The following is a 72,089-nucleotide window of genomic DNA, read 5'->3' as shown; positions in this document are numbered from 1 at the left end:
ATCCAATACAACACATTACTGAGTACTACTCTCTATATTTTTAAGCATAGTGGTGGCTGCATCATGCTATGGGTGTGCTTGTAATCGTTAAGGACTGGGGAGTTTTTTAGGATAAAAAAGGAACAGAATGGAGCTATAAGCACAAGCAAAATCCTAGAGGAAAACCTGGTTCAGTCTGCTTTCCACAAGATACTGGGAGATTAATTCACCTTTCAGCAGGACAATATCCTAAAGGACAAGGCTACATATACACTGGAGTTGCTTACCAAGACAACATTGAATGTTCCTGAGTGACCTAGTTACAGTTTTAACTTAAATCGGCTTGAAAATCTATGGCAAGACTTGAAAATGGTTGCCTAGCAATGATCAACAACCATCGGAGCTTGAAGAATTTTAAAAATAATAATGTGCAAATGTTGTACTATCCAGGTGTACAAAGCTCTTAGAGACTTACCTTGAAAGACTCGCAGCTGTAATCGCTTCCAAAGTTGATTCTAACATGTATTGACTCAGGGGTGTGAATACAAATGTAACTGAACTAAATGACTATCGCCCCGTAGCACTCACTTCTGTCATCATGAAGTGCTTTAAAAGGCTAGTTAAGGATCACATCACCTCTACCTTACCTGACACCCTAGACCCACTTCAATTTGCTTACTGCCCCAATAGATCCACAGACGATGCAAACGCCATCGCACTGCACACTGGCCTATCCCATCTGGACAAGAGGAATACCTACATACGAATGCTGTTTAATGACTATCATTAAGCTCGAGGCCCTGGGTCTGAGCCCCACCCTGTGCAACTGGGTCCTGGACTTCCTGACGGGCCGCCCCCAGGTGGTGAAGGTAGGAAACAACACCTCCACTTCGCTGATCCTCAACACATGGGCCCCACAAAGGTGTGTGCTCAGACCCCCTCCTGTACTCCTTGTTCACCCATGACTGCGTGGCCACGCACGCCTCAAACTCAATCATCGAGTTTGCAGACGACACAACAGTAGTAGGCCTGATTACCAACAATGACGAGACAGCCTATAGGGAGGAGGTGAGGGCCCTGGCGGAGTGGTGCCAGGAAAATAACCTCTCCCTCAACGTCAACAAAACGAAGGAGCTGATCGTGGATTTCAGGAAACAGCAGAGGGAGCACGCCCCTATCCACATCGACGGGACCGCAGTGGAGAAGGTGGAAAGCTCTAAGTTCCTTGGCGTACATATCACTGACAATCTGAAATGGTCCACCCACACAGACAGTGTGGTGAAAAAGGTGCAACAGCTCCTCTTCAACCTCAGGAGACTGAAGAAATTCGGCTTGGCCCCTAAGACCCTCACAAACTTTTACAGATGAACAATTGAGAGCATCCTGTCGGGCTGTATCACCGCCTGGTATGGCAACTGCACCGCCCGCAACTGCAGGGCTCTCCAGAGGGTGGTACCGTCTTCCCAATTCATCACAGAGGGTACACTGCCTGCCCACCAGGACACCTACAGCACCCGATGTCACAGGAAGGCCAAAACGATCATCAAGGACATCAACCACCCGAGCCACTGCCTGTTCACCCCGCTATCATCCAGAAGGCGAGGTCAGTACAGGTGCATCAAAGCTGGGACCGAGAGACTGAAAAACAGCTTCTATCTCAAGGCCATCAGACTGTTAAATAGCCATCACTAGCCAGCTACCACCCGTTTACTCAACCCTGCACCTTAGAGTCTGCTGCCCTATATATATAGACATGGAATCACTGGCCACTTTAATGTTTACATACTGCTTTACTCATCTCATACGTATATACTGTATTCTATTCTACTGTATTTTAGGCAATCCCACTCCGACATTGCTTGTCCTAATATTTATATATTTCTTAATTCCATTATTTTACTTTTAGATTTGTGTGTATTGTTGTGAATTGTTAGATACTACTGCACTGTTGGAGCCAGGAACACAAGCATTTCGCTACACAAGCAATAACATCTGCTAAAAATGTGTATGTGACCAATACAATTTGATTTGATTTGACTTACAGTATGTAAATTAGATATTTCTGTATTTCATTTTCTAAAATCATGATTTCAATTTGTCATTATGGGGTGTTGTGTGTAGATGGGTGAGAAGAAATACATATTTAATCCATTTTGAATTCAGGCTGTAACACAATGTGGAGTAAGTCAAAGGGAATGAATACTTTCTGAAGGCACTGTATATAAATATTAAATTGACATATATTTTTTTTACTGAATGCAATACTCATTCAATTCAGTTTCAAATCATGAAATACAAGTTCAATTTATGAATTCAATGATTCAATGTGTGCATTACAAATTCTAAAGTATTAAATTCAAATTCAATATCCTAATACAAATAAAAAAATGATTGGCACTAAAATCGCTCCATACACAAGGTGATGCAGTCACAGTGAATGTTGCAAAATGGTGTTCTGAAATTGGTCGTAAATTGGCTTTGCACATCTTTCTAAAAACAAGCAATATTTCAAATTTCTTTTGGCATGTTTATATGTTGTGCTGAATTTTAAGGGTAAGCATTTTTGTGAGGTGTCACCATGTTACAATATTGTACAATTATTTTTTAGAGGGCCTTAGAGTCCTGAAATATATTTCAAAACAGTGTTGACACGTTTAAAATTAGAATGTCCATTCAACATACAAAACAAGTTTATTCTGACATTATATATCATGTGATATGTAGGCTAGGCCTAGTACTCGCTAATAAATGCACAATTCCCTACAGTCTGTGTAGGGCCTGCAATTTATTCAACAAACATCTACACACAATGTTTTGCTGCATGTATAAAGTAAACTAACAAATAGCCTTAAGCATAAGTAGGACTGTGTCTAATAGACCTACACACCATAAGAAAATGTGAATAAATGATTACTGGTAAGTGGTAAGGTAGAGAAACCTTAATAATTGATGTTTCTTAGATCATGTACTAGGCCTACATCATGCATATAAGAAAATTTGATCAGTTTCTTGATGCAATGTGTGTGTTGACAAGAGTTTGATGTCAGAGGAGCACTGCATTCATGCCTGAAGATCCAGCAGGATGTGGAAAAGGAGGAGGGAGATGGGTTTCCATGGCAATCCTTTTTTCTGGTTTGTTGACGTCACATCTGCCTCTGGTAAATCCTTTGCCCAAAGGTTAGTGTGTGTGTATGTGCGTGTGTGCGTGAGTGCTTGCGTGACTGAGAGATACAGAGATAGGAGGGAAAGCATGTGTAGGATCGATAGCTAGAGGAAGATGACTGTAATTTGAGTTTTCTATTGACTGCCTTGATCAAGGACAAAGTCAGACAGTCATATTGCTGTTTCTGCATAATTATAGGCTACACCTCACCCTTGTTTCAGTTTGGTTGTGTTGTATGGCTTGATAACAACATTATAAATCAATTAGTCTACTGTAAAATGGAGCTACAGGATACCTATCTGATACAGTACAGATATGACACATACAGTATTGACATATCTTAACTCTGCTGACTTTAACAATTTCACAACTAAAATGGTAAGACTACTATGCAAGAATGATGCTTTGAAAGTGCTCAGTTTGGACAGACATCATAACGTATTCATGTTCAGAGTCAACCAACAGTCAAGGACTGTAATGAGCAATGCTGCCACCTAATGGTAACAAAATAACATTGTAAAGGGTGTACCATCAGATAAATCTTGACCTTAACCCTCCCGTTGTCCTAGGGTCAAAATGACCCGCCACTGTATTGAACCAACTTTATTTAATTGTTATATTTTTTGGATCATTTGTGAGAAGGAGGCAGTGATACTTTCTTTAAAGTCTCACTGCCTCCTTCTCACAAATGATCCCAAAAATATAAAAATTAAATAAAGTTGGTTCAACACAGTGGCGGGTCATTTTGACCCTAGGACAACGGGAGGGTTTTAAAGAGCTCTACCACAGATAGAACAAATCAAAATCAAATCAAATTGATTGGTCACATATTTATGGTTAGCAGATGTTATTGCGAGTGTAGCGAAATGCTTGTGCTTCTAGTTCCGACAGTGCAGCAATATCTAGCAAGTAATATCTAACAGTTCCACAACAAAAAACCTAATACACACAAATCTAAGTAAAGGAATGGAATAAGAATATATAAATATATAATGAGCAATGTCATTATCAGAGTGGCATAGGCTAAGATACAATAGATAGTATGGAATACAGTATATACATATGAGATGGGTAATGTAAGATTTGTAAACATTATTAAAGTGGCATTATTAAAGTGACCACTGATCCATTTATTAAAGAGGCCAGTGATTTTCAAGTCTGTATGTAGGCAGCAGCCTGTCTGTGCTAGTGATAGCTGTTTAAACATTAAAGTGGCCAGTGATTCCATGTCTATGTATATAGGGCAGCAGACTCTAAGGTGCAGGGTTGAGTAAACGGGTGGTAGCCGGCTAGTGATGGCTATTTAACAGTCTGATGACCTTGAGATAGAAGCTGTTTTTCAGTCTCTCGGTCCCAGCTTTGATGCACCTGTACTGACCTCGCCTTCTGGATGATAGCAGGGTGAACAGGCAGTGGCTCGGGTGGTAGTTGTCCTTGATGATCTTTTTGGCCTTCCTGTGACATCGGGTGCTGTAGGTGTCCTGGTGGGCAGGTAGTTTGCCCCCGGTGATGCATTGTGCAGACTGCACCACCCTCTGGAGAGCCCTGCAGTTGTGGGCGGTGCAGTTGCCATACCAGGCGGTGATACAGCTGACAGGATGCTCTCAATTGTGCTTCTGTAAAAGTTTGTGATGGTTTAAGGTGACAGGCCACATTTCTTCAGTCTCCTGAGGTTGAAGAGACACTGCTGCGCCTTCTTCACCACACTGTCTGTGTGGGTGGACCATTGCAGTTTGTCAGTGATATGTTTGCCGAGGAACTTAAAACTTTCCACCTTCTCCACTGCTGTCCCATCGATGTGGATAGGGGCGTGCACTCTCCACGATCATCTCCTTTGTTTTGTTGACGTTGAGTGAGAGTTTATTTTCCTGGCACCACACTCCGAGAGCCCTCACCTCCTCCCTGTACGCTGTCTCATCGTTGTTGGTAATCAAGCCTACTACTGTTGTGTCGTCTGCAAACTTGATGATTGAGTTGGAGGCGTGCATGGCTACGCAGTCATGGGTGAACAGGGAATACAGGAGGGGACTGAGCACACACCCTTGTGGGGCCCCAATGTTGAGGATCAATGAAGTAGAGATATTGTTTCCTACCTTGAGACCCAGGGCCTCAAGCTTAATGATGAGCTTTGAGGGTACTATGGTGTTGAATGCTGAGCTATAGTCAATGAACAGCGTTCTTACATAGGTATTCCTCTTGTCCAGATGGGATAGGCCAGTGTGCAGTGTGATGGCAATTGCATCGTCTGTGGACCTATTGGGGCAGTAAGCAATTTGAAGTGGGTCTAGGGTGACAGGTAAGGTGGAGGTGATATGATCTTTGACTAGTCTCTCAAGGCACTTCATGATGACAGAAGTGAGTGCTACGGGGCAATAGTCATTTAGTTCAGTTACCTTTGCATTCTTGGGTACAGGAACAATGGTGGCCATCTTGAAGCATGTGGGGACAGCAGACGGGAATAGGGAGAGATTGAATATGTCCGTAAACACACGACTGGATGTTTACAGTGGCTTGCGAAAATATTCACCCCCCTTGACATTTTTCCTATTTTGTTGCCTGTCAGGGTGACGTGTATGCGGGAAACGAAGTCAAGCGCAGGACACCGAACTACTGGCAGAACGTACTTTACTCAACACAGTAAAGAAAGTACAAAACAAAAACTCCAAACAGGGAGGAACAATAATCGCATACAACCAGCACTGCCGACCTAACGGAAAACAATCACACACAACAAACAAATGAGAGACAGGGGGTTTTAAAGGGAATACAATTCAACACTAATGGGACACAGGTGTAAACAATACAGACCAATCTAGACAAACACCGAAACATAGATCGGTAGCAGCTAGTACTCCGGGGACGACGAACGCCGAAGCCTGCCCGAGCAAGGAGGAGGAGCAGCCTCGGCTGAATCCGTGAAATTGCCTTACAACCTGGAATTAAAATGGATTTTTGGGGGGGTTGTATCATTTGATTTACACAACATGCCTACCACTTTGAAGATGCTAAATATTTTTTATTGTGAAACAAACAACAAATAAGACAAAAAACAGAACTTGAGCGTGCATAACTATTCACCCCCCCAAAGTCAATACTTTGTAGAGCCACCTTTTGCAGCAATTACAGCTGCAAGTCTCTTGGGGTATGTTTCTATAAGCTTGGCACATCTAGCCACTGGGATTTTTGCCCATTCTTCAAGGCAAAACTGCTCCAGCTCCTTCAAGTTGGATGGGTTCCGCTGGTGTACAGCAATCTTTAAGTCATACCACAGATTCTCAATTGGATTGAGGTCTGGGTGTTGACTAGGCCATTACAAGATATTTAAATGTTTCCCCTTAAACCACTCGAGTGTTGCTTTAGCAGTATGCTTAGTGTCATTGTCCTGCTGGAAGGTGAACCTCCGTCCCAGTCTCAAATCTCTGGAAGAATTTCCCTCTATTTAGCGCCATCCATCATTCCTTCAATTCTGACTAGTTTCCCAGTCCCTGCCGATGAAAAACATCAAGGTGTTCTCAAGGTGACGAGAGGTGTTGGGTTTGCGCCAGACATAGCGTTTTCCTTGATGGCCAAAAAGCTCAATTTTAGTCTCATCTGTCCAGATTACCTTCTTCCATATGTTTGGGGAGCCCCCTTGGCGAACACCAAAAGTGTTTGCTTATATTTTTCTTTAAGCAATGGCTTTTTTCTGGCCACTCTGCCGTAAAGCCCAGCTCTGTGGAGTGTACGGCTTAAAGTGGTCCTATGGACAGATACTCCAATCTCCGCTGTGGAGCTTTGCAGGTCCTTCAGGGTTATCTTTGGTCTCTTTGTTGCCTCTCTGATTAATGCCCTCCTTGCCTGGTCCGTGAGTTTTGGTGGGCGGCCCTCTCTTGGCAGGTTTGTTGTGGTGCCATATTCTTTCAATTTTTTAATAATTAATTTAATGGTGCTCCGTGGGATGTTCAAAGTTTCTGATATTTTTTTAGAACCCAACCCTGATCTGTACTTCTCCACAACTTTTTCCCTGACCTGTTTGGAGAGCTCCTTGGTCTTCATGGTGCCACTTGCTTGGTGGTGCCCCTTGCTTAGTGGTGTTGCAGACTCTGTGGCCTTTCAGAACTGGTGTATATATACTGAGATCATGTGACAGATCATGTGACACTTAGATTGCACACAGGTGGACTTTATTTAACTCATTATGTGACTTCTGAAGGTAATTGGTTGCACCAGATCTTATTTAGGGGCTTCATAGCAAAGGGGTTGAATACATATGCACGCACCACTTTTCCGTTATTTATTTATATATATTTTTTTTTAATTATAAATTTCATTTCACTTCACCAATTTTGACTATTTTGTGTATGTCCATTACATGAATTCCAAATAAAAATCAATTTAAATTACAGGTTGTAATGCAACAAAATAGCAAAACGCCAAGGGGGATGAATACTTTTGCAAGGCACTGTAAATGTGAAGCATCCACTTGGCGTTTCCACCAAATATGGTAATGAGAGGAAGCCCACTAGCGGGCAGTGGGAGAAGATGGAACGAGATGGATTTTAGCCGACATTCTGCACATTTTCTCATCGATGAAACATTTGATCTCATTACAGTTTTCTGTTCCCAAAACTAAAATCTGTTATGAACAGAGTGGCTAAGATTTGTAAACTTACCCTTTGCAAAAGTTGTAAAACATTGCGTTGTTTAGAAGGAGTTCAAAGGCGAATTGAGTTATTGCACACGCACACTTCACAGAGTAGGCGTTCCCTAACGGAAATATGCAGATGATGCTACAACGCGCCAATAGGATCTCGCTATTTCGTGCTTGGCTCTGCCCCCCTCCTTGCTTGTTCTGCCCACTATGGCTCATTTGTTCCCATTGGAAACGACAGGCTGTGGTCGATCTTGGTTTAGTCAAAAAAATCTTTGGCTCTACTGCACACACGACAACCGACAACATGCAGTAGGCATGTGTATCCAATATACCCTCTGTGACTGATGTGGACTAGATTATTCTAATGTTGTGGACAAATCCCCTTTGTTACTAGCTACATGCTTATAATCCTAAACTGTGACTCCTAATCAGCCCACTCTCCATCTGCGCTGTCAGAGAGTGGTGGTTGTGTCTAACAGGTCCAAGAGAGAAAGTGTGTTAGAAAAAGAGAGAGTGAGAGAGAAAGGAGGAGAGGGAGAATCAAATCGAATCAAATCAAATCAAATTGTATTGGCCACATGCACCGAATACAACAGGTGTAGACATTACAGTGAAATGCTTACTTACAGCCCTTAACCAACAACAACAAAAAAGTGTTGAGAAAAAAAGAGCAGAAGTAAAATAAAATAACAGCAGGGAGGCTATATATACAGGGGGGTACCGGTGCAGAGTCAATGTGCGGGGGTACCGGCTTGTTGAGGTAGTTGAGGTAATATGTACATGTGGGTAGAGTTAAAGTGACTATGCATAAATAATTAACAGAGTAGCAGCAGCGTAAAAAGATGGGGTGGGGGTGGGGGGGGCAGTGCAAATAGTCCGGGTAGCCATGATTAGCTGTTCAGGAGTCTTATGGCTTGGGGGTAGAAGCTGTTGAGAAGTCTTTTGGACCTAGACTTGGCACTCCGGTACCGCTTGCCGTGCGGTAGCAGAGAGAACAGTCTATGACTAGGGTGGCTGGAGTCTTTGACAATTTTGAGAGCCTTCCTTTGACACCGCCTGGTATAGAGGTCCTGGATGGCAGGAAGCTTGGCCCCAGTGATGTACTGGGCCGTACGTACTACCCTCTGTAGTGCCTTGCGGTCGGAGGCCGAGCAGTTGCGAGAATGACAGCGAGAGAGAGAGAGAGAGGCTGTTGCGTATTGACTTACTGGCAGGTTCAGTATAGGACCAGTGGGACGTCCTCCCTGCTTGGGCCAGGGGCCCTAATTAATGTCCCAGCATGCCTTTCTGTGCCAGGTGAGGTGTGTGGCGAGGAGGGAGGTTGTTGTCACTGCCAGCTGGGAGCATGATGGGCAGACAGCCCACAGCACACTGACCTAACGTGACCTCAACCACATGGCCTCCAAAACATTGGTTCTTACCACAGCATTTGAATTCTGAATCAATTCTAGAATTATTGATGCATCCTCACTCTATGGTTCTTACACTAGATACAACAAGTTTAGATGGCAGTTGTCTGCATGCATGTCCAGAACTACAGTAATTCAGTGTGGCTGCTCCTTCTTACTAGCAGAGAGACTGAGAGAGAGAGAGATGGAGGGAGAGTGGCACTGTCAGATGATCAATTCATAAGCACTTGCTGAGAGAAGATTATTAAGACCGATGCACCTCTATCCACCTTATTGGACAGAAGCTTATTTTAAGAACACTGTATCAGCTGCAAGCTGAATATTAATTAGGGCTGTGTGACCCTTGTTTGCATTTTAGGGAGAATGTTTTGATCACAAGCCATAGCAGACAAATGACACAACTATGTACAGTTGAAGTCGGAAGTTTACATACACTTAGGTTGGAGTCATTAAAACTCGTTTTTCAACCACTATAGTTTTGGCAAGTTGGTTAGGACAACTACTTTGTGCATGACACAAGTAATTTTTCCAACAATTGTTTACAGACAGATTATTTCACTTAGAATTCACTGTATCACAATTCCAGTGCCTCAGAAGTTTACATACACTAAGTTGACTGTGCCTTTAAACAGCTTGGAAAATTCCAGAAAATGATGTCATGGCTTTAGAAGATTGTGATAGGTTAATTGACATCATTTGAGTCAATTGGAGGTGTACCTGTGGATGTATTTCAAGGCCTACCTTCAAACTCAGTGCCTCTTTGCTTGACATCATGGGAAAATCTAAAGAAATCAGCCAAGACCTCAGAAAAAAATGTGTAGACCTCCACAAGTCTGGTTCATTCTTGGGAGCAATTTCCAAATGCCTGAAGGTACCACGTTCATCTGTACAAACAATAGTACGCAAGTATAAACACCATGGGACCACACAGCCGTCATACCGCTCAGGAAGGAGACGCGTTCTGTCTCCTAGAGATGAGCGTACTTTGGTGCAAAAAGTGCAAATCAATCCTAGAACAACAGCAAAGGACCTTGTGAAGATGCTGGAGGAAACAGGTACAAAAGTATCTATATCCACAGTAAAACGAGTCCTATATCGACATAACCTGAAAGGCCGCTCAGCAAGGAAGAAGCCACTGCTCCAAAACCGCCATAAAAATGCCAGACTACGGTTTGCAACTGCACATGAGGACAAAGATTGTACTTTTTCGAGAAATGTCCTCTGGTCTGATGAAACAAAAATAGAACTGTTTGGCCATAATGACCATCATTATGTTTGGAGGAAAAGGGGGGCAGGCTTGCAAGCCGAAGAACATCATACCAACCGTGAAGCACGGGGGTGGCAGCATCATGCTGTGGGGGTGCCTTGCTGCAGGAGGGACTGGTGCACTTCACAAAATAGATGGCATCATGAGGAAGGAAAATGATGTGGATATATTGAAGCAACATCTCAAGACATCAGTCAGGAAGTTAAAGCTTGGTCGCAAATGGATCTTCCAAATGGACAATGACCCCAAGCATACTTCCAAAGTTGTGGCAAAATGGCTTAAGGACAACAAAGTCAAGGAATTGGAGTGGCCATCACAAAGCCCTGACCTAAATCCTGTAGAACATTTGTGGGCAGAACTAAAAAAGCATGTGCGAGCAAGGAGGCCTGCAAACCTGACTCAGTTACACCAGCTCTGTCAGGAGGAATGGGCCAAAATTCACCCAACTTATTGTGGGAAGCTTGTGGAAGGCTACCCGAAACGTTTGACCCAAGTTAAACAATTTAAAGGCAATGCTACCTAATACTAATTGAGTGTATCTATACTTCTGACCCACTGGGAATGTGATGAAAGAAATAAAAGCTGAAATAAATCATTCTCTCTACTATTATTCTGACATTTCACATTCTTAAAATAAAGTGGTGATCCTAACTGACCTAAGACAGGGAATTTTTACTAGGATTAAATATCAGGAATTGTTAATTTTTTTTAGTTTAAATGTATTTGGCTAAGGTGTATATAAACTTCCGACTTCAACTGTACAGTGGCTTGCGAAAGTATTCACCCCCCTTGGCATTTTTCCTATTTTGTTGCCTTACAACCTGGAATTAAAATGGATTTTTGGGGGGGTTGTATCATTTGCCTACCACTTTGAAGACGCAAAATATTTTTTTTTGTGAAACAAACAAGAAATAAGACAAAAGAAACAGAACTTGAGCGTGCATAACTATTCACCCCCCCAAAGTCAATACTTTGTAGAGCCACCTTTTTCAGCAATTACAGCTGCAAGTCCCTTGGGGTATGTCTCTATAAGCTTGGCACATCTAGCCACTGGGATGTTTGCCCATTCTTCAAGGCAAAACTGCTCCAGCTCCTTCAAGTTGGATGGATTCCGCTGGTGTACAGCAATCTTTAAGTCATACCACAGATTCTCAATTGGATTGAGGTCTGGGCTTTGACATTAAAATGTATGTTTCCCCTTAAACCACTCGAGTGTTGCTTTAGCAGTATGCTTAGAGTCATTGTCCTGCTGGAAGGTGAACCTCCGTCCCAGTCTCAAATCTCTGGAAGACTGAAACAGGTTTCCCTCAAGAATTTCCCTGTATTTAGCGGCATCCATCTTTCCTTCAATTCTGACCAGTTTCCCAGTCCCTGCCGATGGAAAAACATCCCCACAGCATGATGCTGCCACCACCATGCTTCACTGTGGGGATGGTGTTCTCGGGGTGATGAGTGGTGTTGGGTTTGCGCCAGACATAGCATTTTCCTTGATGGCCAAAAAGCTCAATTTTAGTCTCATCTGACCAGAGTACGTTCTTCCATATGTTTGGGGAGTCTCTCACATGCCTTTTGGCGAACACCAAACGTGTTTGCTTGTTTTTTTCTTTAAGCAATGGCTTTTTTTCTGGCCACTCTTCCGTAAAGCCCAGCTCTGTGGAGTGTACGGCTTAAAGTGGTCCTATGGACAGATACTCCAATCTCTGCTGTGGAGCTTTGCAGCTCCTTCAGGGTTATCTTTGGTCTCTTTGTTGCCTCTCTGATTAATCCCCTCCTTTCCTGGTCTGTGAGTTTTGGTGGGTGGCCCTCATATCAGAGAGGGACATGTTTGTTTATTTCTCAATGGCTTTTACAGTATATGCTCTATGGTGCATCTCTGTACTATATTGCCTGGTTGTTTGTCCTTCTTTGTCAGTTGTCATTCCCTGCGCCCCAGCGGAAGATGAGTAGCAGCAAGGCTCTGTAGAGTAGGCTAATTCCCCAAGCTGTGATCTTATGGTGGCAACCTGCTACGTCTCTGTGTCAGATGTCTCCATTGGACACAGAGATGCTCCATTGGCATGAGATGCAGTGGCAGATTCCACAGGTACCAGGTAATTAACACCTGAGTTGGCCTGGTGGCAGGGCTTTGGCTTGGTACATCTTCCTGGAAGGTCTTCTTATCCATGCCCAAAGTCAAAACACTGAAACATTCCCTGTATTGGCAATGTCATTCAAGTGTATTTCCTCCCAGTTGTTGACCAGGGCAAGCATGGCTGGCTCCCCCATCTGGATGGAGGACATTATGCTATGATCAAATGACCCAGGTGTGACACACCAGACCAAACAGCAGGGGGCACTGTATAGCCTGTCTGTCTTTCTGAACCTCTGCACATGTTAAAAGATGCCAGTATAGGTAAACAAGGGTACAGTAGAGGTCAGTGACCCAGCTGGAGGAAAGTTCTGGCAGGGGGGCCTTTGTGTTGATAAGGCCTGTGTTGTTTCAGAGAGCCCTGTGCCTGCTCACATCAGCACAAAGCAGGACTGGCATGTGCTGGGCCCTTATTTGCAAATCCCATGAGTCATCATCACGGTGGTCTGATCTCTTTGTTAGAAGGTTTAACTGCATGCTGCTTACTGACCACCTTCCATGGTAACGGTGCTGCACTCCTGGCATACCACACCACGCACGGCGCAGACGCACGTAAGCCTACCCCCCTGACCTGACGCATCACACACACCCCTCTCTCTCCAACCCTCCCACCTGGTGCCTACAAACAGAGATAATACATAGGCCTACTACCTTTACCACATCATTTTTTTCAAAACTTCACAGTCTCCCTAATTACACTCAATCTCTATCTACAAGATTTAGAGAAAAGAAATTACGCGTTATAGCGTTTCATGTTATTGACAGAAAACAACTGTATTGATCAGAAGTCAAGGGAAGCGCTCTCAATTAGTAATTTATTCAATATTTATTTCCCCCTTGAAATTCTGGTATGAAAGCATTTTTTAAAGCAATTCCAGTAGAGGGGGGTATTGCATGATTGAGGGATAGTTTCCCTTTTATAACCAGGCTGGGAGGCAATGTACAGTAGATGCTGGCTCAATGAGAGAATAGAGCGTCAGGAAACGAAGAAGAGTGAAATGCTTTGCCAAACTTTGACAGTGTGATTTTGCAATATATCTTGATAGTCTCCAATAGATCTTGATAGTCTCCAATAGGTCTTGATAGTCTCCAGTATGCCTTGATAGTCTCCAATAGTCTTTGTAGTCACCAATAGTCTTGTAGTATCCAATAGCCTCGGTAGTCTTCAATAGTCTTTATTGTCTCCAATAGTCTTGATAGTCTTCAATCGGTCTAGATAGTCTCCAATGGTTTTGATAGTCTCCCATATGTCTTGATAGTCTCCAATAGTATTGATAGTCTCCAATAGTCTTGATAGTCTTAAATAAGTCTTGATTATACTTTAGTGCATTTGCACTATGTACACCTCTGCACTACACTATATATACAGTATTTGTCACGGGAGCATCCCTTCCTCTGCATATATAGATATATTCCCTCTGTAAATTGTACTGTATATCCTCACTGTAAATCAACTTTACTCCAGAGTTTTATGTTTTATATTTATTGTATTTATATTGTATATCCTGTATGTTGACTATGTTGACTTTGTCTGTATTCTGTTTGTACATTGTCTATTGCTGGCAACACCTATTCACTAAGTCAAATTAAAATGTAAAGTGATTCTGATTGATTCTGATTGTTGGCAATAAGTCTTTATAGTCTACAATACGTTTTGATAGTCTATGATACGGTTTTTGTAGTCTGCAATAAGTCTTGATAGTCTGTAACAATTATTGCTAGTCTGCAATAAGTCTTGATGGTCTGCAAAAAGTATTGTTGGCCTGCAATAAGTATTGATAGTCTGCTATAAGCCTTGATAGTTGCGGCATCCAAACTTTTCATGGCTGAAGTTAATTGAAGTGACTACTTTTTAGCCCATTAAAGTAATTACAATTAATAAAATATACCCCTTGTTTTAGAAACCACCAGTATAGAGGAGTCTCAGTTTACAGTAAAATATAACCCCAGAGTTTGATGATAGTTTGTGATATCACAGGTGCTAAGTTAATTTGTCTAGTCAAGCTTACCTTTCCTCTGATGATAGGATATCTCCATGTAAAAGAATGAGCTGTTTTCTAAATGACCATTCTTGGGTGTAGTAGTGAAAGCAGTGCGGAAGCCCATGAGGGGTGGGGACATGCAGGTGTCAGGTGAAAGAACAGAAAGGGCCATCTCTCATTTGAGCACAATGTTTTCATTTTATTAATAAATGTGCAAATAACAGTTATGATTATAAACAGGCATGTTGTGAGGCAGCTCTAAATGTTCTGAACACGGCGGATGGACCCCACGTTGGACCTCCAGTCGGTGAAGTGGCGGTACTCGCCCCTCTCCAGTAGGTGCTGGTGGCCGCGGTAGTTGGGGTGCTCGTAGAACACCCAGGCGCCATCCATCACTTTGCAGGAGTGCACCTCGGGGTGACGCCAGTGCTCTGGGAGGTTAGGGTTGTCTTCGCTGAACTCCATCATCTGACCTGCAAAGTCAGGATGCTCGTAGAGGCGGATCCTGAACATGCCAGAGGTCTGGGGGGTAGGGGTGGAATACCCAATAGGATTTGTATTTAGGATATGCACGTACACAGTACACATATACTGTGTCGTTTCATATTTCTATACCCATGCTCATAACTTTTTTAACTGTTTTAAGGCATTGCATATCTGATTCCAGATCTGTGCTGTGAAATTGCACATTAGGATTCATGTAATCAACTAGTCTAATACTCAACTACAGCGTGAATCAAAAAGATATACCTGCATATTAGTATGTTTTGTTATGTTTTCTTTGCTTATTTCGAATACCTGGTAACTGGTTTTGATTGGATGCATTACAGCATATTCACGTCATATGGTTGTACAGTATGATTGATGAGATAGTGGGAAGAGCTATTGGGAAAGCTATTGGGGAAAATGCTGGGTGGAGATATGCAAGATTTGGTCCCACAGAAAAATATATGTGGGAAGACATTTGACTATCCTTCTCCAAGAAGCATCCTCCACTGCTCTAACTGACAGCAACTTTGTGGGTTTTCTAGGTTTTGAGTTGTGACAGCTTAGCTGTAATATCTTTCTTATCTACTATTTCTGTCTCCTCATAAGCCTGCCTTTAGGCTGCACAGGACATATGTTTTAACACGCAGGTTTGTTTGTGTGTGTGTGTGTGTGTGTGAGTGAGTGAGAGAGTGTTTGAGTGAGAGAGTGTGTGAGTGTGAGTGAGTGAGTGAGTGAGTGTGAGAGAGAGAGAGAGAGAGAGAGAGAGAGAGAGAGAGAGAGAGAGAGAGAGAGAGAGAGAGAGAGAGAGAGAGAGAGAGAGAGAGAGAGAGAGAGAGAGAGAGAGAGAGAGAGAGAGAGAGAGAGAGAGAGAGAGAGAGAATATATATTGTATTCTCTTCTCTATTAGCAATAACCCAAACCAATACTGCCTGGCATGGCCCCCAATCTTCAAGCCAAATCCTTGGCCTCCTGGGTAGGACTCACGTTGCGGATGACGCGGCAGGACCTGATGCTGTCATTGTAGCCCATCCAGCGCTGGTAGTCGGGGTACTCCCCCCTGGTCAAAATGTACTGAGAGCCCAGGTAGTTGGGCCTCTCGTACAACACCCAGTTCCCATTCTCCACACGGATGGAGTTGCAGCGGCTAAAGTGTGAACTCAGCTCAGGGCAATCGCTACAACATTCAAAGTGGCGACCCTGGAAGTTTTTGTCCTCATAGAAGACGATCTGTGGATTAAGAATAGGGGAGGTGGGTGAGAAGGCTTGTGAAACCAGACTGATCTTGCAATAGCGCACATTGTCTTTAACTTAAAGTGAAACTTAACATGAGCGCAGTGGTCACTTTGCTTGACCAGGCTAGTGGGTGAGAGTATGCAAGGTAAATTACGTGGTTGCAAATTTCCTGAAACTTTCACAAAGTTCAGGATATTCAGAAATCCTGGATGGAGGATTACAAGTTGGAGAATTCCCTCTCTGCTCATTCACTACTGATTCCGGAGATCCTCCAACCAGGATTTCTTAAAAAACAGGTAACTTTTGGAAGGTTTCTGGACTTTTGCAACCCAATTAGGTACGAATATAGAGACAGGGCAAAAAGAAAAATGACTATTAAACGACCTACCTTTCCGATGCGGTCCATGATTGGGGCTTATCAACAACTTTTTTGATAACTCAATGTTTATACCTCCTTTCACATACAGCGGTATCGCCACTGCCATGGGCCAGATTTATATATGTGGGACATTGAAATGCACTGCCAGGGGAATCATTGTCATTTGAATAGCCTCAGCATTTATATCGGCACAATAGCTGATGCAGCAATTGTTTTAAAAGTGTGCCCGCTTTATATAATGTTTACCCAGTGATTGTATACAGGTTGACCTTTTGATCTTACAATGCCTGATTCCAGAAAATGATTTATTGATGTAATTAAATTGTTCTCCGGGCAGCTGGTTGTGCGATGGCCTCCATGAAGTTGGCTTCTGGCCACACGGCTCTGTTCTGTAAGCTTTAACATCTGCAATGGAACTGACAGGTGCATTTCCAACACCCATCATGCCCCACCCTCCATCTAGGCTACTGTACACAGTACACCACCACATTTACTGTAGAAAGAGTCGGCCAACATCGAGTTACCCAGAAAGAGTAAATGGATTATGGTTTCTGATCAGTATTTATGAATTCCTTACAGTTCAATACACCTCAAGATTCCAACACCAATGCCCCAGCCTCCATCTACCACAATTAGAACGAGTCAGAGTTGGCTAACATTGGGGTTCTCTTAACTCAGATACAGTTGATGGATTGTAATTTCTGATCACTCTTCTTGAAGTCAGTAACACTAAATGCCTTTACACCTGAGAAAAAGGATCATGGCTCTGACCATGTATAAGCTCCGTATTGGGCAAACATCTAAAAGACAATCACACAATGCAAATAGGGGGTGCTTATATTTGTCCTGTTTCACACAAGTGTGTAACCTGTACAAGTGTGTGGTGTGAAATAGAAATGTGTTTTTTACATATCCCACTCCCCCTGAGACAGTGGGGTCACGATTTACATTTTAGTCATTTAGCAGACTCTCTTATCCAGAGCGACTTACAGTTAGTGAGTGCATACATTTTTCATACTGGCCCCCGTGGCAATCGAACCCACAACCCTGCCGTTGCAAGCACCATGCTCTACCAACTGAGCTACAGGAGGCCATTATTTATCATTTAAATAATGTTTTCTAGTAAAAGTGTGTGTTGTAAAGGTTAATGCAGCACTTTGTGGTATGTTGTTTTATATATCTGCCAATGTCTTCATATTTGCTTGGACTTAATAATAATTTCTACCCATGCATATTGCATATTTCTATCAGGATTTAAAACTCTCTCAAGCAAAGTACTTGGATATCTAAATGGATGTTGTGGATCCCAAAGGCAACACAACTGGTGTCTTTTTACAAAGAGAGCCCTTGGTTGTCAAAGCGGTCAGTTATGCCATTCCATGAATTTAGCATGAATTTCTTGTCAGAAGCTACCCACTTATTTTATAGAACTAAAATCTACAACCCACAAAGGCAAGGACAATATTTTAGGCAGATAGAAGACTCTTATTTTGTGTTTATGTAAGAATTATTTTATTAGCCTACCTCATTGTTTGCATGAACTGTTGACTTTCTTTAGTGGAAGCAGGGAAGATGTTTACATGCTGTGCCTATATATGTGGTCAAGAGATCCAAGTCAACTAGGCTAAGTAAAAATAAGTATTGTGCAGATATACTTGAGTCACTTGTTACAGTTGAAATGAGCATGTGACAACAGATTTGCTAGTCATATATAGCGCCCATTATAAATAGCTTCATAACATTTTATGCCATTGTTCATATTGTTAATAACGGCCTATGACAGATTTGATCATTTATTTTGTAGTAGTTATAAAGGCTTTATGAATGTGTCATAAAGTGCCTACAGTAAAGTGTTACCTATTCTTCCAAATGAAGGATTATATTTAATTCATTGAAATGACTGGAAATCTTACACACTGTGGCTTTATTCTCGGGGCAACATTCTGTGTTTTTACTTCTTGGATTCCTTGAATACACCTTTCATGGTATACAGTAATTGTTATTGTACAAATATATTTATATTTACTAAGATATTGATCACTGTGTTTATAATATATGCCTTTTGATATAAAAGTTCCATGCTCTTCCATACTTCCATGTGACCTCTATCATACTCAGAAACAAACTCACGTTTATCATCAGACAAGTTTATTTGAATCACACCATGTGACTACAGTCATCTCTCTCCAGTGGCTATGATGCGACGGATGGAGCCCACGTTGGCATGCAGAGCTCCCCACTCGGTGTAGCGGCGGTACTCCCCCCTCTCCAGCAGGTACTGGCGGCCACGGAAGTTGGGGTGCTCGAAGAAGACCCAGGAACCCTCCTGGACCTTGCAGGAGTGGATCTCGCGGCTGTGGAAATTCTCCTGGACAGAGGGCAGGTTCTCAGTCACCTCCAGGGACTGACCATCGAAGTTGGGTCTCTCGAACAGCCTCAGCTTGTAGGGGCCAGTGGCCTGGGAAAAAGTAGATCAAACATCGAAGATTGTGTCATTATTGGCTATTTATGAAGTTCTGAAAGGTGTGGGCCTAACTAATTGCTGATAGTAACCTAAATAGGGCCATCATCATGTTTCTCTGTTAATACAGTATTTCATGTTCCTTTTTTTTTGGTCTCCTAGTTTACATGACTTACGTTTCTGATGACCCGACAGGATCTTATGCAGTCGTTGAAGCCCATCCATTGCTGGTAGACTGCGTACTCCCCGGGGCCTACGATGTACTGGTAACCCATGTAGTTGGGGCGCTCATAGAGGACCCACCAGCCGCCCTCCACCCGGCAAGAGTTGCAACGAGCGAAAAAGCCATGCAGGTTAGTGGAGTCTCCTTTGCAGTCGTAGGACCGCCCCTTGAAGTTCCTATCCTCATAAAACACAATCTGTTGGAAGAGAAGAGACAGTGTGTCACAATTTTGAATTCCATATAGTTCCAGAATTACAGAAATTACAGGAATCTTCACCGGAACACAACTCACTTTCTCCATCTCTTCAGAGTTCAGAATACCAGGCACAGTGAACGACACTACAGCTCAGGGCCTGCAAGTATACTCTTTATAGATGGCAGAGACAATAACACCAAGCACATGGTTAGCACAAAGTGAATCAGATATTTCAATCAGCTATTCAAATATTTATCTAGGCTCAACGCATTGTTCTAAAGCACTGAATCACCGATCCACACACAATAGCAGGTGGAAAGTGCCAAATTTCAGTCAGTTGATGTGGGATCCAAACCAATCCAGGGCCGTCAAGGGCAGCTTGAGACAAACCTTAATCACAGAAATCTGATGGGAAATCGAATGACTCTCACTGTATGTTTTAACCCATGAAAATCCATGTCATGATACATTTAGGCCAAGACTTAACATGCTCTTAACAGGCTGTCCGTATCGAATGGACAAACAACTAAATGTTGCAACTCTACTACTGTTTCAATATCCCTTATTTTACACAATCCCTTATTATCTTCACATCGAAATGACTCTTAAAATATAAAAAGTAAAAAATAAAAAATAAACGTATTGTGTCATTCTAAGATGTTGTTAAAATCATTTTTAAAGTCCAGCACTGATACATTGTAATAATTGTGTAATAAATTAAATACATTATTCTGTCTTTATGGGCATACAAATGCCCTCTTGTCTATGTATTCATTATGATATGAGCAACCTTTCCTTATAGAGGAAGGGAGAAAGTAGTTGCTAGGCCACTTGTACAGAACCCAGAAGCACATGTCTTAAAGGTGAAGTCATAACAAGGCCAAATATGAATCTATATGCAGTTCATACAGTTCATGCAATTGCAGTCCTGTATATTCAGTATACCACTTTCAATGTCAATTGTTAGCGTCCATGCCGTTGTTGATGAAACCATCAATTATTTTGTGCAGAGGTCAAAGTTGGTGTTGATTGCTGTAGTCTCCCTTTGCATTTCTTCATCCATATAGCTCAGTTTCAAACCAAATCATCTCTGCTTAAAATATTTAACTTGCAGCAGAGCCCACTAGCACAACTCCAAGACAGATTTCAAACAACTTTTGTAAGGCAACATAGCTTTATAGTTCTGATTGTAGCTATCTCAAATAATTAGGACACATTGTTGTGTTACAGCCTGAATTTAAAATTGATTAAATTGAGATTGTGTGTCACTGGCCTACACACAATACCCCATAATGTCATTTTATTTTTTACAAATGAATTACAAATGAAAAGCTGAAATGTCTTGAGTCAATAAGTATTCAACCCATTTGTTATGGCAAGCCTAAATAAGCTCAGGAGTAAAAATTTGCTTAACAAGTCACATAATAACTTGCATGGACTTACTCTGTGTGCAATAATAGTGTTTAACATTATTTTTAATGACTGCCTCATCTCTGTACCCCACACATACAATTATCTGTAAGGTCCCTCAGTCGAACAGTGAATTTCAAACACAGATTCAACCACCAAGACCAGGGAGGTTTTCCAATGCCTCGCAAAGAAGGTCACCTATTGGTAGGAGGGTAAAAAAAAAACTGACATTGAATATACCTTTGAGCATGATAAAGTTATTAATTACACTTTGGATGGTGTATCAACACCCAGGCACTACAAAGATAGAGGCGTCCTTCTTAACTCAGTTGCCGGAGAGGAAGGAAACCGCTCAGGGATTTCACCATGAGGCCAACGGTGACTTTAAAACAGTTACAGAGTTTAATGGCTGTGATAGGAGAAAACTGAGGATGGATCAACAACATTGTAGTTACTCCATCATACTAACCTAAATGACAGAGTGAAAAGAAGGAAGCCTGTACAGAATACAAATATTCCAAAACATGCATCCTGTTTGCAATAAGGCACTAAAGTAAAACTGCAAAAACAATGTGGCAAACACATTAACTTTATCTCCTGAATACAAAGCGTTATGTTTGGGACAAATCCAACACAACACGTCACTGAGGACCATTCTTCATATTTTCAAGCATGCTGGTGGCTGCATCATGTTATGGGTGTGCTTGTCATCGGCAAGGACTATGGAGTTTTTTTTAGGATAAAAAGAAACGGAATAGAGCTAAGCACAGGCAACATCCTGGACGAAAACCTGGTTCAGTCTGCTTTCTAACAGACACTGGGAGACAGCAGGACAATAACTTAAAACACAAGGCCAAACAGACACTCGAGTTGCTTACCAAGACGACATTGAAAGCTCCTAATGGTCTAGTTACAGTTTTGACTTAAATCAGCTTGAAAATCTATGGCAAGACTTGAAAATGTCTGTCTAGGAATGATCAACAACCAACTTGACAGAGCTTGAAGAATTTAAAAAGAATAATGTGCAAATATTGTACAATTCGGGTGTGCAAAGCTCTTAGAGACTTACCCAGAAAGACAGCCGAAATCTCTGCCAAAGGTGATTCTAACATGTATCGACTCAGGGGATTGAACACAGTATCAACATAACTAAATGACGATCCAGGATCAACACAGCTAAATGACGATCCAGGAGTAACTTCAAAGTGAACATGTTTCACACTCAGAACATTGGAATATGATCCTGGATAAAGTTGTTGTAGTACATCACATGTAATATGTAAACTGTCACAGTTGTATTGCATATCCCTTGTTTCTAGACTTAAATATTAGATGGGGAGTGTGCTCATTGTTCAGAGACTTCCATTTGTTCAGAGACTTTCTTTTTTAATCCAACTCTTGCTGAGTTGTGTTGTGTGCTGAGATGTCATGTTATGCTAGCATTTTATTTTTCAGTCTTTGAGTGGTAAAGTAATGCAAAATTGCATACAATCTGATTCATTGTAATGCCTCTTGAATTTAAACATGTAAGGCTCTTATCATCCAACTTTTAATTCAGAGCTGATAGGCGCAATGATTGGAGTCACCTCGTTAGGATGGGTTTCACCTGTGCTGGACCAGAGATTGATCTCGTTAGTGAGGATCTGTTTCACCAGTGCTGGCCCAGCTGGTATTTAAGACCTGCTGGACCAGTGCATCTGCTGGAAAAGGAGATGTTGGGAGAGTTACGCCTCACATTAGCGCTGCCACTTCAGGTAACCAAACAAAGCCTTAATCTTGTGTTCGCCCCTGTTTAGTTTGGTCTATCTTTTGGGTTTTCTTTCAGTACCTGTTTGAAACCCTTTCTGTTTTGGTTTTGTTGTCAAAGTGACTCCTTTGTTAGTTCCCTATTCTGTTGAGCGATGACATCTAGGGTTGGCTTTAGGGAACATAACACTGCCCCTTATACTGTACATGTTTAACTGGCTTTTTATTGTGTGACACTGTACTATGTTACAAACTGTTTGTGTTCATTTGTATGGGTAACTTGTATAGGATTGTGTAAAGACTTTGTTCCTTGGAAGGCAATAAAGGATTGTATTTTATTCTGTTCTACTCTATCTTACAGTTGTTGACATGCTGGCAAAGTGTGAGTAGATCTACTGGTGTTGACATACAGTACTTGAAAACACGTATGCCCGGTGATTCCCATGTCAAATTGATGAAGACAACGGGGTGTGTGCGGATCAGACAGGGTTTTATTTGTTAGACTGCAACACTCACACAGAGGTGGGTGTCATAAGGCACTGCAGAGAGGTTTCTGGGAAAGGGGTCGTCGTAGGGCTCTAGAACTCTAGAGGCTGTAAGGTTCTAGAACTCTGTGATCCTGCGGAAGGAGCCCACGACAGGGGAGGTGGCGCCCCAGTCCGTGAAGTTACGGTACTCTTTGCGCTCCAGGAAGTACTGGCGCCCCCTGTAGTTCGGCAGTTCGTAGAAGGCCCAGGCACCGTCCATCACCACAGCAGAGTGGAACTCCCGGAACTTGAACGCTTCGTGGACCGATGGGCAGTCCTCACTCCACTCTGCCATATGGCCAGCGAAATCTGGCCTGTCATAGCATCTGATCTTATAGGAATTTCCATAGACCTGCAAAATAAATACATAAATGCCAGTATCCTTAATTAATCATATCAAAGTAATCATGTTAATTATTTGAATTGCCATTCATCTGTATGATATTTGGGATGCCTCTTTAAATTGTTTTATTGGCTGTTGTCCTGGTTTCCTTCAACAACTGATGTGGATGGGCCTGGACGTGAGGCAAACTGCTGCCAAAACATGAGCCTTTTATCTCTCCTTATTGTCTGTTGGCTTTTGACTGATCATTGCCTGGTTGGTGCACCCTGGGGCATTCCATTCAAGCTGGGCATTGCCCTGCATCCAAATCTGGTCAGACACCATTTTATCATTCTAATTGCCAAAACCAAAATATACAAGCATAAAATAAATAAGAAGTTAGTGATGTCTGTCTGATGTAAAATCTATACATTTAAGATCGAGAAAAGATCTGTCAAAAATAAGAAAAAAGCTAGAAGTATTGCAAATCAATAAACTGTTTCCTGAGCACTGATTATGAACTTTGTGCCTCAAGTTGTCAGTATCTATCTACTGACACAAATAAACGTCAGATTCGTCAGTAGCATCTTCAAACTAGGCTTACAGTTGGTACTATTGGTAGGTAGGCTTACGTTTTTGATAGAGCGACAGGATCTGATGCTGTCGTTGAAGCCCATCCACTGCTGGTGGTCAGGGTACTCCCCAGGGGTCAGGATGTACTGGTAGCCTGCGTAGTTGGGGCGCTCGTACAGAACCCAGCAGCCGCTCTCCACCCTGATGGAGTTACAGCGGCTGAAGTAGGAGTGCAGGTCTGGGCAGTCACTGCTGCATTCATAACTACGACCTTGGAAATTCTTATCCTCAAAGAATACAATCTGGAAGAGGGAGAGACAGAAAAGCCTGGTAAGATACAAGCCATACTTTTTATACAGTACTTCTTCCAATATGTGGCTGTAATGATTGCTCCGCTGCCAAGCTGCAATACATACAATGCTGCTTGAAGTTACAGAAGTGACAAAAAATCGAATCAAAGTCCAATTTTACTTCTGATTTCAGTAGTCAAATCAAGGCAGATAAATATATAACTAAAAGTATAAGCACTTTTTCTGTCGAGCAAAGTTTCTCAAACAAGTTTTAAATGTATTCTATGATATTATCTACGTAATCTAAAGACTCCTCCTTACCTTCCCCATTTTGTTATTGTTATTGCTCACCTCCCACTCACCAGCAGCACTGCTGAGGTTTATATCGAAATGCAGAATGTGCCGACAAGGGAAAGCCTTTGTTAAGTAAATTAGCTTGATTTGCATATCAGCAAAATGGTTTATTCAAGTTAAATTTCCCTTTGTACCAATGCAATGGCTCCGAATCAAAGAATTGCCAGAACTGTGATGTGAAAGTTATAAAGGCCAACTCTCCCAGCCTATCCCCTAAATGCATTATATGGATTGCTTTCAAGCAGTCTGCTATCATGGAATCTTTACTGGTTTCTATTGGCATCTAGTATTGTTCGATCTAAAATACGTTTTTTTGTGATTTTGTTTTGTCTTGAGCGTCATGTTCAGGAACTGTCTCGTTTTGCAACTGTGTCGTCTCATCGTGCAAGTCTGAAGTTGTAGAAGCTATAATGACTGAACTTTCATCCCAATAATCGTTATCGAGGCATAATTTAATAGTCGTTGATGGGATCCTCTTGTGGCTTTTGATGTGCTCTTAATTTACTGTAGAGACAGAGGAAAGAGCATGGTAGTGCATTGTAAAGAAAACTGTCTTAAATTATTGACACAACGTAAACTCTGAACAAGGATGTTTTCTCAGGTTGCAAGAGTGACCACTATGACTTAGTTTTTTCAATCCTTCAATTTGTCTCATTCAGATCGTGAACAAGTATTGATATATTTCAAGAATGACAAAGTGTGTATGGAACTCCTCTGTGGGCTCTGCAGTCAGAGTAGAGTTCCTGGATGACTATATGGTCTTTGTGACTCAGTTCAATAGCAAACCAATCTGAAACCACATATTATAGATATTAACCCTCAATCTAAGGCTGTATTACTCCATTGTTTGTTTTTGTTGTAATTTTAGTATTTGTTAACAAACAATGTATAGCCTCAAAATGTTTAACCTTCATGCTAATCTCATGGACTGTGTCTTGCATCCATCTCTGTCTATGAATTTGAATGGTTACATTACCTCCTTCCCATGATTAAATATATTTTTAACACTTAACACCAGTGTAAAGTGATTTCAACAAATATTGTTGGCCAGTGACAGAAACAGTAAAATTAAGTCTGTGGTATGGCACTATATATACACTTTTGAGTATTACATTTAACACTGTGTTGATTTAATACTTGTGATTCTGCTATGTGGGTCCCCTACAAGCCAGTTTTACTTCAGCGAGCTAAGTGAAATCTTTAGGTCTCAGGCAAAAATTTATGAGTGACCTTTATTGAACCACCTCCGCTCCACTTCAACCCCCTTTGACCTCCTTCACAACGAGGCCCATCCAGGTTCGAACCTGGATCTCCTGAGCACCACAGGAGTGTATAAGCTTGCTGAGCTAAAGCCTACGTTCTTCAATACATTAACTTATAAAAACATTTTTGTAAAGGCTGAGCCCCTTAATCTCTTGAACCGCTGTTGGTGCTTTGAAGCATGCCCTTGATTGAAGCCACAATCCTGAGTTTGTTTGTTTGTTTCAGCCCAACGGCAATCCCACCACTTGGCTTTGTATGGGGGAAATGTATCAACAGAGCTATGTATGCAAGGTTTGACTGTCCATGAGATTGAAATGATAGCTTTGAACGTTTTGAAACTATACTTGTCATGTGAGTCTTTGTAAACAAACAACACAAACATAGACAATGGCGTAAAACAATGATTTGCATAATGTCAGTTCCCACATATTAGGCTCACTTATTGTGGGAAATGGGACTGACGTTTGTATTTTATAGACAAGTCTCTCTCGAGAAGGAGAGCAATAAATTCAATGTGATATTGACGGATCAATGTTTTAAACTCGCATTCCCGAAATGAGCCGATTTTATTATCATATTTCATAAATACCATCATTTTGTGCTTTTGTACGGCATTCAAAAAGGGTAGTAACTGTCCAGTGTTTCCAGATTTCTATGAAATATGACCTATAGTTTTCCTTCCAATTGTTTTTATTTATTAAGTATGTTAATAAGCAGCTTTTCTGTCTTGAAATGGTGTGGGCATTCCCCAACAACAGAATGGTGTGGACGTATACCTGTCATAAAAAATATTCATGCAAGTAGACCGCTAATTGGCCAGCTCATCCTCCTCAGAGTATGATATCATACAAATATGAGGAAATAGCAAGCATTTTTTAAATGGTCTGTTTGAGATACAAGTTTCAGGTGTTTATTATTTTATTTTTTTATGTTTTTGCCACAAATACGAGTATAGGATGAATCAACAACAATATTTGAGTATTAGTTAACAGAATATTAACTTTTTTCAAGAGTCGTGATAGCGCAAAGAAATGAACAGTGATTGCAGACCTGCTTATTCATCAGGTTCCAGAAAATGTGAATAACAAAACCCCATTACGGTGCGTATAAAGTATAAAAGCCCACTGGCAGGCGCAGGTCGTTGGACAGAATCCCACAAAGAACATCAAACAAGGTACATACATATCAGCCAGCTCTGGGTCAACCTGTCAGTCCTCTAACGCAGCACAATCACGGATTCAGCTAATGGAAAAGTACTGCAGACAGCTTGAAATGGGATAAAGATAGTGAGGGGAAAAAACTATTTGATCCCCTGCTGATTTTGTACTGACAAAGACATGATCAGTCTATAATTTTAATGGTAGGTTTATTTGAACAGTGAGAGACAGAATAACAAACAAAAAATCCAGAAACGCATGACAAAAATGTTATAAATTGATTTGCATTTTAATGAGGGAAATAAGTATTCGACCCCTCTGCAAAACATGACTTAGTACTTGGTGGCAAATCACAGAGGTCAGACGTGTCTTGTAGTTGGCCACCAGGTTTGTACACATCTCAGGAGGGATTTTGTCCCACTCCTCTTTGCAGATCTTCTCCAAGTCATTAAGGTTTCGAGCCTGACGTTTGGCAACTCGAACCTTCAGCTACCTCTACAGATTTTCTATGGGATTAAGGTCTGGAGACTGGCTAGGCCACTCCAGGACCTTAATGTGCCTCTTCTTGAGCCACTCCTTTGTTGCCTTGGACGTGTGTTTTGGATCATTGTCATGCTGGAATACCCATCCACAACCCATTTTCAATGCCCTGGCTGAGGGAAGGAGGTTCTCACCCAAGATTTTACGGTACATGGCCCCGTCCATCGTCCCTTTTGATGCGGTGAAGTTGTCCTGTCCCCTTAGCAGAAAAACACCCCCAAAGCATCATGTTTCCACCTCCATGTTTGATGGTGGGGATGGTGTTCTTGGGGTCATAGGCAGCATTCCTCCTCCAAACACGGCGAGTTGAGTTGATGCCAAAGAGCTAGATTTTGGTCTCATCTCACCACAACACTTTCACCCAGTTCTCCTCTGAATCATTCAGATGTTCATTGGCAAACTTCAGACGGGCATGTATATGTGCTTTCTTGAGCAGGGGGACCTTGCGGGCGCTGCATGATTTCAGTCCTTCACGGCGTAGTGTTTTACCAATTGTTTTCTTGGTGACTATGGTCCCAGCTGCCTTGAGATCATTGACAAGATCCTCCTGTGTAGTTCTGGGTTGATTTCTCACCGTTTTCATGATCAATGCAACTCCACGAGGTGATATCTTGCATGGAGCCCCAGGCCGAGGGAGATTGACAGTTATTTTGTTTCTTCCATTTGCAAATAATCACACCAACTGTTGTCACCTTCTCACCAAGCTGCTTGGCGATGGTCTTGTAGCCCATTCCAGCCTTGTGTAGGTCTACAATCTTGTCCCTGACATCCTTGGAGAGCTCTTTGGTCTTGGCCATGGTGGAGAGTTTTTGGAATCTGATTGATTGATTGCTTCCTTTAAGAGTGTGCTCCTAATCTCAGCTCGTTACCTGTATAAAAGACACCTGGGAGCCAGAAATCTTTCTGATTGAGAGGGGGTCAAATAATTATTTCCCTCATTTAAAATGCAAATCAATTTAACATTTTTGACATGTGTTTTTCTCGATTTTGTTGTTATTCTGTCTCTTACTGTTCAAATAAACCTACCATTAAAATTATAGACTGATAATTTATTTGTCAGTGGGCAAACGTACAAAATCAGCAGGGGATCAAATACTTTTTTCCCTCACTGTAGGGAAAAATTGATAGTTAGATCATCATAGTTTATTGCATATTATAACCCGGGTGGTTCGAGCCATGAATGCTGATTGGCTGAAAGCCGTGGTGTATCAGACCGTATACCATGGGTAGGATCCAAAAATATTTTACTGGTCTAATTACGTTGGTAACCAGTTTATGATAGCAATAAGGCACCTTGGGGGTTTGTGGTATATGGCCAATACATACTCGTCGCCAAACCCACTGGCTCCAGGCCATCTATAAATCACTGCTAGGCAAATCCCCGCCTTATCTTAGCTCATTGGTCACCATCGCAACACCCACCCGTAGTATGCGCTCCAGCAGGTATATCTCACTGGTCATTCCCAAAGCCAACACCTCCTTTGGCCGCCATTCCTTCCAGTTCTCTGCTGCATAATGACTGGAACAAATTGCAAAAATCTCTGAAGCTGGAGACTCTTATCTCCCTCACTAACTTTAAGCATCAGTTGTCAGAGCACCTTACCGATCACTGCACCTGTACACAGCCCATCTGAAATTAGCCTACCCAACTACCTCATCCCCATATTGTTATTTATTTTGCTCATTTGCACACCAGTATCTCTATTTGCACATCATCTCTTGCACATCTATCATTCCAGTGTTAATACTAATTGTAATTATTTTGCACTATAGCCTATTTATTGCCTTACCTCCATAACTTGCTACATTTGCACACACTGTATATACAGTGGGGAAAACAAGTATTTAGTCAGCCACAAATTGTGCAAGTTCTCCCACTTAAAAAGATGAGAGAGGCCTGTAATTTTCATCATAGGTACACGTCAACTATGACAGACAAAATGAGAAAAAAAATTCCAGAAAATCACAATGTACGATTTTTTATGAATTTATTTGCAAATTATGGTGGAAAATAAGTATTTGGTCAATAACAAAAGTTTCTCAATACTTTGTTATATACCCTTTGTTGGCAATGACACAGGTCAAACGTTTTCTGTAAGTCTCCACAAGGTTTTCACACACTGTTGCCTGTATTTTGGCCCATTCCTCCATGCAGATCTCCTCTAGAGCAGTGATGTTTTGGGGCTGTCGCTGGGCAACACGGACTTTCAACTCCCTCCAAAGATTTTCTATGGGGTTGAGATCTGGAGACTGGCTAGGCCACTCCAGGACCTTGAAATGCTTCTTACGAAGCCACTCCTTTGTTGCCCGGGTGGTGTGTTTGGGATCATTGTCATGCTGAAAGACCCAGCCACGTTTCATCTTCAATGCCCTTGCTGATGGAATGAGGTTTTCACTCAAAATCTCACAATACATGGCCCCATTCATTCTTTCCTTTACACGGATCAGTCGTCCTGGTCCCTTTGCTGAAAAACAGCCCCAAAGCATGATGTTTCCACCCCCATGCTTCACAGTAGGTATGGTGTTCTTTGGATGCAACTCAGCATTCTTTGTCCTCCAAACACGACGAGTTGAGTTTTTACCAAAAAGTTATATTTTGGTTTCATCTGACCATATGACATTTTCCCAATCCTCTTCTGGATCATCCAAATGCACTCTAGCGAACTTCAGATGGGCCTGGACATGTACTGGCTTAAGCAGGGGGACACGTCTGGCACTGCAGGATTTGAGTCCCTGGCGGCGTAGTGTGTTACTGATGGTAGGCTTTGTTACTTTGGTCCCAGCTCTCTGCAGGTCATTCACTAGGTCCCCCCGTGTGGTTCTGGGATTTTTGCTCACCGTTCTTGTGATCATTTTGACCCCACGGGGTGAGATCTTGCGTGGAGCCCCAGATCGAGGGAGATTATCAGTGGTCTTGTATGTCTTCCATTTCCTAATAATTGCTCCCACAGTTGATTTCTTCAAACCAAGCTGCTTACCTATTGCAGATTCAGTCTTCCCAGCCTGGTGCAGGTCTACAATTTTGTTTCTGGTGTCCTTTGACAGCTCTTTGGTCTTGGCCATAGTGGAGTTTGGAGTGTGACTGTTTGAGGTTGTGGACAGGTGTCTTTTATACTGATAACAAGTTCAAACAGGTGCCATTAATACAGGTAATGAGTGGAGGACAGAGGAGCCTCTTAAAGAAGAAGTTACAGGTCTGTGAGAGCCAGAAATCTTGCTTGTTTGTAGGTGACCAAATACTTATTTTCCACCATAATTTGCAAATAAATTCATTAAAAATCCTACAATGTGATTTTCTGGATTATTTTTTCTCAATTTGTCTGTCATAGTTGACGTGTACCTATGATGAAAATTACAGGCCTCTCTCTCATATTTTTAAGTGGGAGAACTTGCACAATTGGTGGCTGACTAAATACTTTTTTCCCCCACTGTATATTCTGTTGTATTTTTGACTTTATGTTTTATTTTACCCCATATGTAACTCTGTGTTGTTTTTATCACACTGCTTTGCTTTATCTTGGCCAGGTCGCAGTTGTAAATGAGAACTTGTTCTCAACTGGCTTACCTGGTTAAATAAAGGGGAAAAAAATAAAAATAAATACACATCATGGAAAAGGGCTGTATCCAGGCTCTCCGCGTTGCGTCTGCATAAGAACATCCCTTAGCCATGGTATATTGGCCATGTACCACACCTCCTAGGGCCTTATTGCTTAATAGTAGGGTATGATGAAAGCAAAGGCTTAGTGTCACTAATCCTGTGTATTTGTAACAAAACTTCACTGAAATTCAGCAAATGACTTGAGAAAGTGAATTGAACATTTGATGTGTGTAATCTTCTACGAGGACAACATCCAGGGCCGCTCTTATGAGTGCATGAGCGACTGCTCTGATATGTCACCCCACCTGAGTCGCTGCAACTGGATGCTTCATGGTATACAACCTTTCCAACTTCATGGGAAACCAGTTCTTTCTGAGGAGGGGAGAGTACTCCGACTACATGCCTATGGAGATATATATATATATATATAGTACCAGTCAAAAGTTTGGACACACCTACTCATTCAAGGGTTTTTCTTTATTTTTACTATTTTATACATTGTAGAATAATAGTGAAGACATCAAAACTATGAAATAACCCAAATGGAATCATGTAGTAACCAAAAAAGTGTTGAACAAATCAAGATATATTTTATATTTGAGATTCTTCAAAGCCACCCTTTGCCTTGATGACAGTTTTGCCCACTCTTGGCATTCTCTCAACCAGCTTTATGAGGTAGTCACCTTGAATGCATTTCAATTAACAGGTGTGCCTTGTTAAAAGTTAATGTGTTTGAGCCAATCAGTTGTGTTGTGACAAGGTAGGGGTGGTATACAGAAGATGGCCCTATTTGGTAAAAGCCATATTACGGCAAGAACAGCGAAAAAGAGAAACGACAGTCCATCATTACTTTAAGACATGAAGGTCAGTCAATCCGCAAAATGTCAAGAACTTTGAAAGTTTCTTCAAGTGCAGTCGCAAAAACCATCAAGCTCTATGATGAAACTGGCTCTCATGAGGACCACCACAGGAAAGGCCCAGAGTTAGTTCATTAAGAGTTACCAGCCTCAGAAATTGCCGCCATCTCAACATCAACTGTTCAGAGGAGACTGTGTGAATCAGGCCTTCATGGTCAAATTGCTGCAAAAAAAACACTACTAAAGGACACCAAGAAGAAGAGACTTGCTTGGGCCAATAAACACGAGCAATGGACATTAGACCGGTGGAAATGTGTTCTTTTGGTCTGATGAGACCAAATTGAGATTTTTGGTTACAACCGCCGTGTCTTTGTGAGACACAGAGTAGGTGAACGGATGATTTCCGCATGTGGGGTTCCTACTGTGAAGCATGGAGGAGAAGGTGTGATGGTGTGTCACTGAAGGTGTGATGGTGTGTCACTGCTTTGCTGGTGACACTGTCAGTGATTTATTTAGAATTCAAGGCACACTTAACCAGCATGGCTACCACAGCATTCTGCAGCGATACGCCATCCCATCTGGTTTGCGCTTAGTGGGACTATCATTTGTTTTTCAACAGGACAATGACCCAAAGCACACCTCCAGGCTGTGTAAGGGCTATTTGACCAAGAAGGAGTTTGATGGAGTGCTGCGTCAGATGACCTGGGCTCCACAATCACTCGACCTCAACCCAATTGAGATGGTTTGGGATGAGTTGGACCGCAGAGTGAAGGAAAAGCAGCCAACAAGTGCTCAGCATATGTGGGAACTCCTTCAAGACTGTTGGAAAAGCATTCCAGGTGAAGCTGGTTGAGAGAACGCGAAGAGTGTGCAAAGCTGTCATCAACGCAAAAGTTGGCTACTATGAAGAATCTCAAATCTCAAATATATTTTGATTTGTTTAAGAATTTTTTGGTTACTACATGATTCCATATGTGTTATTTCATAGTTTTGATGTCTTCACTATTATTCTACAATGTAGAAAATAGTAGAAATAAAGAACCCTTTAATGAGTAGGTGTGTCCAAACTTTTGACTGGTAATTTAGGTTTGGCTTCCTTGTGGTGTTTTATGAACTAATGTGATTTGCTTTAGGGAAATCCCCATCTCCAAATGTCTATAATTCATGTCACAATGGATGCTGTGAGGAGCTATTGATGACTAGACAGATACACTTGAATGTGAAGGAACATTTTTCTCCACAATAGCACAGAGGATCCTTCAGGATGAGGGTCTACGAGAGGGAGAACTTCGGAGGTCAGATGAACGAGCTGATGGAGGATTGTGAGTCCTTCCAGGAGTGTTACCGCATGGCCAACTGTGAGTCTGCCCAGGTCATGGAGGGACACTGGCTCATGTACGAGCAGTGTCCCTGCTTCAGAGGCAGGATGATGTACATGAGGCCCGGAGAGTACAGGAACCTCAGGGAGATGGAAAGCAACGGATTGAGACATAGTTCTGTTAGACGCATCATGGATCTTGTTAAATATTTTAATTTGTAGCTCTTTTTTAAAATGCATTTTTGAATTACATTTATTTTTTTAAAGGAAACTGTTGACTCGGATTATTAGACTATGCACTTAGCCTTCAAGACACAAATGGAAATGTGTAATGTTTCCAAGGCTTAGCATATGTAGGGAGAACAATAAGGGTCCAGAATTTGGTGTTCTGCAAGGTTCAGTGCTTGGAACCTTCCTATTCTCTTTCTGCCATCCCTTGGAAATAATAACCCATAAACATGGAATGCTATCTGATGATCCTTTTAAGACATATTTTTAGCACACGCTACAGCTAGTGATTGTATTGCACTTTTAGGTTTACAGTTTTATATTTTATTACCAACATATATTTTTTTTTACATAATATTTGATAGCAATGGTGCTTGAACGTCTAATGGCTGCTTTTAGGACATTTTGATTTGCACAGATCAACACTGTATAGTATGTCTTATGATGTAATATATTATAAAATGAAAGTAATATTTCAGACTGAAGAGGGGGTATGTAATGAGTAAGACATACTGGTAGATAGTGTTTATTTTTTCTGTTGACAATCAGATGATTTAGCACATGTCAGTGATACGCCTCATGCTCATGAACCTCATGCCCTTGGCACCCACGCCCATATCCCTAAAGCTCCTGTACTCTCCGGGCCTCATGTACATCATTCTGCCTCTGAAGTGGGGCTGCTCAAACATCAGCCAGTGGCCATCCATAACCTGGGCAGACTGGCAATCGGACATGTGGTAACGATCCTGGATGGAGTCACAGTCGTCCATCAGCTCCATGTTCTGACCTCCAAAGTTCTCCTTCTCGTAGATCTTCATTCTGTAGGAGCCTCTGTGCTGTTGGTGGAGAATTTAAAACAATTTGCATTAATTCCAAGGTCTGACATTTTAAGAAGCCTGCTTTGTAATTTAAAGGAAGAAATGCTCTCTTCTCCTTACCATGGGGATCATATGGCTGGACCTGATGCAGTCACTCTGGGTCATGCCCATTAGATGCTGGTTGTCGGGGTACTCTCCTCTTCTGACCAGCATCTGGTGTCCCATGAAGTTGGGCCGCTCATAGACCATGAAGCAGCCGCTCTCAACCCTGCAGGAGTTGCACCTGCTCAGGTGGGAAGTCAGCTCAGGGCAGTCATTGCTGGTCTCGTAAGAACGTCCCTGGAAGTTCTTGTCCTCATAGAAGATGATCTGCAAGACAAGTTGTAAGAATGTGATACAACAACTATTGCAGCAGTAAGGTACAGTAAACACATATCAAAAGCAGTCATTTAGTTAGAATGATTAAGAAAATAGTTGAAATGCCACGTACCTTGCCCATGGTCATGGTGGCTGTTGGTTGTTTAAGCTTGACTGTAAATGCTAGTGGCCCCCTTGCCCTTTTATACCTTGTTAGATGTCCACAGCATATGTGACCACATTGTGTTAAATTCCTGAGTCATCACCATCTAATGTACTGTAAATGAAAGCAGGTTCAATATTATTAGTTTTAGTAGTACTTGCATAATGTTTTATTGAATTAGTATACTGTAGTAAATTAAACATTTCAATTACTTATGGCTTTGATGATCATGGAACGATAACTATTTTATAATTCTAAACAATATGTACATGACCTAGAAGCAGAGATGGAGGTTGGCGCACCGCCAACTGTGCCAACTACAAAGCAAACAGTGGTTCACTGGGTATGGGTCTACCACTATTTTTGCTACGTTGCGCGAAATAACTCTGATACCTGGGGTTGCAATCTCTGACACTTGTTGCTAAGAATTTCAATGTTTGGCCACAGAAAATATACACAATTGTGATTAGAACTTCATTGTTGGTACTACACTGAAAACTTTGTACTTAAAATGTACCTAAAACCATCATTCAAAAAGGTTTGCAGTCATTAATATGTTGTCCTGTCTCAGCTAGGGCTAGGTCTAAAGTACAAGAAGCCCTAGTCTAAGCTAGATCACTTGGAGTCAACAGTAATGTGTGGACTTCACTCAGAAGTAAATGCAAGTATTATTGATTCATTATGTAAATCTATTTAGTTCAAGAGACTGAGTTATTGTATTTCCTCAAATACCATCAACATAAGCAGGGTTGGGAAGCCTTTGAGAGGATTTGAGGAAGTGTTCTTGGTATCCAAGCCTCCCCTAGTGCCCTTATTGGTGCCAAAGGATTTCTCAAAACCATTCTATTCTATTTTGTGTTGTGCCTTTCTGCCGATATATATCTTAATTCAGGCAAAATAGAATAATGAAGTTTGAGTAATCGTTGGGAGAGAAGTGTAATCTCTCGTGGACAGATCTACGTAAACAACTGGTGCCATATAATATGTTGTGAAGGACTTGCCCATAACTTGCAAAGAGAGAGGGTGGAGTTCCTCGTTCCGCTCCTTGTTCTAGCATCTCTTAATTCCTTCTCTTAATCGAGCAGCTAATCAATTACATTTGCTGCCCCCATGCACTTGTTCCCCATTAGAGTGGGCTGCAGTTGGCCCTGCCCCAGATCTAGAATAATAACAATTTACAGACCAATTTAACGAAAATTATAGCCCTCTATGCTGAGTAAGGCATTCAAAAGAATGGACCATAAATAACTATCAAGTTGGGTATAAAAGTGACGGGGGAAGATGGGCAAAGTACCAGTGTTGTCAATGATAGGAGAGATCATCACACTGGACAAGGTTGGAAAACCACATCTTTTGTGGACTACTATGGGTAGTTCAAAGTCTACGCTGACACAAACACATCAGTGCATTCGTAAAGTATTCAGACCCCTTGACTTTTCCACATTTTATGTTACAGCCTTATTCTAAAATGGATTAAATTGTTTTTTTCTTCATCAATATACACATAATACCCCATAATGACAAAGGAAAAACTGTTTTTTTTACATTTTTGCAAATGTATTACAATATAAAAACCTGAAATATTACATTTAAATAACTATCCAGACCCTTTACTCAGTACTTTGTTGAATCACCTTTGGAAACGATTTCAACCTCGAGTATGACGCTACAAGCTTGGCACACCTGTATTTGGGTAGTTTCTCCCATTCTTCTCTGCAGATCCTCTCAAGCTCTGTCAGGTTGGATGGGGAGCGTTGCTGCACAGCTATTTCCAGGTCTCTCCAGAGATATTAGATTGGGTTGAAGTCCAGGCTCTGCCTGGGCCACTCAAGGACATTCAGAGACTTGTCCCGAAGCCATGCTCAGGACCTCAGACTGGGGCGAAGGTTCACCTTCCAACAGGACAATGAACCACAGCCAAGACAACACAGGAGTGGCTTCGGGACAAGTCTCTGAATGTCCTTAAGTGGCTCAGCCATAGCCCTGACTTGAACCCAATCTAACATACTTTCCGAATGCACTGTCTACCGCCTGATAACACCTTGATAGAGGAAATGTACAGGACCTTGTGGTTATGAAGATTTCTTAATGAGGCATGGAATGGTTGCAAGTGTAAAATAAGTCATATTTTCATATTTATTTTCTGATGTTATCTTCTTTTAATAATTGAATCTATATCACCTAGTAGTACTTCTTATTACTAGTTCTCTATATTATTGTGGTTATTGTGCAATACTGTATGTATCAATATGATTAGGTTAAATCCAATCATATAAAGTGATGAATTCAGGTAATTTTCAAGTTATAACGGTGAATGAATGCTTATGGGAATCTTAAAGCCACTCTCTGCAATATGTGCATACTCTCAGACAGTGGGCCACTAGCAGAAATGTATACAATAGAGAACTTTTAAAAACATGATTTCAAGCTATACATCTTTTGATTACATAATATTCTATGTCATGACTGTCCTGTGAGGATCCAAATAGGTCCGATCAGGTTTGCAATGAATATCTTCAACCAGACCCCCTCTCACCCGCAGAAGGGGGAGGAGGGAACTGGTGGGGGGTTGACACATCAAGAAGAGGAGAGTCAGGTCTCCCTCTCCAATGTTCACTAGAAGAATGTGCCTTTGTTTCCACAGACTTTTCCCGCCGAAACTCTAACACGTTCTAAAGCTAATACTGCAACAATATTTCTAACATAAAATGTGGGGAATGGTCAGAGGCGATTTATAGAATGCTAATGTCAATTGGGTTGTTATTTTGTGATGTCATTAAAAATGTTATAAAGGAAATACTGTAAACTTGGAAAGTATACCCCCTATATATGCGAAGTTTCCATCCTATGCGTTGTGCATGTAATATGAAAAATATAAAAGTATTTTTGTTAAGATAGGAATGTGATTTGAGAACGCTATAAGAGATAATTGTTTTCCATAAGCTTTGCACAGTAAGTAGTCATGTCCCCGTGTGAGGTCGGAGAGCGTGTCAGCCTGACGGAACCAGCCCTTTCGAGCAGAGTGTATAGAAGGATGGGTTACGAATTAACATGTTACACCAGAAAAGCATGAAGCGGGAGCTACACGTTTAAAATGGTTGGAACTTTGAATCTCAACACGAGGTGTAGAGAATAAACTCCCCTCCCAGACAATCACTGGTTCGGCTGATTAGCTGTCTAAAGTATCTTCGAAAGCGAATTTAAGTATGACCATCATCTGTTACTCTGCTCAAGCCATCGTGTGACGCTACTCTCGTCACCCCACTGGGGACCATTGATACGGCTGGCTAGCCTTTCTTCAAAGAAGCCACTTCAAGAGCGAATGGAAGGAAAATCCATTCTATAGTTCTGTTCAGGACTACATGACAAGTCACCGGATACCGGACAACTACAGAGGAGAACAACAGAAGACTTGTTGGAACTTTATGGACAATCAGAAAAGGCCCAACTCCCTTTCCAGGGCGGTCCTGTCCACCGAGAGATACACGGCGAACCAGGCCTTGTACGTAAATACATTCATAATTTCTTACTCAAAGACGGCGGTAGTTCGTGTGCAAAGTATATGGGTACCTTAGGTGAGCGTAGTTTTAATGTATCAAAGTATTATCTCTGTCCCTCTCGCGCTCTCCCTCTTCATCTCTTCTTTAACAAGCCATGTTGTTGTCATTCCGCTAGGGACCTGTTTTCTCCAGTCAATAACCGGTGCAGAGTGTGTATGTTTATCCTGTGTTCCCATTTAATTAGCTACTAAATAAATAATTAAACCAATTTGTGTAGTACTGAATCATAAGTAAGGCTCTGGTTTTTGTAGATGCAAGGAGGTTACAACGTTCAGAATGATATGATACGAGGTTGTGATTAATAAGTTGACTGTTTATAGATGTTATAGGTAAAGACCTTTTTTAGAGTTTAATTCGGGAGATGGTAAGTCTTTAAGAAACCGCTCTCGTGGTGCCTCATATACTAATGAGTTAATTGTTACATGATTCATTTAATCGGGTAACAAGTAAACCTAGTTAGTTAATTAGAGATAAGTCTTCAGATTAATGTTAGTCACATCACGACACCTGTGACAAGAAAACATACAAATTGCTTAATAAATAATCTGTCACTATAACACACATTTCCATCAAATTAGAACATCATACATACTGACATTTGTAATTGTGAAAATGTTGAGTATAAATATAAAACGTAATATGTTATATGCTACATTATACACTGAGTGTACATTACATTAGGAACACATTTTTGCCCTCAGAACATCCTCAATTTGTCAGGGCATGGACTCTACCAGGTGTCGAAAGTTTCCACAGGGATGCTGGGCCATGTTGACTCCAATGCTTCCCACAGTTATGTCAAGTTGGCTGGATGTCCTTTGGGTGGTGTACCATTCTTGATACACGAGAAACTGTTGAGCGTGAAAAACTCAGCAGCGTTGCAGCTCTTGACAAACTCAAACCGCTGTGCCTGGCACCTACTACCATATCCTGTTCAAAGGCACTTAAATATGTTGTCTTGCCTATTCACCCTCTGAATGGCACACATACACAATCCATGTCTCAAGGCTTAAAAATTATTCTTTAACCTCTTCTCCCCAGTTCATCTACATTGATTGAAGTGGATTTAACCGGTGACATCAATAAGGGATCATAGCTTTCACCTGGATTCACCTGGTCAGTCTATGTCATGGAAAGAGTGGGTGTTCCTAATGTTTTGTACACTCAGTATATGTTGACGCATTACAAAGAAAATGAAACGTGGCTATAATGTTGTCACGACTTTGGCGTTCGTCGTCACCGGCCTTCTAGCCACTGCCGCTCCTCATCTCATCATTCCATTTGTTTTGTTTTGTTTATTACACACCTGATTATTGTGGAGGTAAAAATGTATGCACGCATGACTGTAAGTCGCTTTGGATAAAAGCGTCTGCTAAATGGCTTATTATTATTATTATTATTATTATTATAGCTCGGTGGAACTACGTTGTATTTTGTATTACCGGGATATGCACCCATGTGCCTTGTTTTCTCCAGTGCGCCGGAGTGTATTACGCATTGATGCGTACCACTGTGTTTTCCGGAATAAACCTTATATTCTGTAATTTACCCTCCTGCGCCTGACTCCGCCCGAAATCACCCATCACAAATGTGAAGTAGGACAACAGGTCAAAGGACTGAGAGACAACAGGTTACTCGCACACCTGATATGTTTTTGTTTGACCATTTTTAAGTTATTTTTCATGACAATTAATAAAATAAGAGTTTTGAATTTGTAGGGGATAAACATACGTTTGTTAACTAATAAAATTAGACCCTCAATCAACACGGTGTATGGAATGGACATGTGGCTGTAAAATAAGCATTCACATCATTGTCTTCACATAGAAAAAAGCACCAGAAGGTAATTTTTTTTAGATTGCATGATCCCACTTTACAATAAATATTCCTAATTTCTATACAGTACATGTACATGGTAGTTCAAATTGTATTGGCCACATGCGCCGAATACAACAGGTGTAGACATTACAGTGAAATGCTTACTTACAACCCTTAACCAACAATGCATTTATTTTTGTAATAAAACAACAAAATAGTGTTGAGAAAAAAAGAGCAGAAGTAAAATAACAGTAAGGAGGCTATATATACAGGGGGGTACCGGTGCAGAGTCAATGTGCAGGGGCACCGGCTAGTTGAGGTAGTTGAAGTAATATGTACATGTGGGTAGAGTTAAAGTGACTATGCATAAATAATTAACAAAGTAGCAGCAGCGTAAAAATATGAGGTGGGGGTGGGGGGGCAGTGCAAATAGTTCGGGTAGCCATGATTATCTGTTCAGGAGTCTTATGGCTTGGGGGTAGAAGCTGTTGAGAAGTCTTTTGGACCTAGACTTGGCACTCCGGTACCGCTTGCCATGCAGTAGCAGAGAGAACAGTCTATGACTAGAGTGGCTGGAGTCTTTGACAATTTTGAGGGCCTTCCTCTGACACCGCCTGGTATAGAGGTCCTGGATGGCAGGAAGCTTTGCCCCAGTGATGTACTGGGCCGTACGCACTACCCTCTGTAGTGCCTTGCGGTCGGAGGCCGAGCAGTTGCCATACCAGGCGGGGATGCAACGAGTCAGGATGCTCTCGATGGTGCAGCTGTAGAATCTCTTGAGGATCTGAGGACCCATGCCAAATCTTTTCAGTCTCCTGAGGGGGAATAGGCTTTGTCGTGCCCTCTTCATGACTGTCTTGGTGTGTTTGGACCATGATAGTTCGTTGGTGATGTGGACACCAAGGAACTTGAAGCTCTCAACCTGTTCCACTACATCCCCGTCGATGAGAATGGGGGCGTGCTCAGTCCTCTTTTTTTTTTCCTGTAGTCCACAATCATCTCCTTTGTCTTGGTCTAGTTGAGGGAGAGGTTGTTATCCTGGCAACACACGGCCAGGTCTCTGACCTCCTCCCTATAGGCTGTCTCATCGTTGTCGGTGATCAGGCCTACCACTGTTGTCATCGGCAAACTTAATGATGGTGTTGGAATCGTGCCTAGCCATGCAGTCATGGGTGAACAGAGAGTACAGGAGGGGACTGAGCACGCACCCCTGAGGGGCCCCCATGTTGAGGATCAGTGTGGCAGATGTGTTGTTACCTACCCTTACCACCTGGGGGCGGCCCGTCAGGAAGTCCAGGATCCAGTTGCAGAGGGGGGTGTTTAGTCCCAGGATCCTTAGCTTAGTGATGAGCTTTGAGGGCACTATGGTGTTGAATGCTGAGCTGTAGTCAATGAATAGCATTCTCATGTAGGTGTTCCTCTTGTCCAGGTGGGAAAGGGCAGTGTGGAGTGCAATAGAGATTGCATCATCTGTGGATTTGTTGGGGCGGTATGCAAATTGGAGTGGGTCTAGGGTTTCTGGGATAATGGTGTTGATGTGAGCCATGACCAGCCTTTCAAAGCACTTCATGGCTACAGATGTCAGTGCTACGGGTCGGTAGTCATTTAGGCAGGTTATCTTAGTGTCCTTGGGAACGGGGACTATGGTGGTCTGCTTGAAACATGTTGGTATTACAGACTCAGTCAGAGACATGTTGAAAATGTCAGTGAAGACACTTGCCAGTTGGTCAGCACATGCTCGGAGTACACGTCCTGGTAATCCTTCTGGCCCTGAGACCTTGTGAATGTTGACCTGCTTAAAAGTCTTACTCACATAGTCATCCGGAACAGCTGGTGCTCTCATGCATGCTTCAGTGTTGCTTGCCTCGAAGCGAGCATAGAAGTGATTTAGCTCGTCTGGAAGTCTTGTGTCACTGGGCAGCTTGCGGCTGTGCTTCCCTTTGTAGTCTGTAATAGTTTTCAAGCCCTGCCACATCCGACGAGCGTCAGAGCCGGTGTAGTACGATTCAGTCTTAGTCCTGTACTGACTGTTTTGATGGTTTGTCGGAGGGCATAGCGGGATTTCTTATAAGCGCCCGGGTTAGATTCCCGCTCCTTGAAAGCGACAGCTCTACCCTTTAGCTCAGTGCGGATGTTTCCTGTAATCCATGGCTTCTGGTTGGGGTATCTACGTACAGTCACTGTGGGGACGACGTCATCGATGCACTTATTGATGAAGCCAGTGACTGATGTGGTGTACTCCTCAATGCTATCTGAAGAATCCCGGAACATGTTCCAGTCTGTGCTAGCAAAACTGTCCTGTAGCTTAGCATCTGCGTCATCTGACCACTTTTTTTATTAACCGAGTCACTGGTGCTTCCTGCAGGAATCAGGAGGATAGAGTTATGGTCAGATTTGCCAAATGGAGGGCGAGGGAGAGCTTTGTTCGCGTCTCTGTGTGTGGAGTAAAGGTGGTCTAGAGTTTTTTATTCTTTTTTTTTTTTTTTTTTTTTTCTCTGATTGCATATTTAACATGCTGGTAGCAATTAGGTAGAACTGATTTAAGTTTCCCTGCATTAAAGTCCCCGGCCACTATGAGCGCTGCCTCTGGATGAGCATTTTCCTGTTCAGTTATGGCCTTATACAGCTCATTGAGTGCAATCTTAATGCCAGCATTGGTTTGTGGTGGTAAATAGACAGCTATGAAAAATATAGATGAAAACTCTGTTAGTAAATAGTGTGGTCTACAGCTTATCGTAAGATACTATACCTCAGGCGAGCAAAACCTAGAGACTTCCTTAGTATTTGATTTTGTGCACCAGCTGTTGTTTACAAATATACACAGATCGCCACCTCTTGTCTTACCAGAGTCAGCCGTTCTATCCTGCCGATGTAGCGTATAGCCCGCTAGCTGTATGTTGTCCATGTCGTCGTTCAGCCACGACTCGGTGAAACATATTAAGACTCCCGAGTGGCGCAGTGGTCTAAGGCACTACGTCGCAGTGCTAGCTGTGCCACTAGAGATACTGGTTCAAATCCAGGCTCTGTCGTAGCCGGCCGCGACCGGGAGACCCGTGGGGCGGCGCACAACTGTCCCAGCATCGTCCAGGGTAGGGGAGGGAATGGCCGGCAGGGATGTAGCTCAGTTGGTAGAGCATGGCATTTGCAACGCCAGGGTTGTGGGTTCGATTCCCATGGGGGGCCAGTATGAAAAATAACTAAGTCGCTCTGGATAAGAGCGTCTGCTAAAATGAAAAAAAAAAAATATATATATATATATATTACAGTTTTTAATGTCCCGTTGGTAGGATAACCGTAATCTTAGGTCATCTAATTTATTTTCAAATGATTGAACATTGGCTAATAGGATTGATGGAAGAGGCAGTTTACTCGCTCGCCGTTGGATCCTTACAAGGCACCCCGACCTAAGTCCACGATATCTCTTTCTCATGCGAATGACGGGGATTTGGGCCTTGTCGGGTGTCTGTAGGATATCCTTTGCGTCCGACTTGTTGAAGAAAAAATCTTCGTCCAATACGAAGTGAGTAATCACTGTCCTGATTTCCAGAAGCTCTTTTTGGTTATAAGAGACGATGGCAGAAACATTATGTACAGAATAAATTACAAATAACACGGAAAAACACACATAATAGTACAATTGGTTAGAGGGCTGTAAAACGGCAGCCATCTTCTCCTGCGCCATTCTAGTTAAATAGGCTAATAAGGAATAATGTGGAATTGCTAAATAATAAAATAATTGCAGAATGAAAGCGTTTAAGGAGTTTGTTGTCATGTAACATTACATTGAAGTTGTGGTGAACCCAGTCATTTGACATAACATTCCACCATCAATGTGAAAACTACACCCCACCCCCTTTCTACTACCATAGTGAGACTGCTGTGTGTGATCATGACACTGAAGTCACTATGCAATTCTAAGTATTTACAATGTAGTTACATATTCAGGTACTCGGTGTATAGGCATACTGTTATATAGTAAACACCTTCGCATTTGAATATGCATCAGATTTGTAACCAAACTCTAAATGTAGCTGAACCTCCCCTCACTCTAGATTTATCATTTATAATTTGAAATGTATTATTATAACCTGCAAAAACTATTGGTATTGTCTGAATTAGAATTTTTGTTTTCTTGACATGGTGAAATAACTCAAGCATAGTTTGTAACTTTTTTCTAATTTGGCACACAGAATCTAGAGGCCATGAGTAACTTGGTAAAAAAAAATGGCACCAATTGGCCTATAGAGGGCACTGTTATAAGCAGTCTCACCTAAACCCTCATATCTGTCGCCCCTTTGACCTAGAGACTTGAAACGTTGTATGTAGGTGTCTTTCCTCATCCTGAGAAATGTGCCTCAAGGACCTATAAGGTCTGTCGGGATAGATGTTCCTCCATATTGGACATTTTAGAAAAACTTTGAAATACTTATTCACATGAACCATAATAACGTTGATGCATTCAAAGATGGCCACGCTATACCAGTAGATGCAGAATGCTAACATACGCTTAAATGCCAAAATATGCTAAAAATCTTCTTCTCATGAACCATAGGACCAAATGGCGCACAATTTGGTGTGTAGGCCTGTCAGGGGTGCTGAAGGTGGGTGTAGTGCAGGAATCAAGCGCAGGACGCAGAAGCTAAGTCCAAAAGACTTTAGTGAATTATTCACGTAGTACACGAGAACAATAAGCCCGGAGGCGAAATAAAGGCGCACACAGGCGTCAAACAAAAGGCACACTAACATGTGCGAAAACCTCTCCAAACAACGGAGGGAAGATACGTAGCTCAGAACACCAAACAGAAGAGCAATCACACACAACACCATACACACACAACGAGAACTAAATAGGACACTAATGAGGACTAACTAGACACAGGTGTACAACATCAAGACAAAACCAAACGAACATGAAACATAGATCGGTGGCAGCTAGTACTCCGGGGACGACGACCGCCAAAACCTGCCCGAACAAGGAGGAGGAGCAGCCTCGGCCGAAACCGTGACAAGGCCCCTGGTACTTAGTTTGAGCAAAGCTAAGGGATTGGTTAAGAGATGGCTGAGTTATTGATAAATCAAGAAATCTGATTTTACATGTCCATTTAAATCCTTTTTAGGGTCATCAAAGACGTTTACCATGATGAACCATATTAAGTTTGGCATTGATATCTTAAAAAATAAGGAAATTATTAACAATTAACTTTTTGACTATGTAATGTTAATGGTTTAAATAATCATAAAAAATCCTCTGTAAATCCACTCCACAGTGGCCTATCAACTTGAAACTTGTCATCGCTATAATGGACATCCCTAAGATAAACCACACTGAATTTGGTATTGATATTTCAAAAAACAAGGAAACTGTTAACTCATTCTCTAATTCATCTGCAATCATCTTCTCCTCATAAACCATACGTCACATTCACTACAGATTTTGTATTTAGACTCATTACATCAGACTTTAATCGTTTTGAGAAAAAGTAGTTGCTGCATTCAAATATGTTCATACTGTACCCATAGATGCACGTAAGCACATACAGTGGGGAGAACAAGTATTTGATACACTGCCGATATTGCAGGTTTTCCTACTTACAAAGCATGTAGAGGTCTGTAATTTTTATCATAGGTACACTTCAACTGTGAGAGATGGAATCTAAAACAAAAATCCAGAAAATCACATTGTATGATTTTTAAGTAATTAATTTGCATTTTATTGCATGACATAAGCATTTGATCACCTACCAACCAGTAAGAATTCTGGCTCTCACAGACCTGTTAGTTTTTCTTTAAGAAGCCCTCCTGTTCTCCACTCATTACCTGTATTAACTGCACCTGTTTGAACTCGTTACCTGTATAAAAGACACCTGTCCACACACTCAATCAAACAGACTCCAACCTCTCCACAATGGCCAAGACCAGAGAGCTGTGTAAGGACATCAGGGATAAAATTGTAGACCTGCACAAGGCTGGGATGGGCTACAGGACAATAGGCAAGCAGCTTGGTGAGAAAGCAACAACTGTTGGCGCAATTATTAGAAAATTGAAGAAATTCAAGCTGACGGTCAATCACCCTCGGTCTGGGGCTCCATGCAAGATCTCACCTCGTGGGGCATCAAATCAAATTTTATTGGCCACATGCGCCGAATACAACAGGTGCAGACATTACAGTGAAATGCTTACTTACAGCCCTTAACCAACAGTGCATTTATTTTTAATAAAAAAGTAGAATAAAACAACAGTGTTGAGGGAAAAAAAGAGCAGAAATAAAATAACAGTAGGGAGGCTATATATACAGGGGGGTACCGGTGCAGAGTCAATGTGCGGGGGCACCGGCTAGTTGAGGTAGTTGAAGTAATATGTACATGTGGGTAGAGTTAAAGTGACTATGCATAAATAATTAACAGAGTAGCAGCAGCGTAAAAAGATTGGGTGGGGGGGCAGTGCAAATAGTCTGGGTAGCCATGATTAGCTGTTCAGGAGTCTTATGGCTTGGGGGTAGAAGCTGTTGAGAAGTCTTTTGGACCTAGACTTGGCACTCCGGTACCGCTTGTCGTGCGGTAGCAGAGAGAACAGTCTATGACTAGGGTGTCTGGAGTCTTTGACAATTTTGAGGGCCTTCCTCTGATGATCAATGATCATGAGGATGGTGAGGGATCAGCCCAGAACTACACGGCAGGACCTGGTCAATGACCTGAAGAGAGCTGGGACCACAGTCTCAAAGAAAACCATTAGTAACACACTACGCTGTCATGGATTAAAATCCTGCAGCGCACACAAGGTCCCCCTGCTCAAGACAGCGCATGTCCAGGCCCGTCTGAAGTTTGCCAATGACCATCTGGATGATCCAGAGGAGGAATGGGAGAAGGTCATGTGGTCTGATGAGACAAAAATAGAGTTTTTTGGTCTAAACTCCACTCGCTGTGTTTGGAAGAAGAAGGATGAGTACAACCCCAAGAACACCATCCCAACCGTGAAGCATGGAGGTGGAAACATCATTCTTTGGGGATGCTTTTCTGCAAAGGGGACAGGACGACTGCACCGTGTTGAGGGGAGGACGGATGGGGCCATGTATCGCGAGATTTTGGCCAACAACCTCCTTCCCTCAGTAAGAGCATTGAAGATGGGTCGTGGCTGGGTCTTCCAGCATGACAACGACCCGAAACATACAGCAAGGGCAACTAAGGAGTGGCTCCGTAAGAAGCATCTCAAGGTCCTGGAGTGGCCTAGCTAGTCTCCAGACCTGAACCCAATAGAACATCTTCGGAGGGAGCTGAAAGTCCGTATTGCCCAGCGACAGCCCCGAAACCTGAAGGATCTGGAGAAGGTCTGTATGGAGGAGTGGGCCAAAATCCCTGCTGCAGTGTGTGCAAACCTGGTCAAGACCTACAGGAAACGTATGATCTCTGTAATTGCAAACAAAGGTTTCTGTACCAAATATTACGTTCTGATGTATCAAATACTTATGTCATGCAATAAAATGCAAATTAATTACTTAAAAATCATACAATGTGATTTTCTGGATTTTTGTTTTAGATTCCATCTCACAGTTGAAGTGTACCTATGATATACAGTGGGGGGAAAAAGTATTTAGTCAGCCACCAATTGTGCAAGTTCTCCCACTTAAAAAGATGAGAGAGGCCTGTAATTTTCATCATAGGTACACGTCAACTATGACAGACAAATTGAGAAAAGAAAATCCAGAAAATCACATTGTAGGATTTTTAATGAATTTATTTGCAAATTATGGTGGAAAATAAGTATTTGGTCACCTACAAACAAGCAAGATTTCTGGCTCTCACAGACCCTTAACTTCTTCTTTAAGAGGCTCCTCTGTCCTCCACTCGTTACCTGTATTAATGGCACCTGTTTGAACTTGTTATCAGTATAAAAGACACCTGTCCACAACCTCAAACAGTCACACTCCAAACTCCACTATGGCCAAGACCAAAGAGATGTCAAAGGACACCAGAAACAAAATTGTAGACCTGCACCAGTCTGGGAAGACTGAATCTGCAATAGGTAAGCAGCTTGGTTTGAAGAAATCAACTGTGGGAGCAATTATTAGGAAATGGAAGACATACAAGACCCCTGATATCTCCCTCGATCTGGGGCTCCACGCAAGATCTCACCCCGTGGGGTCAAAATGATCACAAGAACGGTGAGCAAAAATCCCAGAACCACACGGGGGGACCTAGTGAATGACCTGCAGAGAGCTGGGACCAAAGTAACAAAGCCTACCATCAGTAACACACTACACCGCCAGGGACTCAAATCCTGCAGTGCCAGACGTGTCCCCCTGCTTAAGCCAGTACATGTCCAGGCCCATCTGAAGTTCGCTAGAGTGCATTTGGATGATCCAGAAGAGGATTGGGAAAATGTCATATGGTCAGATGAAACCAAAATAGAACTTTTTGGTAAAAACTCAACTCGTCGTGTTTGGAGGACAAAGAATGCTGAGTTGCATCCAAAGAACACCATACCTACTGTGAAGCATGGGGGTGGAAACATCATGCTTTGGGGCTGTTTTTCTGCAAAGGGACCAGGACGACTGATCCGTGTAAAGGAAAGAATGAATGGGGCCATGTATCGTAAGATTTTGAGTGAAAACCTCCTTCCATCAGCAAGGGCATTGAAGATGAAACGTGGCTGGGTCTTTCAGTATGACAATGATCCCAAACACACCGCCCGGGCAACGAAGGAGTGGCTTCGTAAGAAGCATTTCAAGGTCCTGGAGTGGCCTAGCCAGTCTCCAGATCTCAACCCCATAGAAAATCTTTGGAGGGAGTTGAAAGTCTGTGTTGCCCAGTGACAGCCCCAAAACATCACTGCTCTAGAGGAGATCTGCATGGAGGAATGGGCCAAAATACCAGCAACAGTGTGTGAAAACCTTGTGAAGACTTACAGAAAACGTTTGACCTGTGTCATTGCCAACAAAGGGTATATAACAAAGTATTGAGAAACTTTTGTTATTGACCAAATACTTATTTTCCACCATAATTTGCAAATAAATTCATTAAAAATCCTACAATGTGATTTTCTGGATTTTTTTTTCTTCTCATTTTGTCTGTCATAGTTGACGTGTACCTATGATGAAAATTACAGGCGTCTCTCATCTTTTTAAGTGGGAGAACTTGTACAATTGGTGGCTGACTAAATACTTTTTTCCCCACTGTAAATTACAGACCTCTACATGCTTTGTAAGTAGGAAAACCTGCAAAATCGGCAGTGTATCAAATACTTGTTTTCCCCACTGTATGCTAATGCTTAATATATATTTTGTAATCTTCTCGTGAACCAGAAGTCAGATTGACTCCAAATTTGGTAAATAGACTCAGTGGCACAATATGATACTTAAGCAATAACTATTGATCAAGTGGACTTTGCAGACAAACAACGTGAAATATCGTGATTAGTATATCTGTATAAAACATGGTAATGCTTTAACTGATTACACATAAAGGAAGATCGTTCCTACGTGATAGAGTGCATGCTTTGTTATCCATCTGATCTTGTGTCCTTTCTGTCATCCTCTGAACCCTGTACATTAAGTACATTATAAAAAATATAATATTCATGTTCATTCATGTTTTCAAACATCAGATGCCCACTTTATAACTAGTAACTATGAAGATGTTTTTTATTTCACTTTCATCACCTGTCCACTAATGCCAAGGAATCATTTTGGCATTTACATGGTAGATATAGGCAGATGTAATTGCAGTGTACTGTAGGTACATAATATGTACTTTTTATTAAGTACATAATGTACCTACACTGCAATTAAACCATAATCGTTTTGCAGGCCAAACCGTTCAGACGCTACAGACAATTTTGTGAGAAAACGGATACAGTTGAAGTCGGAAGTTTACATGCACTTAGGTTGGAGTCATTTAAAACTCGTTTTTCAACCACTCCACAAATGTCTTGTTAACAAACTATAGTTTAGGCAAGTCTGTTAGGACATCTACTTTGTGCATGACACAAGTAATTTTTCCAACAATTTTTTACAGACAGATTATTTCACTTATAATTCACTGCATCACAATTCCAGTGGGTCAGAAGTTTACATACACTAAATTGACTGTGCCTTTAAACATCTTGAAAAATTCCACAAAATGATGCCATGGCTTTAGAAGCTTCTGATAGGCTAATTGACATAATTTGAGTTAATTGGAGGTGTACCTGTGGATGTATTTCAAAGGCCTACCTTCAAACAGTGCCTCTTTGCTTGACATCATCGGAAAATCAAAAGAAATCAGCCAAGACCTCAGAAAAAAATGTGTAGACCTCCACAAGTCTGGTTCATCCTTGGGAGCAATTTCCAAACACCTGAAGGTACCACATTCATCTGTACAAACAATAGTACGCAAGTATAAACACCATGGGACCACGCAGCCGTCATACCGCTCAGGAAGGAGAAGCGTTCTGTCTCCTAGAGATGAACATACTTTGGTACGAAAAGTGCAAATCAATCCCTGAACAACAGCAAAGGACCTTGTGAAGTTGCTGGAGGAAACAGGTACAAAATTATCTATATCCACAGTAAAACGAGTCCTATATCGACATAACCTGAAAGGCCGCTCAGCAAGGAAGAAGCCACTGCTCCAAAACCGCCATATAAAAGCCAGACTACGGTGTGCAACTGCACATGGGGACAAAGATTGTACTTTTTGGAGAAATGTCCTCTGGTCTGATGAAACAAATAGAACTGTTTGGCCATAATGACCATCGCTATGTTTGGAGGAAAAGGGGGGGCAGGCTTGCAAGCCGAAGAACACCATCCCAAGCGTGAAGCACGGGGGTGGCAGCATCATGCTGTGGGGGTGCTTTGCTGCAGGAGGGACTGGTGCACTTCATAAAATAGATGGCATCATGAGGAAGGAAAATTATGTGGATATATTGAAGCAACATCTCAAGACATCAGTCAGGAAGTTAAAGCTTGGTCGCAAATGGATCTTCCAAATGGACAATGACCCCAAACATACTTCCAAAGTTGTGGCAAAATGGCTTAAGGACAACAAAGTCAAGGTATCGGAGTGGCCATCACAAAGCCCTGACCTCAATCCTATAGATAATTTGTGGGCAGAACTGAAAAAGTGTGTGCGAGCAAGGAAGCCTACAAACCTGACTCAGTTACACCAGCTCTGTCAGGAGGAATGGGCCAGAATTCACCCAACTTATTGTGGGAAGCTTGTGGAAGGCTACCTGAAAAGTTTGACCCAAGTTAAACAATTTAAAGGCAATGCTACCAATTACTAATTGAGTGTATGTAAACTTCTGACCCACTGGGAATGTGATGAAAGAAATAAAAGCTGAAATAAATCATTCTCTCTACTATTATTCTGACATTTCACATTCTTAAAATAAAGTGGTGATCCTTACTGACCTAAGACAGGGAATTTTTACTAGCATTAAATGTCAGGAATTGTGAAAAACTGAGTTTAAATGTATTTGGCTAAGGTGTATGTAAACTTCCGACTTCAACTGTATCTCTAGCTTAAACTGACAGATCTTTATGGGGATTGTTTTATTATGCTAATTAGATTTCCGCCGCACATCGACCTTAGTGGGTTAAACAGCATCGTCATTACACAGGTGCAACTTGTGCTGGGGAAAACAAAAGGCCACTCTGAAATGTGCAGTTTTGGCACACAACACAATGCCACAGATGTCTCAAGTTTTGAGGGAGCGTGCAATTGGCAGAGCTGCTGCCAGAGAATTGAATGTTCATTTCTCAACCATAAGCCGCCTCCAGAGTTGTTTGAGAATTTGGCAGTCCGTTCAACCGGCATCACAACTGCAGACCACGTGTAATCAGGCCAGCCCAGGATCTCCACATCTGGCTTCTTCACCTGCGAGATCATCTGAGACCAGCCACATGGACAGCTGATGGAACTGTGGAATTGCTCAACCGAAGAGTTTTTGCACAAACTGTCAGAAACCGTCACAGGGAAGCTCATCTGCGTGCTCGTCGTCCTCACCAGGGTCTTGACCTGACTGCAGTTCGGTGTCGTAACCAACTTCAGTGGGCAAATGCTCACCTTCGATGGCCACTGGCACGCTGGAGAAGTGTGCTCTTCACGGATGAATCCCGCTTTCAACTGTACCGGGCAGATGGCAGACAGTGTGAATGATGCCGTGTGAGCGAGTGGTTTGCTGATGTTAACGTTGTGAACAAGAGTGCCCCATGGTGGTGGTGGGGTTATGGTATGGGCAGGCATAAGCTATGGACAACGAAAACAATTGCGTTTTATCGATGCCAATTTGAATGCACAGAGATGCCGTGACGAGATCCTGAGGCCCGTTGTTGTGCCATTCATCCACCACCATCACCTCATGTTTCAGCATGATAATGCTTGGCACCATGTCTCAAGGATCTGTACACAATTCCTGGAAGCTGAAAATGGCTCAGTTCTTCCATGGCCTGCATACTCACCAGACATGTCACCCATTGAGCAAGTTTGTGATGCTCTGGATCGACGTGTACGACAGCGTGTTCCAGTTCCCGCCAATATCCAGCAACTTCGTACAGTCATTGTAGAGGAGTGGGACAACATTCCACAGGCCACAATCAACAGCCTGATCAACTCTATGCGAAGGAGATGTGTAACGCTGCATGAGGCAAATGGTGGTCACACCAGATACTACAGTTTTTTTTATCCACACCCCTACTTTTTTTTTTAAGGTATCTGTATTCCCAGTCATGTGAAATCCATAGATTAGGGCCTAATTTATTTATTTCAATTGACTGATTGCCTTATATGAACTGTAAATCAGTGAAATCTTTGACGTTGTTGCATGTTGCGTTTATATTTTTGTTCAGTGTATAATAATCTTTAGGGGTGCAAAAATCTCCTTCTCTGAGCAATTGTATTAGTATAAAAGAATATAATTGTTCAATTTTTTGGAGCATACAATATAGCTCAGTATCTGAATTATCTATTTTATACAGTCTTTTTTGCTCATCTTTATCAAGGGTGACAATAATTTTAGACCAGGATGTTCAGAAGCTTCTGTTTTACTCTTTATGTGTAGAACACAATATGGATACACATGCATCTGTGAAAGACAATAACCATTTAAAGTCAACACTGAGCAGTAGGCCCCTATGCTGTGTTGCTGGGTCAGGACTTTACACAATGAGAGGCCACAGATTCTTTTGGGTTTTGGTCAGGTATAAAAGTAAGGGTTAAAACAGACAGGAATTCAGTGCAGTCACAGGACAGTCCTGAAGAACAAACATCATCATGATGGGCAAGGTAGGCAAATTAACATATTTTGCTCTCAGTTTCTTTGATCTATATTGCATACCTTATGTGACTATTTCACATCTACAACAATTTCATAATGTCAGAAATAGTTTCAGGGGTAAATGTAGTTCAAGTTCAATGTAGATGTAGTTCATTATCATAGCTCAGTAGTACATTATCAATTGTAGCTCCTCTGCTCTTTATGACAGTATTACTGACAAAACATTTGTCATCCCCAGATCATCTTCTACGAGGACAGGAACTTCCAGGGTCGTTCCTATGAGACCAGCTCCGACTGCCCTGAGCTGACCTCCTACCTGAGCAGGTGCCACTCCTGCAGGGTGGAGAGCGGCAACTTCATGGTGTACGATCGCCCTAACTTCATGGGAAACCAGTACTTCATGAGGAGGGGAGAGTACTCCGATTACATGAGCATGATGGGAATGAGGGAGTGCATCAGGTCCTGCCGCATGATCCCCATGGTAGGTTGACAATTTATATATCTAGTCTTTTGAAAATAATGTTTTAATGGTAGTGTTCTCCTACAACATGAGGTTGTTGATTACTTCACTGATCAATTAAGTAACCCTATACTGTACTTTCCTCCTAACAGCACCGTGGAAACTACAGGATGCGGATCTACGAGAGGGAGAACTTCGGAGGTCAGATGCACGAGATGATGGACGACTGTGACTCCATCCAGGAGCGTTACCGTATGTCTGACTGCCAGTCCTGCAACGTGATGGACGGTCACTGGCTGATGTACGAGCAGCCCCACTACAGAGGCAGGCAGATGTACATGAGGCCCGGAGAGTACAGGAGCTTCAGAGAGATGGGCATGGGAATGGGAGGCATGAGCGGTGGCATGAGGTTCATGAGCATGAGGCGTATCATGGACAACATGTCTATGTAAATGCTCCAATGTTGTATGAATAATGTATTTCTGATTTGTCTCTGTGGGACGATTCATGGAAGGTTAAAAAATAAAACTCTGAGTTTGAGTGATTTGTTATGAGTGACAGTATATTTATTTTAATTTAAATGCCACATAAAATGTTCAAACATCAGAGCCATCTACTACAAACTAATACAAAATATATTGTTATACAAAAAAGCAATATAATGCATAAAAAGAATAAGAAATGAATACAATTGAGCATTTTTTAGATTTTTAAAAGGAACATGTTTCTTAAATACATGTTCAAGTATCTGAGATGGTTGCTTAACCTACATTTACAGCAAAAATGTAGGTGAATAGTATTCACTTCGACAGAGTTACACCTACAGTATAACAATTGTTTCATAATTCTTACATAGATTCATATTAAAAGCTAGCTAGTTTCATCACCATACGATATTTACTTACATTGCCTTTACCAAAATAGTTGGATGGTCAAGTACTATAGGAAGGCACAAGGACTACGTTAACATAAACAGAAAGTATGCATACATACTTGCAAGTAGGCTCTATTCAAAATGTAGTGCTGTCAAAGTTAATGTGTTAATGAATGCAAATAATTAGAAGTTTAATGTATCCTAAAAAGTTTAACACAATTAACCATGTTTCCTTATTTTGATCAGATCATCAGTCACATATCCCCACCACACAAGTACATGGATTAGACAGCTCTGAGAAACTATGTAATGGAACATTTAACTTTATTGAAAGTGCAGTCGTTTCATATATATGACCATGTTCTTACTGAAATAACCAACAACAACTAAATCGTGGCATGATGGCCATTCTAGAAGTGATGATGTCCATTCTAGAAGTGTTGATTCTAGAAGGGATGATGTCATCAGAACTGTTGAGCAGGTAGAGTACACAATCTTGTTATTTTTAGTCATAATCATTTTCATGTATTTTTTTATGTCAGTTAAAAGACCCAGCGGTTAGACCAGCCGGGGTGGAATTGGGAGGGGACACATGGGAGTGGGAGTTCCAAAAAGTGAACCTTTCTGTTATTGTTTGTTACTGGCTGATGAGAAGCTGTCAAACAATCTCACTGTAAAAATATAAGCCTTTTCAACTTTAAAAGATTCGTTTCCAGACTTACATAACATGTTAAATTGTATGAACTTGTATATTATAATGTTACAAATATTTTGTTACCTTTTTTTCCAACTCAACTTGATTTCCTGATTTGACAACTTTAGACAACCTTTTAAGTAAGCAGGCTATTATATACCTGTAATTTCAAGTTACCCTGTTGCCTTAATTTTATATATGTCAATTCAGGAAATTAAGTTAGAAAAGCTATTTAAATTGCTAATGCAGAAATTAGCTAAAATTGGCAATGACCAAGCGGTGATGTAGCTTCAACTTGTAGTCTCCTGTCCCAAAATACACCATTAATATACCATTAATCCTCAATTCAGATAATAAATTCAATATTCCAACTAAATCGAGTGCATGACGCTTTGCTACTTATCAATTATTTAGAGACGACTTTGCACATGAAAAACACAACAGAAATGATGTACATTAGCAATCATCTTTATTTTTGAGGTTCCTGAATGTTGTATGTTCTCCTGAAGAAATGGCTGCGATGAGCTGAGTGGTTTTTGTATGTATACTAAACAAAAATATAAACGCTGAAATAAAAGAACCCAGAAATGTTCCATCCGCACAAAAAGCGTATTTCTCTCAAATTTCTGCACACATTTGTTTACATCCCTGTTAGTGAACATTTCTCCTTTGCCAAGATAATCCATCCACCTGACAGGTGTGGCATATCAAGAAGCTGATTAAACAGCATGATCATTACACAGGTGTACCCTGTGCTGAGGACGATAAAAGGCCACTCTAAAATGTGCAGTTCTGTCACACAACATAATGCCACAGATGTTTCATGTTTTGAGGGAGCATGCAATTGGCATGCTGACTGCAGGAATGTCCACCAGAGCTGTTGCCAGAGATTTTAATGTTCATTTATCTACCATAAGCCGCCTCCAATGTTATTTTAGAGAATTTGGCAGTATGTCCAACCGGCCTCACAACCACAGACCACGTGTATAGCGTTGTGTGGGCGAGCTGTTTGCTGATGTTAACGTTGTGAACAGAGTGCCCCATGGTGGCGGTGGGTTATGATATGGGCAGGCATAAGCTTTTGACAATGAACACAATTGCATTTTATCGATGGCAATTTCAATGCACAGAGATACTTTTACATATATAGTGTATGTGGACACCCCTTCAAATTAGTGGATTCGGCTATTTCAGCAACACCGTTGCTGACAGGTGTATAAAATCAAGCACACAGCCATGCAATCTCCACAGACAAACATTGGCAGTAGAATGGCCTTACTGAAATCGTATGTCCTCGGTTGCAACACTCACTACTGAGTTCCAAACTGCCTCTGGAAGCAACGTCAGCACAAGCCTAAGATCACCATGCACAATGCCAAGCGTCGGCTGGAGTGGTGTAAAGTTCGCCGCATTGGACTCTGGAGCAGTGGAAATCCGTTCTCTGGAGTGATGAATCATGCTTCACCATCTGGCAGTTCGATGGACGAATCTGAGTTTGGCGGATGCCAGGAGAACGCTACCTGCCCCAATGCATAGTGCCAACTGTAGAGTTTGGTGGAGGAGGAATAATGGTCTGGGGCTGTTTTTCATGGTTTGGGCTAGGCCCCTCAGTTCCAATGAATGGAAATCTTAACACTACAGCATACAATGATATTCTAGACGATTCTGTGCTTCCACTTTGTGGCAACAGTTTGGGGAAGGCCCTTTCCTGTTTCAACATGACAATGCCCCCGTGCACAAAGTGAGGTCCATACAGAAATGGTTTGTTTAGATCCGTGTGTAAGAACTTGACTGGCCTGCACAGAGCCCTGACACAGAGCCCATCAAACACCTTTGGGATGAATTGGAACGCCGACTGCGAGCCAGGCCTAATCACCCAACATTAGTGCCCGACCTCACTAATGCTCTTGTCACTGAATGGAAGCAAGTCCCCGCAGCAATCTTCCAACATCTGGTGGAAAGCCTTCCCAGAAGAGTGGAAGGCTGTTATAGCAACAAAGGGAGACCAACTCCATATTAATGCCCATGATTTTGGAATGAGATGTTTGACGAGCAGGTGTCCACATACTTTTGGTTATGTAGTGCACCTTGTAAATGAAATCCCGACACCCATTGTCGTGCCATTCATCAGCCGCCATCACCTCATGTTTCAGCATGATAATGCGCAGCCCCCATGCTTCTGTGGCCTGCGTACTCACCCATTGAGCATGTTTGGGATGCACTGGATCGACGTGTATGACAGCGTGTTCCAGTTCCCGCCAATATCCAGCAACTTCGCACAGCCATTGAAGAGGAGTGGGACAACATACCACAGGCCACAATCAACAGCCTGATCAACTCTATGCGAAGGAGATGTGTCGTACTGTATGAGGCAAATGGTGGTCACACCAGATACTTACTGGTTTTCTGACCCATGACCCTACTATTTATTTTAGGTATCTGTGACCAACAGATGCATATCTGTATTCCCAGTCATGTGAAATCCATAGATTAGGGCCTAATTAATTTATTTCAATTGACTGATTTCCTTATATGAACTGTAACTCAGTAAAATCTTTGAAATTGTTGCATGTAGCACTTTTTTTTCTTCAGTATAGTTCAGAAGTAAGAACTTGAAAAGTAATTGAAAATTGACATTGCTGCAAGCCAGTGACAAGGAATTTCAAAGTCAAGGAGCAGGTGTGACTCAAGATGATACAGTATATTAACCCATAGAACATGAGCATATTCATTGAAGACATTCAGTACCAAAAAATTAATCTGTAAAAGAAAAATACAAAAATAAGTGTTGTGTTTCAACTTAAAACGATTGGTTTATCCCACTGACTTAAAATGTAAAGTTGCATGTCCTTGTATATTACAAATACTGTATTGCCTAATAACTCAACTTGAGTTGACAACATAACATTCGATGGCTTTGGGGCAACTTATATTTTAGAGTTACCCTGCTGCCTTAAAATCAAGTTGTGTTAACAAAACTATCAGTCAATTAAGTTTTTGTTGAAACTAGCACCACTATATAGCCTCCCTTATGAATAGGTAGTTACTAATATGTGAATTCTTAATGAAATTAGAAATGTTTACAGTATAATTTGCTATCAAATACCAGTAATAATACCAGCTGAAACAAGACTTATTAATATAATGTGCTACCAATACCATACTTTTTCATATTTCTCTTTCTTTTTAACCTAGAAATGTTCCATATGTGTTTTGCCTTTCTTACACATTCAGTAACTACCTTTAGGTAGCACCTCTGCTCCAGTTGCTCTATTATTTCTGGGATTTAGCTTTACTGAAGTAAAGCTGAATAGAATAATTACTCAAAATAACCCCTCTATATAAATATATAATTACCTGATACCCACAATTCTGTTTATGCCTTTCTGTATTACCAGGAAATGGTCTAGAATGGTCTAGAATTTTAATTCACCCTAAACATTCAATATCAACGTAATCAACCAATTAAAACATATATTTTTTTAAAGACAACTTTAGACCTACAGGTAAAGAATGTGCCAAAATGCAGTTGCTTTGGGGACTTTGAACATTCTCGTGAACTGAAAATTCCATTCACAAAAGTCTCCTGGGGAACCATGCCTGTTGAAATGTTACGAAAGCACCTCAACACTCTATAGATCGCTATACCATGTTGCTGGGTCAGGAGTTTCAACAATGGGGGCCATGGTTTATTTGAGTTGGTCAGGTATAAAAGTAAGGGGTTAAAACAGACAGGGCATCAGTGCAGCAGCAGTGTTCACAGTGTTTTGAGGAACAAATACACCACCAACCACCACCATGGGCAAAGTTAGAAATATTACATATATTGATATTGGCAGTGTATTCATATTATTTTATTATTTATATTATTTTATATTATTATTAATTATATTCTTCTAAGTACTGTTCTTAACATTAGCTATCTTTTTATTTTCAGATCATCTTCTACGAGGACAGAAATTTCCAGGGCCGCTCTTATGAGTGCATGAGCGACTGCTCTGACATGTCCTCCTACATGAGCAGGTGCCACTCCTGCAGGGTGGAGAATGGCTGCTTCATGGTGTACGAACGCCCCAACTTCATGGGAAACCAGTTCTTCTTGAGGAGGGGAGAGTATTCTGACTACCAGCGCATGATGGGAATGAGCGATGGTATCAGGTCCTGCCGCATGATCCCCATGGTAAGTGCAAATACATTCATCTGAAATTTTACAGAAACATTACTACTTACTCTGAATAAAATATTTAATTTCCTGCAATCAAATGACTAAATCACCCTCTAGTGGCCTCATGGATGGAGTGATATTAATATTTTTCATAATTTCACAATTCATATATATATATTTTTTAATGTTTGTCAAACGGTTTTGTTATATTTCAGTCTTCTGTGATGTATATAAAGTGTAATATTGGGATGCAAACTGTCATTCATTTCAACTCTATATCTGACACGGTACAGGTGTCAACTTTTTTAAAGACCATAACCATGTGTATGAGGTGCAGATTTGTTTCAGACTACCTAGAAACACTGATTTAGCCCCTGATTTAGCACACTGTAGTAAAAGGTTGATGATTGTGTGTTCCTCCTAACAGCACCGTGGAAACTTCAGGATGAGGATCTATGAGAGGGAGAACTTCGGAGGTCAGATGCACGAGATGATGGACGACTGTGACTCCATCCAGGAGCGTTACCACATGTCTGACTGCCAGTCCTGCAACGTGATGGACGGCCACTGGCTGATGTTCGAGCATCCCCACTTCAGAGGCAGGATGATGTACATGAGGCCTGGAGAGTGCAGGGGCTTCAGAGAGATGGGCATGAGTGGCATGAGGTTCATGAGCATGAGGCGTATCATGGATTCTTGTAATTAAATGCACCAATATCAAATTACTGTCAATAAATATTTGACTTACTAAAAACTGATATTTGTGTGATTTATTCAAAATAACCTGTACATTTCTGGCTGAAACTCATTATTTTTTGCATTCACAGAGAGGAAGTTTAATTAACATGTATTATAATGAGACAGTTGAGTGTGGTAATTATTTCCAAAACAAAATTGCCACATTATCTGGACAATAAACTTTTTCTATTCCAAAGGTCAAAGGTCTGGAAAGAGAAAGAAGACACAATTATTCTCAGTCTCTATGATCCTCTTCTCCATGTTGCTCGCCCAACTTTCTTGCTGTGCTAGTTGTCCCCCATGTAGATTTGCTCAAAAGGTGTCCGGTGGATTGAAAGCTTTCTCTACAAAAGTAGGATGCATACAGTGCCTTGCAAAAGTATTCATCCTATTTTGTTGCATTACAACCTGTAATTTAAATGGATTTTTATTTGGATTTCATGTAATGGACATACACAAAATGATGTAAATTGGTGAAGTAAAATTTAAAAAATAACTGGTTTAAAAAAATTAGACAAAATAAATAACGGAAAAGTGGTGCGTGCATATGTATTCAACCCCTTTGCTATGAAGCCCCTAAATAAGATCTGGTGCAACCAATTACCTTCAGAAGTCACATAATTAGTTAAATAAATTCCACCTGTGTGCAATCTAAGTGTCACATGATCTGTCACATGATCTCAGTATATATACACCTGTTCTGAAAGGCCCCAGAGTCTGCAACACCACTAAGCAAGGGGCACCACCAAGCAAGCAGCACCATGAAGACCAAGGAGCTCTCCAAACAGGTCAAGGACAAAGTTGTGGAAAAGTACAGATCAGGGTTGGGTTATAAAAAAATATCAGAAACTTTGAACATCCCACGGAGCACCATTAAATTCATTATAAAAAATTGAAAGAATATGGTAGCACAACAGACCTGCCAAGAGAGGGCCGCCAACCAAAACTCACGGACCAGGCAAGGAGGCCATTAATCAGATAGGCAACAAAGAGATCAAAGATAACCCTGAAGGAGCTGCAAAGCTCTACAAAGGAGATTGGAGTATCTGTCCAGAGGACCACTTTAAGCAGTACACTCCACAGAGCTGGGCTTTACGGAAGAGTGGCCTGAAAAAAGCCATTGCTTAAAGAAAAAAATAAGCAAACACGTTTGGTGTTCGCCAAAAGGCATGTGAGAGACTCCCCAAACATATGGAAGAAGGTACTCTGGTCAGATGAGACTAAAATTGAGCTTTTTGGCCATCAAGGAAAACGATATGTCTGGCGCAAACCCAACACCTCTCATCACCCCAAGAACACCATCCCCACAGTGAAGCATGGTGGTGGCAGCATCATGCTGTGGGGATGTTTTTAATCGACAGGGACTGGGAAACTGATCAGAATTGAAGGAAAGATGGATGGCGCTAAATACAGGGAAATGCTTGAGGGAAACCTGTTTCAGTTTTCCAGAGATTTGAGACTGGGACGGAGGTTCACCTTCCAGCAGGACAATGACCCTAAGCATACTGCTAAAGCAACACTCGAGTGGTTTAAGGGGAAACATTTAAATGTCTTGGAATGGCCTAGTCAAAGCCCAGACCTCAATCCAATTGAGAATCTGTGGTATGACTTAAAGATTGCTGTACACCAGCGGAACCCATCCAACTTGAAGGAGCTGGAGCAGTTTTGCCTTGAAGAATGGGCAGAAATCCCAGTGGCTAGATGTGCCAAGCTTATAGAGACATACCCCAAGAGACTTGCAGCTGTAATTGCTGAAAAAGGTGGCTCTACAAAGTATTGACTTGAATAGTTATGCATGCTCAGATTTTCAGTTTTTTTGTCTTATTTCTTGTTTGTTTCACAATAAACAATATTTTGCATCTTCAAAGTGGTAGGCATGTTGTGTAAATCAAATGATACAAACCCCCAAAAAATCCATTTTAATTCCAGGTTGTAAGGATAGATTACAGGATAGATGTGGCCAAAATGATTTAACGTCTAAAGTAAGGCACTCAAGTCAAGTTTGACTGTTACTACAAGCCAAAATATTTTTTTACTGTGTTTAATCAGATTTTCACATTGATTCATTATCAATAATACCTTGTTGTACCGCTGATTTAAAACACCTGTTTATCTTATAAATTTGGTATATCATTTTAACATCACTGTTTTTGACAAAAAAACATATTTTACCTTTATTTAAGCAGAGACCAAAGTATATTTTGTAAGGGAGCCCTGCATCACAAGAGCAGCAAGCAATTACACATTAAGAAGTTAGAGACACAAATACTTCAATCAAGGCGGGACCACAGGCAACACAAATACAAAAAAACACAATTATAAAAAACAAGCACATTCCTCTGTGAAGAGGTCCTCCACCAACACTCTGAACACTCTGAACTGCCTGAAAGGCACCAGTGCGTCCAACTGTAGGGTATTTTGAAGATTGTTCCACGTGTGCGGTACATAGAAACTAAAAGCCGTTTGACCTAAATCTGTAGTAAATGTATGTAAAATATCAAATTGCATTTTGATTTGGTGCATTTGATGACTCAATGGCAAGCACAAACAAAAGGAGTGATGGTTTTGGTAAATGTCTAAATCAAATCCAAGTTGTTTCTGATTAGCAAGGACTTCATAAAGTCTTTGTGCCTGGTGCTTCAAAAATCATTTATAAGAAAATGTCATACTATATAACGTTTGATTTAACAGGTCAGTATGTGCTTAATGCAAATACACAATAATGATTATGTCATAACAAAAACCAAAGGCCTGAATAAAACAATCTACAGCAGGGTTTCCAAGAACTACAAAATACGGTATGATACAGTATTATTTCTGCTTAATCCTAACTTGAGAAATGTGCATTTAACTCAGACTTTCACAAACATTTTTTTTTGTTTTGCATCATAGCTTGAGGTATGGAAGCAGATTTCAGGAAAGCATTCTTCCCAAGGAAATGATGGTTAGTGGTCATGTGTGGCTCAGTTGGTAAGAGCATGACGATAGGAACATCAGGGTCGTGGGTTTAATTGCTGTTGGGGCCACCAATATGAAAATGTATGCACTCACTGATGTAAGTTGCTTTGGATAAAAGCATCTGCTAAATAGCATATTTTATGTTTGAATTAATATGGACACGGCAGTGTTCCTGTAACTAAATCGAAAATATGTATTGGAGAGGAGCATCGTGTAGTGGAGAACGGCAGGGAAAAATTTGGGGAAATCCAGCTACTATAAATTAGACCTCTAATTAAGAGAAAATTAGACAGTGTACTGTAGGGGACGTTATAGGTCTCCTTTGATGGTCTAATTTTTTACATTTAGCATTTTAGTCATTTAGCAGACGCTCTTATCCAAAGCGACTTACAGTTAGTGTGTCAAGGGGTGCTGAAGGTGGGTGTGGTGCATGAATCAAGCGCAGGACGCAGAAGCTCAGTCCAAAAGACTTTAGTGCAATATTCACGTAGAAAATAAGCACAATAAGCCCGAAGGCGAAATAACGGCGCACACAGGCGTCAAACAAACGGCGCACTAACATGTGCGAAAAACCTCTCCAAAACACTGGAGGGAAGTACGTAGCTCCAACACAAAACAGAAGAGCAATCACATACAAAGACAAACACACACAACGAGAACTAAATAGGACACTAACGAGGACTAACAAGACACAGGTGTACAACATCAAGACAAAACCAAACGAACATGAAACATAGATCGGTGGCAGCTAGTACTCCGGGGACGACGACCGCCGAAGCCTGCCCGAACCAGGAGGAGGAGCAGCCTCGGCCGAAACCGTGACAGTACCCCCCCCTTGACGCGCGGCTCCAGCCGTGCGCCGACCCCGGCCTCGGGGACGACCAGGAGGACGCGGAGCAGGGCGCGCGGGATGGTCCCGGTGGAACTCCGACAGGAGAGATGGGTCTAGGATGTCCCTCCGCGGCACCCAGCACCGCTCCTCCGGGCCGTACCCCTCCCACTCCACGAGATACTGGAGACCCCCCATCCGGCGTCTTGAGTCCAAGATGGACCGAACGGTGTACGCCGGAGCCCCCTCGATGTCCAGTGGGGGCGGAGGAGTCTCCCCTATCTCATTGTCCTGGAGTGGACCAGCTACCACCGGCCTGAGAAGAGACACATGGAACGAGGGGTTAATATTCTTATACTCAACAGGTAGATGTAACCTATAACACACCTCGTTCAATCTTCTCAGGACTTTAAAGGGCCCCACAAACCGCCGACCCAGCTTCCGGCAGGGCAGGCGGAGGGGTAGGTTTCTGGTAGAGAGCCAGACTCGATCTCCGGGTGCGTACACCGGCCCCTCACTGCGGTGGAGATCGGCGCTCGCCTTGTGACGAAGGACGGCCCGCTGCAGGTGGACGTGGGCAGCGTTCCACGTCTCTTCCGAGCGCCTCATCCAATCATCCACCGCAGGGGCCTCGATCTGGCTCTGCTGCCAAGGTGCCAGAACCGGCTGGTAACCTAACACACATTGGAAGGGGGTTAGGTTGGTAGAGGAGTGGCGGAGAGAGTTCTGGGCCATCTCGGCCCAGGGAATGTACCGTGCCCACTCCTCCGGCCGGCCTGGCAATACGACCTCAGAAACCTACCCACATCCTGGTTGACACGTTCTACCTGCCCGTTACTCTCCGGGTGGTACCCTGAGGTAAGGCTAACCGAGACCCCCAAACGCTCTCCAAACACGGGAGGTAAACTGGGGGCCTCGATCAGACACTATATCCTCGGGTACCCCGTAATGCCGGAAGACGTGGGTAAATAGGGCCTCAGTGGTCTGTAGGGCAGTAGGAAGACCCGACATAGGGAGAAGACGACAGGCCTTAGAGAACCGGTCCACAACGACCAGGATGGTGGTATTCCCCTGAGAGAGGGGAAGGTCACAAAATCCACCGAGAGGTGGGACCATGGTCGTTGTGGAACGGGCAGGGGTTGTAACTTACCCCTGGGCAGATGTCGGGGCGCCTTACACTGGGCGCACACCGAGCAGGAGGAGACATAAACCCTCACATCCCTAGCCAAAGTGGGCCACCAGTATTTAGTGCTAAGGCAATGCACTGTCCGGCCAATACCCGGATGTCCAGAGGAGGGTGACGTGTGAGCCCAGTAAATGAGTCGATCCCGAATCTCGAGCGGAACGTACTTCCGACCCTCAGGACACTGTGGAGGGCTGGGGTCGGTACGCAACGCTCGCTCGATTTCGGCATCGACCTCCCACACCACCGGTGCCACAAGGCAAGACTCCGGTAGTATGGGAGTAGGCTCAACGGACCTCTCCTCCGTGTCATACCGCCGGGACAGCGCATCTGCCTTACCATTCTGGGACCCAGGGATGTACGTGATTTTAAATACGAACCTGGTGAGAAACATACTCCATCGAGCCTGGCGAGGGTTCAGTCTCCTCGCTGCCCGGATGTACTCCAGGTTCCGATGGTCAGTCAAAATGAGGAAAGGGTGTTGAGCCCCCTCAAGCCAATGCCTCCACACCTTAAGGGCTTGAACTACAGCTAACAGCTCCCTGTCCCCAACGTTATAGTTACGCTCTGCCGGGCTGAGCTTTTTTGAGTAAAAAGCACAGGGGCGGAGTTTAGGTGGCATGCCGGACCGTTGAGAGAGAACGGCCCCTATACCAGCCTCAGACGCGTCTACCTCAACCTGAAAGGGTAATGCGGGATCCGGATGCGCCAGCACCGGAGCCGACGTAAACAGGTCCTTCAGTCTCCTAAAAGCCCTGTCCGCATCAGCTGACCACTGCAGGCGCACCGGACCCCCTTTCAGAAGGGACGTGATGGGAGCTGCCACCTGTCCAAAACCCCGGATAAACCTCCGGTAGTAATTCGCAAAGCCCAAGAACTGCTGCACCTCTTTTACAGTGGTTGGAGTTTGCCAATTACGCACAGCGGACACACGATCCACCTCCATTCTCACCCCTGACGCGGACAACCGATAACCCAAAAAGGAGACCGACTCCTGGAAGAACAGACATTTCTCTGCCTTGACATATAGGTCATGCTCCAACAGCCTCCTCAATACACGACGCACCAGGGTTATATGCTCGGCTCGGGTAGACGAGTACACCAGAATGTCATCAATGTACACGACCACCCCTTGTCCCTGCATATCCCGGAAAATGTCATCTACGAAGGATTGGAAGACTGATGGAGCATTCATCAACCCATATGGTATGACGAGATATTCGAAATGACCTGACGTGGTACTAAACGCTGTCTTCCATTCGTCGCCCTCCCTAATGCGCACCAAGTTATACGCGCTCCTGAGATCCAATTTTGTGAAAAACCGCGCTCCATGCAATGACTCCGTCATGGTCGCAATCAGAGGGAGTGGATAACTGTATTTCACAGTAATCTGATTGAGACCACGGTAATCGATGCACGGGCGCAACCATCCACAAAAAAGAAGCTTGAGGAGGCGGGAGAAGTGGAGGGCCGTATGTATCCCTGTCTCAAAGATTCGGCTATGTAAGTTTCCATAGCTTTTCTCTCCTCTTGAGACAAAGGATACACGTGGCTCCGTGGGAGCGCTGCTCCTGCCTGGAGATCAATCGCACAATCCCCCTGTCTATGAGGAGGCAACTGCGTCGCCCTAGCTTTACTAAACACGAGAGCTAAATCCCCATATTCAGGCGGAATGTGCAGTGCGGGCACTTGGTTTGGACTTTCCACAGAAGTCGCCCCTACGCAAACACCCAGACATCGCCCCTCACACTGAGCAGACCACCCATTGAGAGCCCTCTGTTGCCACGAAATAGCATGGTTATGGGTGCTTAACCAGGGAATTCCCAGCACCACTGGGTACGCAGGAGAGTCGATCAGATACAGCTGTATAGTCTCTTCACGACCCCCCTGCGCACGGGTGGTGCTGTGATCTCCCTAATCAACCCCGACCCCAACGGGCGGCTATCTAAGGCATGAACGGGAAAAGGTTTGTCAACAGGTAGGAGAGGGATCCCTAAATCTAAACAAAACTTCCGATCAACAAAATTCCCAGCTGCGCCTGAATCTACTAGCGCCTTATGCTGGGAATGAGGTGCAACCTGTGGAAAACACACAGGTATACAAAAGTGCGCAACAGAAAGCTCTGGGTAAGTGGGACGTCTACTCACCTGGGAGGCCCCCCCAGTGCGTGGCCTGTTGTCTTCTCCCCCGGAGAACCCTCCCCAGCACCTGGCCGCAGTGTGCCCTCCACGACCGCACTTGGTGCAGGAGACAGGCCCCCTCGGGCTCCTCCTCCTCCTTTCTCTAGCGCCGGCACCCCCGAGCTCCATAGGGCTCGGCTCGGAGGTGCCGGAGGGCGGAATGGACGGACCCCCCTCGGGACGTCCACGGGTGGACATATCGACCAACTGGTCAAAGGTGAGATGGGTATCCCTGCAGGCCAACTCACGTTGAACGTCCTCCCGTAGGCTACATCGAAAATGGTCGATGAGGGCCCGTTCATTCCACCCTGCGTCCGCCGCTAGAGTCCGGAACTCTAGAGCAAACGCCTGTGCGCTCCTCCTCCCCTGTCTCAGGTGGACTAGACGCTCCCCCGCCGCTTTGCCCTCAGGTGGATGGTCGAACACGGCCTTGAAGCGGCGGGAGAACTCGGCGTAGGAGATGGTGTTGGCGTCCATCTTCCTCCACTCGGCGTTAGCCCACTCCAACGCCTTGCCCGTGAGACAGGAGATGAGGGCGGAAACGCTCTCGTGTCCCGAGGGCACCGGGTGTACAGTGGCCAGGTAGAGCTCCACCTGCAAGAGGAACCCCTGACACCCGGCAGCTGTTCCGTCATACGCCCTCGGGAGCGAGAGCCGAATCCCCCTGGGTTCCGGACCTGGGACTGGTGGACCGGCCGATGGGGTTGGCAGGGTAGGTGGAGGTGTGGGTACCCCGCTGGCCTCCCATCGGTGCAGGGTGTTGATGACGTCCTGTAGAGCGGTCCCCAGTTGTCGTATCTGGTCATCTTGGCCGCGAACATGCTCCTCGAGCGACTCAGGCGTAACTGCAGATCCTGCTGATTCCATTTTGGTGTGTGTGATTCTGTCAAGGGGTGCTGAAGGTGGGTGTGGTGCATGAATCAAGCGCAGGACGCAGAAGCTCAGTCCAAAAGACTTTAGTGCAATATTCACGTAGAAAATAAGCACAATAAGCCCGAAGGCGAAATAACGGCGCACACAGGCGTCAAACAAACGGCGCACTAACATGTGCGAAAAACCTCTCCAAAACACTGGAGGGAAGTACGTAGCTCCAACACAAAACAGAAGAGCAATCACACACAAAGACAAACACACACAACGAGAACTAAATAGGACACTAACGAGGACTAACAAGACACAGGTGTACAACATCAAGACAAAACCAAACGAACATGAAACATAGATCGGTGGCAGCTAGTACTCCGGGGACGACGACCGCCGAAGCCTGCCCGAACCAGGAGGAGGAGCAGCCTCGGCCGAAACCGTGACATAGTGAGTGCATACATTTTTCATACTGGCCCCCCGTGGGAATATATAATTATTATTAATGTTCTGGTAATTTAATTTATCATTAAGAGTAACTATTTATAGACTTTATATACGCTACCATTCAAAAGTTTGGGGTCACTTAGAAGTGTCCTTGTTTTCGAAAGAAAAGCAATTTTTTTGTCCATTAAAATAACATCAAATTGATCAGAAATACAGTGTAGACATTTTTTATGTTGTAAATGGCTATTGTAGCTGGAAACGGCTGATTTTTATTGGAATATCTACATAGGCGTACAGAGGTCCATTATCAGCAACCATCAGTCCTGTGTTCCAATGGCACGTTGTGTTTGCTAATCCAAGTTTATCATTTTAAAAGGCTAATTGATCATTAGAAAACCCTTTTGCAATTATGTTAGCACAGCTGAAAACCGTTGTGCTGATTAAAGAAGCAATAAAATTGGCCTTCTTGAGACTAGTTGAGTATCTGGAGCATCAGCAATTGTGGGTTCGAATACAGGCTCAAAATGGCCAGAAACAAATTAACTTTGTTCTGAAACTCGTCAGTCTATTCTTGTTCTGAGAAATGAAGGCTATTCTATGCGAGAAATTGCCAAGGAACTGAAGATCTCGTACAACGCTGTGTACTACAGTCTTGTCCCATCGCTGCAACTCCCGTACGGACTCGGGAGAGGCGAAGGTCGAGAGAAATGCGTACTCCGAAACACGACCCTGCCACGCCGCACTGCTTCTTGACACTGCTCGCTTAACCCGGAAGCCAGCCGCACCAATGTGTCGGAGGAAACACCGTACAGCTGGCGACCGAAGTCAGCGTGTATGCGCCCGGCCCACCACATGGAGTTGCTAGAGCACGATGGGACAAAGACATCCCAGCCGGCCAAACCCTCCCCTAACCCAGACGACGCTGGACAATTCTGCACCGCCTCATGGGTCTCCCGGTCGCGGCCGGCTGCGACACAGCCCGGGATCGAACCCAGATCTGCGATGCGATGCATTGCCTTAGACCGCTGCGCCACTCGGGATAATATTTTCTTAACTATTAAGATAATATAATTTCTTGGCATTTATTGTATGTACCAAATGACTTAAAACTATACACAGTCACCAACCGACCCATGAAACCAAAATTCAAGCTGTTTTGAAAGACTTATGGATTATGTCACGGCTATGGCATAAAAACAAACTAAAGCAAAATAACACTTTCACTGAAAATGTTTCACTAAATACCTAGAGTGTTTTGAAATATGTAAAACAGACCATTGTATACTACTTCCAAAAGCTTAGTTGTATTGACTTCTCAATGGAAAAGCCCATTCTAAAGTCTTCGTGGGATCGAGTCACATGGAAATGTAGCGAAAGCACTTCAGCACTCTATAGGCCTCTATACTGTTGCTGGGTCAGGGGTTTACACAATGGGGCCCACAGATTCTTTGGGTTTGGTCAGGTATAAAAGTAAGGGTTAACACAGACAGGACATCAGTGTAGCAACAGCACAGCTCAAAGAAACAACTGCAACCATGATGGGCAAGGTAAGCACAGTGTTTTAGCCTACAGTTTTAAGTTTAATGATTGAATAATGGCTGGTTTAGTCGATTACAATCGCAATATCTTTCAATATATTTCTCTGGTAATAATATTTACAAATGTTTTATTTTGTATTTTCAGATCATCTTCTACGAGGACAGGAACTTCCAGGGTCGTTCCTATGAGACCAGCCAGGACTGCCCTGACATGTCCTCCTACCTGAGCAGGTGCCACTCTTGCAGGGTTGAGAGTGGCTGCTTCATGGTCTACGATCGCCCCAACTTCATGGGAAACCAGTACTTCATGAAGAGGGGAGAGTACTCCGACTACCAGCGTATGATGGGAATGAATGACTGCATCAGGTCCAGCCGCATGATCCCCATGGTAGGTTGAAAATATTTCATCTTTAAAATAGAATAATCTTGTCATTGAAAATAAAACTCTCATATTACACAAGTTTATATGTAATTTATCTGATCAATGAAACCTGTTATTTCCTTCTAACAGCACCGTGGAAACTTCAGGATGAGGATCTACGAGAGGGAGAACTTCGGAGGTCAGATGCACGAGATTATGGATGACTGTGACTCCATTATGGATCGTTACCGTATGTCCGACTGCCAGTCCTGCAACGTGATGGACGGTCACTGGCTGATGTACGAGCAGCCCCACTTCAGAGGCAGGCAGATGTACATGAGGCCTGGAGAGTACAGGAGCTTCAGAGAGATGGGCATGGGAATGGGAGGCATGAGCGGTGGCATGAGGTTCATGAGCATGAGGCGTATCATGGACAACATGACTATGTAATTTCCTCAAATATTTATGAAAATTGTATATTAAATTTATTTCCAACTTTTAAAACTGCTACATTGTCTTGTTTTGTGATTATTTTACTGAGCGCACTCCATGTTTAAGGATTTCACTATTTCAATACTTACATTTCAAAGTTTTTGTGTAGATATGATTGTGTACAATAGATATATAGTATGCTCGATGTAAAGTAACATCCAGTGATATCTCAGATCTAAATACACATGTATTACTGTGCACTTTTATTGGAGGAATGCCAACACTAGTGTACATTGTTAAGCAAATTGTTTTCACAACTCATTTATTTACTGTTGTATGTTATAATAATTATTGTATTGTTGTATTGTATAATAATCAGCCATATAGGCAACAACACAATATATATATTTGTAAACTATAGACGTAAGAAGTGAAGAATAATAAGATGGCGCCGACAGAGATGGTCGACATCTTACGTGTTCCAACCCCACTTTGCTATTTTGTGACTTCTTTTGTGTTTATCCTTACTTTTTTGTACAGAAAGCTCAGACCATTATCACCCATGACTGCCAAGTAATTTTGAACTACAACTCGACCTTGACATAAACCTCGATTTCGGCTCCTACTTCAACTCCGACTCAGCTGTTCCCTTGTTTACACCAGACCCTACGGCATTG

At 42.6% G+C, this 72,089-nt stretch overlaps 5 protein-coding genes across 5 annotated transcripts; 2 read left to right on the top strand and 3 right to left on the bottom strand.

Moving 5' to 3' along the window:
- Positions 1 to 14,819: 14,819 nt before the first annotated feature.
- On the bottom strand, positions 14,820 to 16,689 carry LOC311144116 (gamma-crystallin M2-like; the record flags this gene model as incomplete). The annotated part of the gene is made up of 3 exons (XM_084180089.1): positions 14,820 to 15,083; positions 16,035 to 16,277; positions 16,672 to 16,689. The coding sequence occupies 3 exons, from the start codon at positions 16,687 to 16,689 to the stop codon at positions 14,820 to 14,822; spliced, it is 525 nt and encodes a 174-aa protein (XP_084036215.1).
- Positions 16,690 to 18,838: 2,149 nt separating this feature from the next.
- Positions 18,839 to 24,740, bottom strand: LOC311143439 (gamma-crystallin B-like; the record flags this gene model as incomplete). Its single annotated transcript, XM_084179256.1, has 3 exons — positions 18,839 to 19,120; positions 24,180 to 24,422; positions 24,732 to 24,740. The coding sequence occupies 3 exons, from the start codon at positions 24,738 to 24,740 to the stop codon at positions 18,839 to 18,841; spliced, it is 534 nt and encodes a 177-aa protein (XP_084035382.1).
- A 9,539-nt stretch (positions 24,741 to 34,279) lies between these two features.
- Positions 34,280 to 35,048, bottom strand: LOC311144120 (gamma-crystallin M3-like; the record flags this gene model as incomplete). The annotated part of the gene is made up of 3 exons (XM_084180095.1): positions 34,280 to 34,561; positions 34,664 to 34,912; positions 35,034 to 35,048. 3 exons carry the CDS (start codon positions 35,046 to 35,048, stop codon positions 34,280 to 34,282), a joined length of 546 nt encoding a protein of 181 aa, XP_084036221.1.
- An 18,640-nt stretch (positions 35,049 to 53,688) lies between these two features.
- LOC311144111 (gamma-crystallin M3-like) lies at positions 53,689 to 54,604 on the top strand (the record flags this gene model as incomplete). The annotated part of the gene is made up of 3 exons (XM_084180084.1): positions 53,689 to 53,700; positions 53,931 to 54,173; positions 54,305 to 54,604. The coding sequence occupies 3 exons, from the start codon at positions 53,689 to 53,691 to the stop codon at positions 54,602 to 54,604; spliced, it is 555 nt and encodes a 184-aa protein (XP_084036210.1).
- Positions 54,605 to 59,777: 5,173 nt separating this feature from the next.
- On the top strand, positions 59,778 to 71,430 carry LOC311144105 (gamma-crystallin M3-like; the record flags this gene model as incomplete). Its single annotated transcript, XM_084180078.1, has 3 exons — positions 59,778 to 59,900; positions 70,765 to 71,007; positions 71,131 to 71,430. The coding sequence occupies 3 exons, from the start codon at positions 59,778 to 59,780 to the stop codon at positions 71,428 to 71,430; spliced, it is 666 nt and encodes a 221-aa protein (XP_084036204.1).
- Between the last annotated feature and the right edge of the window lie 659 nt (positions 71,431 to 72,089).

The sequence above is a fragment of the Coregonus lavaretus genome, assembly GCF_964263955.1.
Source record: "Coregonus lavaretus genome assembly, chromosome: 16".
Classification (NCBI taxonomy): domain Eukaryota; kingdom Metazoa; phylum Chordata; class Actinopteri; order Salmoniformes; family Salmonidae; genus Coregonus; species Coregonus lavaretus.
The sequence above is the reverse complement of the archived record's forward strand: the minus strand, read 5'-3'. Positions and strand labels throughout refer to the sequence as shown.